We start from the raw sequence: 72089 nt of genomic DNA, 5'->3' as shown, positions 1-72089 counted from the left end.
TCTGGAGCGTAGGAGGCTGAGGGGTGACCTTATAGAGGTCTATAAAATAATGAGGGGCACAGATCAGCGAGATAGTCAATATCTTTTCCCAAAGGTAGGGGAGTCTAAAACTAGAGGGCATAGGTTTAAGGTGAGAGGGGAGAGATACAAAAGTGTCCAGAGGGGCAATTTATTCACACAGAGGGTGGTGAGTGTCTGGAACAAGCTGCCAGAGGTAGTAGTAGAGGCAGGTACAATTTTATCTTTTAAAAAGCATTTAGACAGTTACATGGGTGCGATGGGTATAGAGGGATATGGGCCAAATGCGGGCAATTGGGATTAGTTTAGGGGTTTAAAAAAAATAGGACGGCATGGACAAGTTGGGCCGAAGGGCCTGTTTCCATGCTGTAAACCGCTATGACTCTATGAGTCAGCGTCTTGACGCAAAGAGGAAGATAGTGAGGGGGGGAGGGGAAAGTCAGTATTGTCAGTGAACTTTGACCCCCGCACAAAGCCCAGAGCTGGAGTCATGTTGAACAGTCACAGGCGATGGGGTTTGGAAATATCCTCGCACAATGTTCCAGCAGAAGGTCACCGCATCAAGACTGGGTGGGCGTACCTACACAGGAGCAGAGTTTGGCAATGAATGATTGCCACGCCAAAACTGAAAGGTTAGGCGGGTGAGAAAAGGGCGTACAGGCTTTTTTGTCTCGGAAAGAGATGGCTGAGGGATAACTCAGGGCAACATGGCGGCGCAGTGGTTAGCACTGCTGCCTCACAGCACAAGGGACCCACGTTCAATTCCAGCCTTGGGTCACTGTCTGTGTGGAGTTTGCACGTTCTCCCCGTGTCTGCGTGGGTTTCTTCTGCTCCGGTTTCCTCCCACAGTCTGAAAGATGTGCGGGTTAGGTGGATTGGCCATGCTAAATTGCCCCTTCATGTCCCAGGATGTGTAGGTGAGGTGGATTGGCCATGCTAAATTGCCCCTTCGTGTCCAAAGATGTTCAGGTTAGGTAGATTGGCCATGCTAAATTGCCCCTCAGTGCCCAAAGATGTTCAGGTTAGGTAGATTGGCCATGCTAAATTGCCCCTTAGTGCCCAAAGATGTGCAGGGTTAGGTGGATTGGCCATGCTAAATTGCCCCTTCGTGTCCAAAGATGTTCAGGTTAGGTGGATTGGCCATGCTAAATTGCCCCTTCGTGTCCAAAGATGTTCAGGTTAGGTGGATTGGCCATGCTAAATTGCCCCTTAGTGTCCAAAGATGTTCAGGTTAGGTGGATTGGCCATGCTAAATTGCCCCTTAGTGTCCAAAGATGTTCAGGTTAGGTGGATTGGCCATGCTAAATTGTCCCTTAGTGTCCAAAGATGTGGCGGTTAGGTGGATTGGCCATGCTAAATTGTCCCTTAGTGTCCAAAGATGAGTCGGTTAGGTGGATTGGCCATGCTAAATTGTCCCTTAGTGTCCAAAGATGTGCAGGTTAGGTGGATTGGCCATGCTAAATTGTCCCTTAGTGTCCAAAGATGTGTAGGTTAGGTGGATTGGCCATGCTAAATTGCCCCTTAGTGTCCAAAGATGTGCAGGTTAGGTGGATTAACGGGATAAATACGTGGCGCTACGGGGGTAGGGCTTGGATAAGATGCTCTATCAGAGACTCAGTGCAGGCTTGATGGGCTGAATGGCCTTCTGCACTGTCGGGATTTATGAGTTAGGAACTGAATCGAGGTCCTTAAATTTCTGAAGCAGCTGGATGAAGTCGGCATGGAGATGTGGGGGTGGCAAAAACTAGGCTTGGTCAATGGAAGCTCGTCACAAAGAAATCCAATTGGGAATGCAGGAGGAATGTTTCCAGCTGGGGCCTGGTGAGAATGTGGGGTTCGCTCCCACACGGAGTGGTTGAGGTGAATAATATTCACGGATTTAAGAGCAAAGCTGGATATAGACGAGAACCTGCGTTCCTGCATTGTCTTTCATGAGTTCCTCTGCTTCATAGACGGCCGCTGGGTGCCTGGGATGTGGAGGTCTTGTGGTGAGTTCTGTCTGTGGCAAGAGTGAATAGACTGACTGTATTACACCTGCGGGATCTTTCTGAGAGAAGGCAGGAGAATTGAGAAGAGGCTGGAGGGTCAAACAAGCGACTAATTCATGACTGACTGGTCCACATCACTGCTGCAAAGCAACTTCACCGCTTGGGCATAGAATGCAGAGTGAGTTCAGCACACTCACTGTGCCTGCACAGAGTGCTGCCTTCCTACCACTTGTCCAAACTAGGGAGCTCTCTGTCAATTGACAGCAGCATCCGCACATAGCAATATAGGTGAGGCGATGGCCTAGTGGTATTATCGCGAGACTATGAATCCAGAAACTCAGCTAATGTTCTGGGGGACCTGGGTTCGAATCCCACCACGGCAGATGGTGGAATTTGAATTCAATTGAAAATATCTGGAATTAAGAATCTACTGATGACCATGAAACCATTGTCGGAAAAACCCACCTGGTTCACTAATGTCCTTTAGGGAAGGAAATCTGCCGTCCTTACCCGGTCTGGCCTACATGTGACTCCAGAGCCACAGCAATGTGGTTGACTCTCAACTGTCCTCTGAAATAGCCGAGCAAGACTCTCAGTTCAAGGGCAAATAGGGATGGGCAATAAATGCTGGTCTGCCAGCGATGCCCCATTTCCCACGAATGAATGAAAAAAGGAACACAGGAATTAGGAGAAGTCGGCAAGTTCAGCCCTTTGCGCCTGCTCCGCCATTCAATCAGAGCATGGCTGATCTCTCCCTGGTTTCAAATCCACCTCCCCAACCATCCCCCATATGCCCTCATCCCTTTTTTAAATTCGAAATATATCTATTTCCTTCTTGAAGCCACTCAATGATTCAGACTGCACCGCGCTATGGAGCAGCACGTTCCACAAATTCACCCCCCTCTGCGAGAAGTAGCTCCTCCTCCTCTCAGTTTTAAATCTACCGCCTCTCAACCTATACCTGTGACCTCATCAGGAGTATAGAAACACAGAGGGACCTAGGTGTGCAAGTCCACAAATCCTTGAAGGTGGCAACACAGGTGGAGAAGGTGGTGAAGAAGGCATATGGTATGCTTGTCTTTATAGGACGGGGTATAGAGTATAAAAGCTGGAGTCTGATGATGCAGCTGTATAGAACGCTGGTTAGGCCACATTTGGAATACTGCGTCCAGTTCTGGTCGCCGCACTACCAGAAGGACGTGGAGGCATTAGAGAGAGTGCAGAGAAGGTTTACCAGGATGTTGCCTGGTATGGAGGGTCTTAGCTATGAGGAGAGATTGGGTAAACTGGGGTTGTTCTCCCTGGAAAGACGGAGAATGAGGGGAGATCTAATAGAGGTGTACAAGATTATGAAGGGGATAGATAGGGTGAACGGTGGGAAGCTTTTTCCCAGATCAGAAGTGACGATCATGAGGGGTCATGGGCTCAAGGTGAGAGGGGCGAAGTATAACTCAGATATTAGAGGGATGTTTTTTACACAGAGGGTGGTGGGGGCCTGGAATGCGCTGCCAAGTAGCGTGGTGGAGGCAGGCACGCTGACATCATTTAAGACTTACCTGGATAGTCACATGAGCAGCCTGGGAATGGAGGGATACAAATGATTGGTCTAGTTGGACCAAGGAGCGGCACAGGCTTGGAGGGCCAAAGGGCCTGTTTCCTGTGCTGTACTGTTCTTTGTTCTTTGTTCTTGTTTGAGATTGCCCCATAAAAGGAAATATTTGGTCCACATTTATTTTTCAATCCCTTTTAGTATTTTATCTACCTCAATCAAGGAGCTACGGTGGCACAGTGGGTTAGCACTGCTGCCTCACAGCGCCAGGGACCCGGGTTCGATTCCCGGTTTGGGTCACTGTCTGTGCGGAGTCTGCACGTTCTCTGCGTGGGTTTCCTCCGGGTGCTCCAGCTTCCTCCCACAGACCGAAAGACGTGCTGGTTAGGTGCATTGTCCATGCTAAATTCTCCCTCAGTGTACCCGAACAGGCGCCGGAGTGTGGTGACTAGGGGATTTGCACAGTAACTTCATTGCAGTGTTAACCTACTTGTGATGCTAACAAATTAACTTTAAAAAAATTATATTATTAACTATATGTGAGTCTGTGAGAATATAAATATCTGACAGTGTCAGCTATAGTCGATCAAAAATGATTATAACATGACTATTATACATTAAATTTACATACAATTTGAACCTTACAGTTCACCTGAATTCATAATTTGATATTCAAACAAAAATTCATTTGAAGATTAAACTCAAAATCCAGAAAATAATTTCTTCAGGCTATCTTTTGTCTCAAATGTTAGTTTTGAAGTTTATTTATTAGTGTCACAAGTAGGCTTACATTAACACTGCAATGAAGTTACTGTGAAAATCACCCAGTTGCCACACTCCTGTTCGGGTACACTGAGGGAGAATTTCGCACCCGAACCGGCACATCTTTCAGGAGGAGACCGGAGCACCCGGAGGAAACTCACGCAGACACGAGGAGAATGTGCAAACTCCGCACAGTCACCCAAGCCTGAGAATCGAACTCCGGTCCCTGGCGCTGTGAAGCAGCAGCGCTAACCACTGTGCTACCGTGCAGGACAGGTAATGGTAAACTCAACCTTTTGTCGCCCATGTGTCTGTGTGCTGGCGTTTTAAGGAATGGTCTTTGTCTCTGTAGCTATTGCGAAACAAGCTGCTATTGTTCATTGTATTCCCGCAAAAACAATCTTTTAATCAGTCTGATCTATTTTTTGAAGCTACCTTCATGTGAACTCCTGTGGTTCACGTTCTTCACAGTCTAGCTCCTTACAGGTGCCCGGCATTCTTCCAACAATAAGGTATTCAAGATTTTTTTTAATGAGTTTCCGCACTTCTGTATCACATTGTTCACCAGCGTCTTGGCACTGGTTCGAATGCTGCATCGTGGATTTTACTTTCTCAACCTCTATTAATGTAATTTACTCATTAATTTCTTCAGTAAATGGGTCACTTCCTTGAAACATTCACTCCCTCCACCCCCAACGCACAGTGGCAGCCATGGGTACCACCTGCAAGATGCACTGCAGCAACTCACCAAGGCTCCTTAGGCAGCACCTTCCAAACACACGACCACTTCCATCTAGAAGGACAAGGGCAGCAGATACCTGGGAACACCACCACCTGGAGATTCCCCTCCAAGCCACTCATCATCCTGACTTGGAAATATATCGCCGTTCCTTCACTGTCGCTGGGTCAAAATCCTGGAATTCCCTCCCTAACAGCACTGTGGGTGTACCTACACCACATGGACTGACTGATGTCCAATAACAATCCTGGAGCTCCCTCCCTAACAGCACTGTGGGTGTACCTACACCACATGGACTGACTGATGTCCAAAAACAATCCTGGAGCTCCCTCCCTAACAGCACTGTGGGTGTACCTACACCACATGGACTGACTGACTGTCCAATAACAATCCTGGAGCTCCCTCCCTAACAGCACTGTGGATGTACCTACACCACATGGACTGACTGATGTCCAATAACAATCCTGGAGCTCCCTCCCTAACAGCACTGTGGGTGTACCTACACCACATGGACTGACTGATGTCGAATAACAATCCTGGAACTCCCTCCCTAACAGCACTGTGGGTGTACCTACACCACATGGACTGACTGATGTCCAATAACAATCTTGGAACTCCCTCCCTAACAGCACTGTGGGTGTACCTACACCACATGGACTGACTGACTGATGTCGAATAACAATCCTGGAACTCCCTCCCTAACAGCACTGTGGGTGTACCTACACCACATGGACTGACTGATGTCCAATAACAATCCTGGATCTCCCTCCCTAACAGCACTGTGGGTGTACCTACACCACATGGACTGACTGATGTCCAATAACAATCCTAGAACTCCCTCCCTAACAGCACTGTGGGTGTACCTACACCAGCACAGTGGTTAGCACTGCTGCTTCACAGCTCCAGGGACCTGGGTTCGATTCCCGGCTTGGGTCACTGTCTGTGTGGAGTTTGCACATTCTCCTCGTGTCTGCGTGGGTTTCCTCCGGGTGCTCCAGTTTCCTCCCACAGTCCAAAGATGTGCTGGTTAGGTTGATTGGCCAGGTTAAAAATTGCCCCTTAGTGTCCTGGGATGCGTAGATTAGCGGGATTAGCGGGATTAGCGGGTTAAATATGTAGGGAAAAGGGGGTAGGGCCTGGGTGGGATTGTGGTCGGTGCAGACTCGATGGGCCGAATGGCCTCTTTCTGTACTGTAGGGTTTCTATGATTTCACACGGATTGACTGATGTCCAATAACAATCCTGGAACTCTCTCCCTAACAGCACTGTGGGTGTACCTACACCACATGGACTGACTGATGTCCAATAACAATCCTGGAACTCTCTCCCTAACAGCACTGTGGGTGTACCTACACCACATGGACTGACTGATGTCCAATAACAATCCTGGAACTCCCTCCCTAACAGCACTGTGGGTGTACCTACACCACATGGACTGACTGATGTCCAATAACAATCCGGGAACTCCCTCCCTAACAGCACTGTGGGTGTACCTACACCACATGGACTGCAGCGGGTTCAAGAAGGCAGCTCACCACCACCTTCTCAAGGGGCAACTAGGGATGGGCAATAAATGCTTGTTGAGTCGACAATGCCCACAACCCACAGACAAATGAATTAAAAAAGTTTCCATTTGCTGGCAACGTAGCGATTTGAGTGGAGGGTTCTGATGCTGCAATATACAGACAGCATTGACATGGAAGTCACGCAAAACACTGTGAAGGATGTCAGTGGGGATGATTGTTAAACTGTTCTGAATTGGGAGACATTTGCAAAGAGAGACAGACGTGAAGACAACCCGATCACATATATTATGATACCGTCACGCATTGGGCACCATCATCAGATACGAACATTGCTTCCTCCTTGTAAAAAGAAAGGGCTTCTTTCATGAACTGCTTGCAGTTATATTAACCGTATAACTTCAAACACAAACATAGACATAGACATAGAACAGTACAGCACAGAACAGGCCCTTCGGCCCACGATGTTGTGCCGAGCTTTATCTGAAACCAAGATCAAGCTATCCCACTCCCTATCATCCTGGTGTGCTCCATGTGCCTATCCAATAACCGCTTAAATGTTTCTAAAGTGTCTGACTCCACTATCACTGCAGGCAGTCCATTCCACACTCCAACCACTCTCTGCGTAAAGAACCTACCTCTGATATCCGTCCTGTATCTCCCACCACGAACCCTATAGTTATGCCCCCTTGTAATAGCTCCATCCACCCGAGGAAATAGTCTTTGAACGTTCACTCTATCTATCCCCTTCATCATTTTATACACCTCTATTAAGTCTCCCCTCAGCCTCCTCCGCTCCAGAGAGAATAGCCCTAGCTCCCTCAACCTTTCCTCATATGACCTACCCTCCAAACCAGGCAGCATCCTGGTAAATCTCCTCTGCACTCCTTCCAGCGCTTCCACATCCTTCCTATAGTGAGGCGACCAGAACTGCACACAATACTCCAAATGTGGTCTCACCAAGGTCCTGTACAGTTGCAGCATAACCCCACGGCTCTTAAACTCCAACCCCCTGTTAATAAAAGCTAACACACTACAGGCCTTCTTCACAGCTCTATCCACTTGAGTGGCAACCTTTAGAGATCTGTGGATATGGACCCCAAGATCTCTCTGTTCCTCCACAGTCTTCAGAACCCTACCTTTGACCCTGTAATCCACATTTAAATTTGTCCTACCAAAATGAATCACCTCACATTTATCAGGGTTAAACTCCATTTGCCATTTTTCAGCCCAGCTTTGCATCTTATCTATGTCTCTTTGCAGCCTACAACAGCCCTCCACCTCATCCACTACTCCACCAATCTTGGTGTCATCAGCAAATTTACTGATCCACCCTTCAGCCCCCTCCTCTAAGTCATTAATAAAAATCACAAAGAGCAGAGGACCAAGCACTGATCCCTGCGGCACACCGCTAGCAACCTGCCTCCAATCCGAAAATTTTCCATCGACCACCACCCTCTGTCTTCGGTCAGACAGCCAGTTGCCTATCCAATCGGCCAACTTTCCCTCTATCCCACACCTCCTCACTTTCATCATAAGCCGACCATGGGGGACCTTATCAAACGCCTTACTAAAATCCATGTATATGACATCAACTGCCCTACCTTCATCAACACACTTAGTTACCTCCTCAAAAAATTCTATCAAATTTGTGAGGCACGACTTGCCCTTCACGAATCCGTGCTGACTATCTCGGATTAATCCGCATCTTTCTAAATGGTCGTAAATCCCATCCCTAAGGACCCTTTCCATCAATTTACCAACCACCGAAGTAAGACTAACCGGTCTATAATTACCAGGGTCATTTCTATTCCCTTTCTTAAACAGAGGAACCACATTCGCCATTCTCCAGTCCTCTGGCACCATCCCCGTGGACAGCGAGGACCCAAAGATCAACGCCAAAGGCTCTGCAATCTCATCCCTTGCCTCCCAAAGAATCCTAGGATACATTTCATCAGGCCCAGGGGACTTATCGACCTTCAGTTTATTCAAAACTGCCAAGACATCCTCCCTCCGAACATCTATTTCCTCCAGCCTATTAGCCTGTAACACCTTCTCTTCCTCAAAAACATGGCCCCTCTCCTTGGTGAACACTGAAGAAAAGTATTCATTCATCACCTCGCCTATCTCTACTGACTCCATACACAAGTTCCCACTACTGTCCTTGACCGGCCCTAACCTCACCCTGGTCATTCTTTTATTCCTCACATAAGAGTAAAAAGCCTTGGGGTTTTCCTTGATCCGACCCGCCAAGGACTTCTCATGTCCCCTCCTAGCTCTCCTAAGCCCCTTTTTCAGCTCATTCCTTGCTAACTTGTAACCCTCAATCGAGCCATCTGAACCTTGTTTCCTCATCCCTACATAAGCTTCCCTCTTCCTTTTCACAAGACATTCCACCTCTTTTGTGAACCATGGTTCCCTCACTCGGCCATTTCCTCCCTGCCTGACAGGAACATACCTATCAAGGACATCCAGTATTTGTTCCTTGAAAAAATTCCACTTTTCATTAGTTCCTTTCTCTGACAGTTTCTGTTCCCAACTTATGCCCCCTAATTCTTGCCTAATCGCATCATAATTACCCCTCCCCCAATTGTAAACCTTGCCCTGCCGTACGGCCCTATCCCTCTCCATTGCAATAACAAAAGACACCGAATTGTGGTCACTATCTCCAAATTGCTCTCCCACAACCAAATCTAACACTTGGCCCGGTTCATTTCCCAGTACCAAATCCAATGTGGCCTCACCTCTAGTCGGCCCATCCACATATTGTGTCAGGAAACCCTCCCGCACACACTGCACAAAAACTGCCCCATCCGAACTATTTGACCTACAAAGGTTCCAATCAATATTTGGAAAGTTAAAGTCCCCCATGCCAACTACCCTGTGACCCCCACACATATCCATAATCTGCTTAGCAATTTCTTCCTCCACATCTCTATTACTATTTGGGGGCCTATAGTAAACTCCTAGCAACGTGACCGCTCCTTTCCTATTTCTAACTTCAGCCCATATTACCTCAGTGTGCAGATCCCCCACGAAGTGCCTTTCCGCAGCCGTTAAACTATCCTTGATTAACAATGCCACTCCTCCACCTCTTTTATCAGCTTCCCTACACTTAGTGAAACATCTATACCCCGGAACGTCCAACAACCATTCCTGTCCTTGTTCTACCCACGTCTCCGTAATGGCCACAACATCGTAGTCCCAAGTACCAATCCACGCCCCAAGTTCATCTACCTTGTTCCGGATGCTCCTTGCATTGAAGTAGACACACTTCAACCCACCTTCCTGTCTACCAGTACCCACCCTTGACCCTGATACCTTCCCCAATGCCTCACCACCCTCACTGACTTCTGGACTACAACTCCCTTTCCCACTCCCCTGACAAATTAGTTTAAACCCCCCTGAAGAGCCGTAACAAATTTCCCTCAAACAGATCGATGTGAATACGCAGTCTCGCCAGAATAACAACGGATTCTTTCTGTTTCAGCCATATCTATAAATCAAATTGGATTCACAAAGTCTTCCTGATCTTGCTCCAGATTTCACTGCAGAATCAGTCTTTATTGTCTGTCCCACTGAAGATCACGTTTCCTTGTTTCCTGATGCGGGTTGTATTTGGTCCACGTTCAATCGCAGCATCCTTTCCAATCCATGCGCGTTCCCAGTTCATTATCTTTTCAAACATAACTTTCATCTTGTTCAGCTCTCCCTCCCTCACTTGCTTCAGTCCCTGACTTGTTTCAGAATCCCCTCTGGTGAATACTTCCAGCTCTTAGGATCCGTCAAATCCCAAAAGTGCAGAAAGAGGTCGTTCGGCATAAGAGCATCTTACCCAGGCCCCCATAACCCCACACATTAACTAGGTCTTATCCCCCTAACCTACCATCTGTGGACACTAAGGGACAATTTAGCATGGCCAATCCACCTAACCTACCATCTGTGGACACTAAGGGGCAATCTAGCATGGTCAATCCACCTAACCTATCATCTGTGGACACTAAGGCGCAATTTAGCATGGTCAATCCCCCTAACCTGCACATCTTTGGACACTAAGGGGCAATTTAGCATGTGCAAGTTAGGTGGATTGGCCATGCTAAATTGGAGAGACAGGATCTACAGACATTTAGAGTTGCAAGGACTGATTAGTGACAGTCAGCATGGCTTTGTGAGTGGAAAATCATGTCTCACAAATTTGATTGAGTTTTTTGAAGGGGTAACCAAGAAGGTAGATGAGGGCAGTGCAGTTGATGTTGTCTACATGGACTTTAGCAAGGCCTTTGACAAGGTACCGCATGGTGGGTTGTTGCATAAGGTTAAATCTCACGGGATCCAGGGTGAGGTAGCCAATTGGATACAAAATTGGCTTGATGACAGAAGCCTGAAGGTGGTTGTAGAAGTTTGTTTTTCAAACTGGAGGCCTGTGACCAGCAGTGTGCCTCAGGGATCAGTGTTTGGTCCACTGTTATTTGTCATTTATATTAATGATTTGGATGAGAATTTAGGAGGCATGGTTAGTAAGTTTGCAGAGAACACCAAGATTGGTGGCATAGTGGACAGTGAAGAAGGTTATCTCGGATTGTAACGGGATCTTGATCAATTGGGCCAGTGGGCTGACGAATGGCAGATGGAGTTTAATGTAGATAAATGTGAGGTGATGCATTTTGGTCGATCGAACCAGGGCAGGAGTTACTCAGTTAATGGTGGGACGTTGGGGAGAGTTCCAGAACAAAGAGATCTAGGGGTACAGGTTCATAGCTCCCTGAAAGTGGAATCACAGGTGGACAGAGTGGTGAAGAAGGCATTCAGCATGCTTGGTTTCATTGGTCAGAACATTGAATACAGGAGTTGGAATGTCTTGTTGAAGTTGTACAAGACATTGGTAAGGCCACACTTGGAATACTGTGTACAGTTCTGGTCACCCTATTATAGAAAGGATATTATTAAACTAGAAAGAGCTCAGAAAAGATTTACTAGGATGCTACCGGGACTTGACGGTTTGAGTTATAAGGGGAGGTTGGATAGACTTGGACTTTATTCTGTGGAGCGTAGGAGTCTTGGGGGTGATCTTATCAAGGTGCATAAAATAATGAGGGGCATAGACCAGCTAGATAGCCAATATCTTTTCCCACAGGTAGGGGAGTCTAAAACTAGAGGGCATAGGTTTAAGGTGAGAGGGGAGAGATACAAAAGAGTCCAGAGGGGCAATTGTTTCACACAGAGGGTGGTGAGTGTCTGGAACAAGCTGCCAGAGGTAGTAGTAAAGGCGGGGACAATTTTGTCTTTTAAAAAGCATTTGGACAGTTCGATGGGTACAATGGGTATAGAGGGATATGGGCCAAATGCAGGCAATTGGGATTAGCTTGGTGGTAAAAAAAAGGGGCGGCATGGACAAGTTGGGCCAAAGGGCCTGTTTCCATGCTGTAAACCTCTATGACTCTTTGTAGATGGTACACATGGCTGTCACTGAGCGTCGGTGGTGGAGGGAGTGAGTGTTTGTGGATGGGGGGCCAATCAAGTGGGGCTGCTTTGTCCTGGATGGTGTCGAGCTTCTTGAGTGTTGGAGCCGCACCCATCCAGGCAAGTGGGGAGTATTCCATCACACTCCTGACTTGTGCCTTGTAGATGGTGGACAGGCTTTGGGGAGTCAGGAGGTGAGTTTCTACCAGAATGAATTCTCTTTCCTGTTTTAGTCTCCATCCTGCAAGCAGCTGCAATCCAGCTCATTGTAGGAGTGTGGCCCTTTGAAGAAGGGGTGTTTCCCGAGGGCTGCCTGATCAGCGAGGATCTTATGGATCATCCCGGCAGGAAGTTGAGCCAATCGGCAGGAGGGCAAAGATCACAGTGTGAGGGGAGGGACTGGCAGTTGGAGCCGGGGAGTTGAGCAGAGCAGTCGCATTGTAAATTAGCCTGAACTTGTCGTATATGTAAGCCTACTTGCGACTGATGAAGGAGTTTCAGTTCATTTATTAGTGTCACAAGTACATTAACACTGCAATGAAGTTACTGTGAAAATCCCCTAGTCGCCACACTCCTGTTCGGGTACACTGACGGAGAATTTAGCACGGCCAATCCAGCACGTCTTTCGGACTGTGGGAGGAAACTGGAGGAAACCCACGCAGACACGGGGAGAATGTGCAGACTCCGCACAGACAGTGACCCAAGCCGGGAATCGGAGCCAAGTGGGGGCCCCCATCATCAGCCTTTGACCGGATTGGACTTGGCCTGAACTTTGTACTGGCCCCTCAGTAAATGGGACGTCGGATGGTTCGGCTGTCTGTCTGATTCAACTGGTGACTAGACTGGCTTTGGGCGAGTTTGTTGTGACTAGGTTGACTTTGATTCAGTGTGATTCCGTGTTGCCCTGTGGCACGGCGGTACTCTGAGGCAGAAGGTGTGGCACCACGGTGACCTGCCAACCAAAGAGAGGCCGGTGACTCTGCTGAACAGGGAGACAGTGGCTGTAATATCCACCCGAGGCTGAGGATTGTCTCTGGATCCCAGGCCAGGGGTGAGTGACAGCAGGAATTGGCGGGGGGCGGGGGGGAAAGGTGCTTGACAGCAAGTGCAGGGATTGGTTCTCAGCGAGCACTTCCCCATGCCAGGTCCCGCAATCAGGGCACTGAGTACTGGTTGAACAAGGGATACTGAGGGGCAATTTAGCATGGCCAATCCACCTAACCTACACATCTTTGGACACTAAGGGACAATTTAGCGTGGCCAATCCACCTAACCTACACATCTTTGGACACTAAGGGACAATTTAGCGTGGCCAATCCACCTAACCTACACATCTTTGGTCACTAAGGGACAATTTAGCATGGCCAATCCACATAACCGACACATCTTTGGACACTAAGGGACAATTTAGCATGGCCAATCCACCTAACCTGCACATCTTTGGACACTAAGGGACAATTTAGCATGGCCAATCCACCTAACCTGCACATCTTTGGACACTAAGGGACAATTTAGCATGGCCAATCCACCTAACCTACACATCTTTGGACACTAAGGGACAATTTAGCATGGCCAATCCACCTAACCTACACATCTTTGGACACTAAGGGACAATTTAGCGTGGCCAATCCACCTAACCTACACATCTTTGGTCACTAAGGGACAATTTAGCATGGCCAATCCACATAACCTACACATCTTTGGACACTAAGGGACAATTTAGCATGGCCAATCCACCTAACCTGCACATCTTTGGACACTAAGGGACAATTTAGCATGGCCAATCCACCTAACCTGCACATCTTTGGTCACTAAGGGACAATTTAGCATGGCCAATCCACATAACCTACACATCTTTGGACACTAAGGGACAATTTAGCATGGCCAATCCACCTAACCCACACATCTTTGGACACTAAGGGGCAATTTAACTTGGTCAGTCCACCTAACCTGCACATATTTGGTCACCAAGGGGCAATTTAGCATGGCGATCCACCTAACCTGTACATCTTTGGACACTAAGGGGCAATTTAGCATGGCCAATCCACCTAACCTACACATCTTTGGACACTAAGGGACAATTTAGCATAGCTAATCCACCTAACCAACACATCTTTGGACACTAAGGGGCAATTTAGCATGGCCAATCCACCTAACCTACACATCTATGGACACTAAGGGGCAATTTAGCATGGCCAATCCACCTGACCATCTTTCGGACTGTGGGAGGAAACTGGAGCACCCGGAGGGAACCCACGCAGACACAGGAAGAATGTGCAGACTCCGCACAGGCCGGGAATCGAACCCGGGTCCCTGGCGCCGTCAGGCAGCAGTGCGAACCACTGTGCCACCACGTTGTTGCTCTTTCCAAACTCTTAATCCCTAATTCAGTACAAATGGCCGTCAACAATGACTCATTCACTTCTCACCCCCACATCCCCCCACCACACTGTTTCCCCCTCTTGCACAGTTTCTCTGAGTATGGTCTCTTCCTAAATGCATCGGCAGGACCTCAGCTTGCAGTGCCAGTGCCTACCTTCAGAGGGCCAAAACCTTTGGGAGCGCAAACGTCCACCAGCTGAACTCCAGTGCAGTCAGAAAAAGCCACCGCAGCAGCACTGGGATCCTGCCTCGGAGCTGCGAAAATACTTCAAAGACATGCCTGTCCAAATATTAATGCCAACTCAGGAATGTTGTCGACACAGGATGTATACCAGGGGCTAAATATGGTGGATTTAGCCTTCCTGAAAGATAAATAGGTTAAAGGAAACTTGGATTTTTACCGGTTCTGACAGATAATTGTTTTGGCTACATCTCATGTCGCCACATTTTCCCAGAAAACATCCTCAGTCAGTTCAAGACAGTCAACAACAAACCCCATTCTCTGCTCTCTAAATGCATTAGTGTTCATCCGAACTCACATTCCAAACATAATATTATTATGGCCAGTTGGATTCCTCAGCATTGAAGAGTCTTGCTCTTCTTCACTGATCCACACATTTTCCAATGAGGTGTTACTTGCCTGTCCAATGAACTTGTATTTTACCCCTGTGTTTGAAATCAGCTGAAGAAGGAGCCCCTCTCATCCCCTTCAGTGTCTTGTTACAGTTTCAATTTGGTGGCACAGTGGTTAGCGCTGCTGCCTCAGCGGAGTCTGCACGTTCTCCCCGTCTCTGCGTGGGTTTCCTCCGGGTGCTCCGGTTTCCCCCCACACTCAAAGATGTGCAGGTTAGGTGGATTGGCCATGCTAAACTGCCCCTGAATGTCCAAAGATGTGCAGGTTAGGTGGATTGGCCATGCTAAACTGCCCCTGAATGTCCAAAGATGTGTCGGTTAGGTGGATTGGCCATGCTAAACTGCCCCTGAATGTCCAAAGATGTGCAGGTTAGGTGGATTGGCCATGCTAAATTGCCCCTTAGTGTCCAAAGACATGCTGGTTAGGTGGATTGGCCATGCTAAATTGCCCCTTAGTGTACCCGAACAGGTGCTGGAGTGTGGCGACTAGGGGATTTCCACAGTAACTTCATTGCAGCGTTAATCTAAGCCTACTTGTGACAATAACAAATAAACGTTAAAGTTTAAACAATTCTTTCAAAGTGCACTGATAGACTGGCTTCATGGAACATGTCACTTATATTTCCTCATGGTCCCAATCCAGGTCCCATCTGAGTTCATGCTCTCGTAGGGGAGGCTGTTGGTATTATTTTAAATTTATCCATGGGACATGGGCGTCGCCGGCTGGGCCAGCATTTATTGCCCATCCCTAGTTGCCCTTGGAGGGCAGTTGAGAGTCAACCACATTGCTGTGGCTCTGGAGTCACATGTAGGCCAGACTGGGTAAGGACGGCAGATTTTTTCCCTGAAGGACATTATTTATTGATGAGTGTCCCAATAGGCTTACATTAACACTGCAATGAAGTTGCTGTGAAAATCCCCGAGTCACCACACTCCTGTTCGGGTACACTGAGGGAGAATTTAGCATGGCCAATGCACTTAACGTGCACGTCTTTTGGACTGTGGGAGGAAACCAGAGTACCCGGTGGAAACCCACGCAGACACGGGGAGAATGTGCAGACTTGGTCGGCGTGGACCGGTTGGGCCGTAGGGCCTGTTTCCGTGCTATATTACTCTACGGGCGGAATTTTACCTCCCCGCCTGCCACGGGAATCGGAGCGGGCGAGGGGCGGACCATGGAAAGGTCCCTTGACCTCGGACGGGATTTTATAGTCTCGGGACGAGCTAGGCCGTAAAATTCCGCTCAACGACTCTAAACGTTATTTAATGACGCAGGAAACTGGAGCACCCGGAAGAAACCCATGCAGACAGCTCCCAACAGACAGTGACCCGAGCCGGGAATCAAACCGGGGTCCCTGGCGCTGTGAGGCAGCAGTGCTAACCACCGTGCCACCCACATTAGTGAACCAGATGGGTTTTTATGACAACGGTCTCATGGTCATTCTTAATTCCAGATATTTTTTCTTGAATTCAAATTCCACCATCTGCTGTGGCGGGATTCGAACCCGGGTCCCCCAGAACATTAGCTGAGTTTCTGGATCAGTAGCTTCGTAATAATACCACTCGGCCATCGCCTTCCCTAGCTGTTGGTAGCCGTGGTTACGGAGAAATCTTGCTTTCTCCAGCCTCATAGTGATTTTAAACATTGACATTGAAACATAGAAACTAGAAGCAGGAGGAGGCCATTCGGCCCTTCCAGCCTGCTCCCCCATTCATTTTGATCATGGCTGATCATCGAATTCAATATCTTGTTTCCCCCCTTCCCCCCATATCCCTCGATCCCTTTACTCCCAAGAGCTATATCTAATTTCTTCTTGAAATCACACAACGTTTTGGCCTCAACTACTTTCTGTGGGAGTGAATTCCACACATTCACCACCCTCTGGGTGAAGAAATTTCTCCTCACCTCAGTCCTAAAAGGTTTACCCCTTATCCCCAAACTATGACCCCTAGTTCTGGACTCCCCCCACCATCGGGAACATTCTTTCTGAATCTACCCTGTCTAACCCTGTTAGAATTTTATAAGTTTCTATGAGATCCCCTCTCACTCTTCTAAACTCCAGTGAATATAATCCTAACTGACTTAGTCTCTCCTCATATGACAGACCTGCCATCCCAGGAATCAGCCTGGTAAACCTTCGCTGTACTCCCTCTACAGCAAGGACATCCTTCCTCAGATAAGGAAGAACTGCACACAATACTCCAGGTGTGGCCTCACCAACGCCCTGTACAATTGCAGCAAAACACCCCTATGCCTGTAGCCTGTCCAAATCATAGAATCCCTACAGTGCAGAAGGAGGCCATTCGGCCCATCGAGTCTGCACCAACTCTCTGACAGAGTATCTTTCCCAGGCCTATCCCCGTAACCCCACATATTTACCCCATTAATCTTGCGACACTAAGGGGCAATTTAGCATGGTCAATCCGCCTAACCTGCACGTCTTTGGACTGTGGGGGGAAACCGGAGCACCCGGAGGAAACCCACACAGACACAGGGAGAACACGCAAACCCACACAGACAGTCACCCAAGGCGGGAATTGAAGCCGGATCCCTGGCGCTGTGAGGCAGCAGTGCTAACCCCTGTGCCGCCATGCCGCCCCACACTGAAACATCTCTGCATCCTCCTCACAGCTCACCCTCCCACCCAACTTTGTATCATCTGTAAATTTGGAGATAATACATTCAGTTCCCTCTTCCAACTCATGAATATATAATGTGAACAGTTGGGGCCCGAGCACAGATCCCTGTGGATCCCCACCAGTCACTGACTGCCAATCAGAAAACAGCCCCATTTATGCCAACTCTTTGCTTCCTATCTGCTAACCAGCTTTCTATCCATCTCAAGACATTACCTGCAATCCCATGTGCTTTAACTTTACATAGTGGTCTGTTCTGTAAGATCTTATCGAAAGCCTTCTGAAAGTCTAAATAAACCACATCCACTGGTTCCCCTCGGTCAACTTTACTAGTTACATCCTCAAAGAATTCCAATAGATTGGTCAAGCATGATTTCCCTTTTGTAAATCCATGCTGACTTTGTCTGATTATACCACTGCCTTCCAAATGCCGAGTTATGAAATCCTTGATAATAGACTCCAGCAACTTCCTCAGTACTGACATTAGGCTCACTGTCTATAGTTCCCTGTTTTCTCTCTACCTCCCTTTTTGAATAGCAGGCATACATTAGCTACCCTCCAATCTGTAGGAACTATTCCACAGATCTTTGGAAAATAATCACCAATAGATCTACTATTTCCAGGGCCACTTCCTTAAGTACTCTGGGATGAAGATTATCAGGACCTGGAGATTTATCCACCTTCAATCCCATCAGTTTCCCCAAAACCATTTCTCTACGAATGCTGATTTCCTTCATTAAGAGAATAGGTCAAAGGATCACAAAACTGTTTTTGAAACAGTGCCCTTAGCCAGTGCTCTTTTGATAGATCTCTATCTACCCCAACCTCAAGCTAATGGTGCCACTTTTAACTCATGACCCTTTGTTATTTGAATACTTTGTTGCAGCAAACCATTTGACTGGATCAACTTTGTCCAGCCCCTTTGTGACTGATTCAGTGTCTGTCCAATCTCAACCCTTAAACATCTCCACGTTATCTTAGAATCATAGAACCCCAACAGTGCAGAAGGAGGCCATTTGTCCCATCGAGCCTGCACCGACCACAATCCCACCCAGACCCGATTCCTGTAACCACACATATTTACCCTGCTAATTCCCGGCTCGGGTCACTGTCTGTGTGGAGTTTGCACATTCTCCTCGTGTCTGCGTGGGTTTCCTCCGGGTGCTCCGGTTTCCTCCCACAGTCCAAAGATGTGCGGGTTAGGTTGATTGGCCAGGTTAAAAATTGCCCCTTCGAGTCCTGAGATGCGTAGGTTAGAGGGATTAGCGGGTAAATATGTGGGGGTAGGGCCTGGGTGGGATTGTGGTCGGTGCAGACTCGATGGGCCGAATGGCCTCCTTCTGCACTGTAGGGATTCTATGATTCTATGATTCTATGACACTAAGGGACAATTTAGCACGGCCAATCCACCCTAACCTGCACATCTTTGGACCATAAGGGGCAATTTAGCATAGCCAATCCACCTAACCTGCACATCTTTGGACACTAAGGGACAATTTAGCATGGCCAATCCACCCTAACCTGCACATCTTTGGACACTAAGGGACAATTTAGCATGGCCAATCCACCTAACCTGCACATCTTTGGACACTAAGGGACAATTTAGCATGGCCAATCCACCCTAACCTGCACATCTTTGGACATTAAGGGACAATTTAGCATGGCCAATCCACCTGACCTACACATCTTTGGACACTAAGGGGCAATTTAGCATCAATAAAACTGGGAATGTCAGGGCTACTGACACTCCGGATTCTGACTGTGTTTTTTAATTCATTCATGGGACATGGGGCGTCGCTGGCTGGGCAGCATTTATTGCCCATCCCTATTGCCCGAGGGTAGTTGAGAGTCAACCACATTGCTGTGGCTCTGGAGTCACATGTAGGCCAGACCGGGTAAGGACGGCAGATTTCCTTTTCTAAAGGGCATTCGTGAACCAGATGGGTTTTTCTGACAATGGTTTCATGGTCATCAGTCGATTCTTAATTCCAGATATTTTTTACTGGATTCAAATTCCACCATCTGCCGTGGCGGGAATCAAACCCGGGTCCCCAGAACACTCACTGTGTACCAGAAGCACTCAATGAATGGAATGGAGCTTGGAAAGAAAGGGAACCTGGTGAAGGGACACCAGCCTCTGAGGAGCTATTTCCTTTCGCAAAACCATAAATCTGTGTCCTCCTAGTCCTTGTACCATCAGCCAAGGGAATAGTTTTTCTTTGAGCCCTTATCTAAAGCCAATCTAATCTTGTAACCCCCGATCAAATCTCCCCTCAATCTCCTTCGCTCCAAGGAAAACAACCCCGGCTTCTCCAACTCGAACCTTGGAGCTAAAATCCCCTCATCCCTGGAACCATTCTGGTAAATCTGCCTCCGTACCCTCCGCCACTGGGCGGCATGGTGGCACATTGGGTGGCATGGTGGCACAGTGCTTAGCACTGCTGTCTCACAGCACCAGGGACCTGGGTTCGATTCCCAGCTTGGGTCACTGTCTGTGCGGTGTCTGCACATTCTCCCCATGTCTGCGTGGGTTTCAAGGAGACTGTGGGTATCAGACAGGGCATCAATCCCAATATACAGCCTGACTGACTATGGGCAACATTTTGGTACCTTGGCACATGGAGGGCAAGCCATGGAGAAAAACATTCACAAATCTAACCTACCTCCATGGGCGAAGGTGGCTGGTTTCACTTTAATCTGAGAAAGGACAGAACAGAAATTACTCAGATATTGGAATAAATAATACAATTGCAAACTCGGAGGAATGGCAAACAGTGGGGGTGATCCACATGAGGACATCTCTTGACGAGCAGAATGGGCAGACAAGTGGCAGATAGAGTTTAATACAGAAGCGTGAGGTGATACATTTTGGCAGAGGGTTAGAGAGAGGCAATACAGACTTAATGACACTGTTCTAAAGAGTGTGCAAGGACAGAGGGCCCTGTAGGTACATGTAGATGGATCTTTGAAGATGGCAGAATCTTGGGCTTCAGAAAGAGAGTTATTGGCTGGGATTTTATTGCCCCGCCCACCACGCGAATCGGAGCGGTTGAGGGGCGGACAGTGGAAATGTCAGTATAGTCGGGCGGGATTTTACGGTTTCGCTAGAGCAAGGCCGTAAAAGTCCGCCCATTGAGTACAAAAGCAGGGAGGTTATGCAGAACCTTTATAAAACTCTGGTTAGGCCACAAGATAAAGTTTGTAACAAGTTGGCTTACATTAACACCGCAATGAAGTTACTGTGAAAATCCCCGAGCTGTCACACTCCGGCGTTTGTTTGGGTACAGTGAGGGAGAATTTAGCACCTAACCCACACATCTTTCAGACTGTGGGAGGAAACCAGAGCACCCGGAGGAAACCCATGCAGACACAGGGAGAACGTGCAGAATCCACACAGTGCCCCAAGCTGGGAATCGAACCCGGGTCCGTGGCGCCGTGAGGCAGCCGTGCTAACCCACTGTGCCACTGTGATATTGTTCCACAATTGGAGGCACATGTCCATGTTTGTCTCTGTTGTGTCGGCATTGTGTAAGTGTCAGATTGGCAATTCTGAAATAAAGCACAAAGACTGACTCAAAGACTCTTCACTGCAACAGGGACAATGAAGATATTTGAGAAAAAGTTATAGATTATAAAAGATCAGAGAGGGTTACCCAAGAGTAATGATACCCTATGGACACCGAGTCAGGAAGTAGAGGGCAAGAATCATAGAATCCCGACAGTGCAGAAGGAGGCCATTCGGCCCATCGAGTCAGCAGCGACCCACTTTTTTATAACCTTACGCGGGCCTGATCCCGTAACCCCACGTATTTACCCACTAATCCACCTAACCTACACATCTTTGGATGCCAAGGGAGAATTTAGCATGGTCAATCCAGTTAACCTGCACATCTTTGGACACTAAGGGGCAATTTAGCATCACCAATCCACCTAACCTGCACATCTTTGGACACTAAGGGGCATTTTAGCATGGCCAGTCCACCTAACCTGCCTCACAGCGCCAGGGGCCCGTGTTCAATTCCGGCCTTGGGTCATCGTGTGGAGTCTGCACATTCTCCCCGTGTCTGGGTGGGTTTCCTCCGAGTGCTCCAGTTTCCTCTCACAGTCCGAAAGATGTGTAGATTTGGTGGATTGGCCATGCTAAATTGCCTTTAGTGTCCAAAGATGCGCAGGTTAGCTGGATCGGCCATGTTAAATTGCCCCTTAGTGTCCAAAGATGTGTAGGTTAGGTGGATTGGCCATGCTAAATTGTCCCTTAGTGTCCGAAAGACGAGCTTGTTAGGTGCATTGGCCATGCTAAATTCTCCCTCAGTGTATCTGAACAGGCGCTGGAGTGTGGCGACTCAGGGATTTTCACAGTAACTTCATTGCAGTGTGAATGTTGTGACACTAATAAATAAACTTTAAACTGAGGAAATGATGATGGGTGATCACGTGAACCCCAGAGAAAATTAAACTCCATTAAAGTGGAGGCGATAGCCCAGTGGTAATGTAACTAGACTATTAATTCAGAAACTCAGCTAATGTTCTGGGGACCCGGGTTCGAATCCCGCCACGGCAGATGGTGGAATTTGAATTCAATAAAAAATATCTGGAATTGAGAATCTGCTGATGACCATGAAACCATTGTTGGAAAAACCCATCTGGGTCACTAATGTCCTTTAGGGAAGGAAATCTGCCGTCCTTACCCGGTCTGGCCTACATGTGACTCCAGAGCCACAGAAATGTGGTTGACTCTCAACTGCCCTCAGGGCAACTAGGGATGGGCAATAAATGCTGTAAGAAGTCTCACAACACCAGGTTAAAGTCCAACAGGTTTATTTGGTAGCAAATACCAAATTTGCTACCAAATAAACCTGTTGGACTTTAACCTGGTGTTGTGAGACTTCTTACTGTGCTTACCCCAGTCCAACGCCGGCATCTCCACATCATGGCTACCATCGATGCAATAAATGCTGGCCAGCCAGCGACGCCCATGTCCCACAAATGATTAAAAAATATTCTGTCAACATCTATCAATTAAAATTGTGTCTTCAAAGTTTGGATTGATTTGAGTAAAAGGGTAACATTGATTGCCTCATAGTTCACAGTTACTTTAGCAGAACTGGGTGAAAGCTAAGAGCTAATGATCAGTTGAAATGATGCTTCATCTGAATAAGTACAAAGTTCGAAATAATAGAGTTAAGGTAGGAATCGAGGTTGCCAGCGAGGGAGCTCAGCTGGACTAAAGTATCCTCATTCACTGGACGACTTAATTTACAGCCCAGGATTCGACACAATAGCTTGCTGCCTTTTGAACTCAGAGCCAGTGTTTTTGTTGAATCATAGAATCATACAGCACAGAAGAGGCCCTTCAGTCCATCGAGTCTGAACCGACACATTGGAAACACCTGAACTCCCACCTAATCCCATCTCCCAGCGCTTGGCCCATAGCCCTGAATGTTATGATGTGCCAAGTGCTCATCCAGGTACTTTTTAAAGGATGTGAGGCTTCTACCACCCTCCCAGGCAGCGCATTCCACACCTTCACCACCCTCTGGGTAAAATTATTTTTCCTCACATCCCCCCGAAACCTCCCACCCCTCAGCCTGTTTTACTATGCTTGCATTCTGACCTCTTAATACCCCACTTCAGAGATTTTTTTGATAATTCTTTTAAACGATGTGGGCATCGCTGGCGAGGCCAGGATTTATTCACCATCCCCAATTAAGACCATAAGACCATAAGACCATAAGACATAGGAGCGGAAGTAAGGCCATTCGGCCCATCGAGTCCACTCCACCATTCAATCATGGTTGATTTCAACTCCATTTACCCGCTCTCTCCCCATAGCCCTTAATTCCTCGAGAAATCAAGAATTTATCAATTTCTGTCTTGAAGACGCTCAACGTCTCGGCCTCCACAGCCCTCTGTGGCAATGAATTCCACAGACCCACCACTCTCTGGCTGAAGAAATTTCTCCTCATCTCTGTTCTAAAGTGACTCCCTTTTATTCTAAGGCTGTGCCCCCGCGTCCTAGTCTCCCCTAATTACCCCTTGAGAAGGTGGTGATGAGCTGCCGCCTTGAACCGCTGCAGTTTGTGTGGTGTAGGTACACCCACAGTGCTGTTAGGGAGGGAGTTCCAGGATTGTTATTGGACATCAGTCTGTCCATGTGGTGTAGGTACACCCACAGTGCTGTTAGGGAGAGAGTTCCAGGATTGTTATTGGACATCAGTCTGTCCATGTGGTGTAGGTACACCCACAGTGCTGTTAGGGAGGGAGTTCCAGGATTGTTATTGGACATCAGTCAGTCCATGTGGTGTAGGTACACCCACAGTGCTGTTAGGGAGGGAGTTCCAGGATTGTTATTGGACATCAGTCTGTCCATGTGGTGTAGGTACACCCACAGTGCTGTTAGGGAGAGAGTTCCAGGATTGTTATTGGACATCAGTCTGTCCATGTGGTGTAGGTACACCCACAGTGCTGTTAGGGAGGGAGTTCCAGGATTGTTATTGGACATCAGTCTGTCCATGTGGTGTAGGTACACCCACAGTGCTGTTAGGGAGGGAGTTCCAGGATTGGTATTGGACATCAGTCAGTCCATGTGGTGTAGGTACACCCACGGTGCTGTTAGGGAGGGAGTTCCAGGATTGTTATTGGACATCAGTCTGTCCATGTGGTGTAGGTACACCCACAGTGCTGTTAGGGAGGGAGTTCCAGGATTGTTATTGGACATCAGTCAGTCCATGTGGTGTAGGTACACCCACGGTGCTGTTAGGGAGGGAGTTCCAGGATTGTTATTGGACATCAGTCAGTCCATGTGGTGTAGGTACACCCACGGTGCTGTTAGGGAGGGAGTTCCAGGATTGTTATTGGACATCAGTCTGTCCATGTGGTGTAGGTACACCCACGGTGCTGTTAGGGAGGGAGTTCCAGGATTTTTATTGGACATCAGTCAGTCCATGTGGTGCAGGTACAGCCACATTGCTGTTAGGGAGGGAGTTCCAGGATTGTTTTTGGATATCAGTCAGTCCATGTGGTGTAGGTACACCCACAGTGCTGTTAGGGAGAGAGTTCCAGGATTGTTATTGGACATCAGTCAGTCCGTGTGGTGTAGGTACACCCACTGTGCTGTTACGGAGGGACTTCCAGGATTGTGATTGGACATCAGTCAGTCCATGTGGTGTAGGTACACCCACAGTGCTGTTAGGGAGTGAGATTCAGGATTGTTATTGGACATCAGTCAGTCCATGTGGTGTAGGTCCACCCACAGTGCTGTTAGGGAGGGAGTCCCAAGATTGTTATTGGACACCAGTCAGTCCATGTGGTGTAGGTACACCCACAGTGCTGTTAGGGAGGGAGTTCCAGGATTGTTATTGGACATCAGTCAGTCCATGTGGTGTAGGTACACCCACAGTGCTGTTAGGGAGGGAGTTCCAGGATTGTTATTGGACATCAGTCAGTCCATGTGGTGTAGGTACACCCACAGTGCTGATAGGGAGGGAATTCCAGGATTGTTATTGGACATCAGTCAGTCCATGTGGTGTAGGTACACCCACAGTGCTGTTAGGGAGTGAGATTCAGGATTGTTATTAGACATCAGTCAGTCCATGTGGTGTAGGTCCACCCACAGTGCTGTTAGGGAGGGAGTCCCAAGATTGTTATTGGACATCAGTCAGTCCATGTGGTGTAGGTACACCCACAGTGCTGTTAGGGAGGGAGTCCCAAGATTGTTATTGGACATCAGTCAGTCCATGTGGTGTAGGTACACCCACAGTGCTGTTAGGGAGGAAATTCCAGGATTGTTATTGGACATCAGTCAGTCCATGTGGTGTAGGTACACCCACAGTGCCGTTAGGGAGAGAGTTCCAGGATTATTATTGGACATCAGTCAGTCCATGTGGTGTAGGTACACCCACAGTGCTGTTAGGGAGGGAGTTCCAGGATTGTTATTGGACATCAGTCAGTCCATGTGGTGTAGGTACACCCACAGTGCTGTTAGGGAGGGAGTTCCAGGATTGTTATTGGACATCAGTCAGTCCATGTGGTGTAGGTACACCCACAGTGCTGTTAGGGAGAGAGTTCCAGGATTGTTATTGGACATCAGTCAGTCCATGTGGTGTAAGTACACCCACAGTGCTGTTAGGGAGGGAGTTCCAGGATTGTTATTGGACATCAGTCAGTCCATGTGGTGTAGGTACACCCACAGTGCTGTTAGGGAGGGAGTTCCAGGATTTTGATCCAGTGACAGTGAAGGAACGGCATGCATATTTTCAAGTCACCACAATCCCTTAGTTGCCACACTCCGGCGCCTGTTCGGGTACACTGAGGGAGAATTTAGCATGGCCAATGCACCCTAACCAGCACGCCTTTCAGACTGTGGGAGGAAACCGGATCTCCCGGAGGAATCCCACGCAGACACGGGGGGAGAATGTGCAGACTCCTCACAGACAGTGACCAGAGGCCGGGAATTGGACCGGGATCCCTGGCATTGTGAGGCAGCGGTGCTAACCACTGTGCCACCGTGCCACTTGTGGGGAAGGAGGTCAAGATCCATAATATCCTGGCCAACATTCCTCCCACAAACAGCTGTTACAGCTGGTTATTTGATGCACTGCTGTTGAGGTGAATGGTCAGCACTTTGAACGAAATATCTAATCGTCCTTTCACTTCAACCAAATTCATTGCAAGTGTTTGAGATATTTCTGAGCGATGTAACGGGGTTCTATATAAATGCAAGTTCTCTCTGCTCTGGCTTTTTTTGCTTCTTTTACAATGAATGACCTCTCTGTATTGGAGCTGAAGATTCGAATGAGCCTTCAGCGTTCGTTCAAAGCCTCCCCGGTCAGACTGTGTCGAAAATCAGATTGCAGAGTAAATTAAAATTCAACAAACATTGTCTCAAGACAAAGTGGGATCTCTTCTCTTGTCCACATCCAGGAAATGGAAAGAAGGAACTAAAATAACAGGCACTTGACCACCCTTGGGATTCAACGTTCAGCGAGGTGAATGTGAAAGCTTTGATTATTCGAGGCAGCGTTAAGCTGTCCAAGTCTTGACAAATAAATGAAGTTCAAAAGTATCCGACTTGAGTATGAACATAAGAGGGCCTAAGAGGACCACAAGGGCACAGGAGAGATCCCACGTTACACAGCGCTGTGTTAACAGACGCTCTGCAGCCACACCATACAGCCCCTTGCAGGATTTTGAATTGAAACCCTTTTTGAAATAATGTTTTCATAGAATCATAGAATCCCTGCAGTGCAGAAGGAGGCCATTCTGCCCATCGAGCCTGCACCGACCACAATCCCACCCAGGTCCCATCTCATAACCCCACGTACTTACCCTACTAATCCCCCTGACACGAAGGGACAATTTAGCATGGCCAATCCACCTAACCTACACATCTTTGGACACTAAGAGGCAATTTAGAACCACCAACCCACCTAACCTGCACATCTTTGGATACTAAGGGACAATTTAGCATGGACAATCCATCTCACCTACACATCGTTGGACACTAAGGGGCAATTTGGCATGGCCAATCCACCTAACCTACACATCTTTGGACACTAAGGGACAATTTAGCATGGCCAATCCACCTAACCTACACATCTTTGGACACTAAGGGGCAATTTGGCATGGCCAATCCACCTAACCTACACATCTTTGGACACTAAGGGACAATTTTGCATGGCCAATCCACCTAACCTACATATCTTTGGACACTAAGAGGCAATTTAGAACCGCCAATCGACATAACGTGCACATCTTTGGATACTAAGGGACAATTTAGCATGGACAATCCATCTCACCTACACATCGTTGGACACTAAGGGGCAATTTAGCATGGCCAATCCACTTAACCTACACATCTTTGGACATTAAGGGACAATTTAGCATGGCCAATCTCCCTAACCTGCACATCTTTGGACACTAAGGAACAATTTAGCATGGCAAATCCCCCTAACCTACACATCTATGGACACTAAGGGGCAATTTAGCATGGCCAATCCACCTAACCTGCACATCTTTGGACACTAAGGGACAATTTAGCATGGCCAATCCACCTAACCTGCACATCTTTGGACACTAAGGGACAATTTAGCATGCCCAATCCCCCTAACCTGCACATCTTTGGACACTAAGGGGCAATTTAGCATGGCCAATCCACCTAACCTGCACATCTTTGGACACTAAGGGACAATTTAGCATGGCCAATCCCCCTAACCTGCACATCTTTGGACACTAAGGGTCAATTTAGCATGGCCAATCCGCCTAACCCACGCATCTATGGGCTTCGATGAATTATTGCAAATTAATATGAGCTGACATTGTCGCCAGCTCCCCTCGATTTAAGGATGAGGCCTTCTCAAGGCCGAGAATATGAGCCGAGGGGCTTCTTGTGATGAAACAAGTAGATTCTTGACACATGGACAGTTGAACATGTGGGGCAGGATGCCTCACCAGGTGCAGAGTGCTGGATTCACTTCTCCTTTTTCCATTCTGCTGTAGAGAGAATACATAAAGAGAGGTGAGAGGAAATGATTGCATAAATAGGTCATGATGTGGAGATGCCAGCGTTGGACAGGGGTAAACACAGTAAGAGTTTTAACAACACCAGGTTAAAGTCCAACAGGTTTATTTGGTAGCAAATACCATTAGCTTTCGGAGCGCTGCTTCACTCCATCTGACGAAGGAGCAGCGCTCCGAAAGCTAATGGCATTTGCTACCAAATAAACCTGTTGGGCTTTAACCTGGTGTTGTTAAAACTCTTACTGTGCATAAATAGGTGCCAGAGAGAGAGAGAGAGGGCACAGAAACATCATAGGAAGTGAAAGACAGAGAATGCCCCAGCTCTGGATCCAGTGCCAGTCGCAGGCATTGCCCCAGCTCCAGATCCAGTGCCAGTCCCGGCACTGTTCCCAATCCTGATGACAGGCAAGCCCCAGTCACTGACCCAGGCTCTCACCCCGAGCCAACCCTGAGCACTGTCTCTTCCGAGAGACCGACCTCAGAACCTGACTCAGAGCTGGCACTGCCAACCCTCGCGGGGAGCCTAAGGCCTCAGCGCGCAGCAGCTCTGAAGACAGTTGGATAAAAGTCGTCCGCTAGAGGAAGCGTCCAGTGCTCTAGCCCAGAAGCCATGAAAGAGACAGTCCCTTTGCTGAGGCCTTCACTCCAGCTTTGTAGCCGAGACGTCATGGAGGGACAGGTCCCCTGGAGCCAGAGACCTCCCACTTAAGCAAGGAGCCTCCCTCGGCACACATAGAGGCACGGTGAGCCTGATTCAAACACTGGCCCGACATTGGTACTGAGGTCAACACACCCTCAACCACCCTTCAACACAAGTCCATTTTCTTTCCAGCTGGATAAGAGCCTGCGATCTCTGGTCGTCTTTCATCCAGTCATTCGTAACATGATTAACAGTCCGAACAGTACGAAAAGTAACCATATTTACAGGGCATTATCCTGCATTCTCCTAACGTTTGTGAACCTCTGCGTCATTTTTCATATTTTTTTCTTGTTCATTCGTGGGACATGGGACATTTATTGCCCATCCCTAGTTGCCCGAGGGCAGTTGAGAGTCAACCACATTGCTGTGGCTCTGGAGTCACATGTAGGCCAGACCGGGTAAGGACGGCAGATTTCCTTCCCTAAAGGACATTCGTGACCCAGATGGGTTTTTCCGACAATGGGTCATCAGTAGATTCTTAATTCCAGATATTTTTTATTGAATTCAAATTCCACCATCTACCGTGGCGGGATTCGAACCCGGGTTCCCAGAACATTAGCTGAGTTTCTGCACTAATAGTCTGGCGATAATACCGCTAGGCCATCACCTCCCCTGTAAATCATGCTAACTTGACATTTTTCAGGTCTCAAGTGGCATGCAGTGGGCAGCCCTTCTTGTTATCGTCTGTTTTATTTTTGGGACACCAGTTGAACAGGGAGGCGACTACCCTGGTTACATGTGGCTCTCTCCTTCCACAGAGGCCGAGTGCGATGATGGAATCCTCTGGGTCTATCCGCACCACACTGTAATGTGTAAAATGACAGAATCAGACAGTGCAGAAGAGGCCCTTCAGCCCATCGAGTCCGCACCGACAAGTGAGAATCCCACCTGCCAGCACTTGGTCCATAGCCCTGAATGTTATGATGCGCCAAGTGCTCATCCAGGTACTTTTTAAAGGATGTGAGGCCTCCACCACCATCGCAGGTAACGCATTCCACACCCTCACCACCCTCTGGGTAAACAAGATTTTCCTCACATCCCCCCTAAACCTCCTGCCCCTCACCTTGAACCTATGTCCCCTCGTGACTGACCCTTCAACTAGGGGAACAGCTGCTCCTTATCCACTCTGTCCATGTCCCTCATAATCTTGAACACCTCGATCAGGTCGCTCCTCAGTCTTCTCTGCTCCAGAGAAAACAACCCAAGCCTATCCAACCTCTCTTCATAACTTAAATGTTCCACCCCAGGCAGTATCCTGATGAATCTCCTCTGCATCCCCTCCAGTGCAATCCTTCCTATAATGTGGCGATCAGAACTGCACACAGTACTCCAGCTGTGGCCTCACCAAAGTTCTATACAACTCCAACATGGCTTCCCTGCTTTTGTAATCTATGCCCCGATTGATAAAGGCAAGTGTCCCATATGCCTTTTTCACCAGCCTACATTCATACCCTTCCGCCTTCAGAGATCTGTGGACAAACACACCAAGTTCCCTTTGTTCCACAGAACTTCCTAGTGTCCTACCATTCACTGAATACTTCCTTGTCAAATTACTCCTTCCAAAGTGTATCACCTCACACTTTTCAGGGTTAAATTCCATCTGTCACTTTTCCGCCCATTTGACCATTCCGTTACCACCCAGCCAATCTCTGTGTCATTGACAAGCTGACTAATGTATGGATGTAATAGTCAGTGAACAGTGTGTGGGAGAGTGAATGGGAGCTCAGGGGAATGTTGTATAAGAGTCAAACCACAGGTGACTGGTGGGAATTTTTTTATTATTCATTCGTTGGACATGGACATTGCTGGCTGGCCAGCATTTATTGCCCATCCCTAGTTGCCTGAGGGCAGTTAAGAGTCACCCACATTGCTGTGGCTCTGGAGTCACATGTAGGCCAGACCGGGTAAGGACGGCAGATTTCCTTCCCTAAAGGACATTAGTGAACCAGATGGGTTTTTCCCACAATGGTTTCATGGTCATCAGTAGATTCTAAGTTCCAGATATTCAAATTCCACCACCTGCCGTGGCGGGATTCGAACCCGGGTCCCCAGAACATCAGCTGAGTTTCTGGGTTAATAGTCTAGCGATAATACCACTAGGCCATCACCTCCCACCAACAGGTACGCAGAATTGGGATCTTTAGCCATTGGTCAAGACATCCAACACTTCATCCTACATATACTGACCTGCCTGAGAGTATTCACACACCCTTCCCTAAACTCAATATCCCTCATATCCCTCTCTTTGGTGAATACCGATACAAGTACTCATTAAGGTTCTCACCCGCTTCCTCTGGCTCCACACATAACCACCCTCTTTTATCCTTGACTGGTCCTACTCTTTCCCTCGCTACCCTCTTGCTCCTAATATATGAATAAAATGCCTTGGGATTCTTCTATGCATGGTGGCACACGGGTGGCACAGTGGTTAGCGCTGCTGCCTCACAGCGCCAGGGACCCGGGTTCGATTCCTGGCTTGGGTGACTGTCTGTGTGGAGTCTGCACATTCTCCCCGTGTCTGCGTGGGTTTCCTCCGGGTGCTCTGGTTTCCTCCCACAGTCTGAAGACGTGCTGGTTAGGGTGCATTGGCCGTGCTAAATTCTCCCTCAGTGTACCCGAACAGGCGCCAGAGTGTGGCGACTAGGGGATTTTCACACTAACTTCATTGTAGTGTTAATGTAAGCTGACTTGTGACGCTAATAAATAAACTTCAAAGAAATTTTCTAAACCCTGCTGGCCAAGGTCATGGTCCCTTCATGGTCCCTTTTAACCGTCCGAACTCCCTGTTTGAGCTCCTTCCTACTTTCTCTATATTCTTCAAGGACTTTGTCTGTTTTCCTTTGCCTAGACCTTCCTCTATTTCTTGACGAAGTTGACAATTTCCCCTGTCATCCAAGGTTCCCGAATCCTGACATTCCTGTCCTTCAGTTTCACAGGAACATGCCTGCCCTGCACTCTGATCAACTGGGCTTTCAAAACTTCCACATATCCATAGAAACCATAGAATCCCTGCAGAGCAGAAGAAGGCCCATCGAGCCTGCACCCACAACAATCCCACCCAGGTCCTATCCCCGTAACCCCACATATTTACACCACTAATCCCTCGAAGCTACACATCCTGGAACACAAGGGGGCAATTTAGCATGGCAAATCCACCTAACCTGCACATCTTTGGACACTAAGGGACAATTTAGCACGGCCAATCCACCTAACCTACACATCTTTGGACACTAAGGGACAATTTAGCATGGCCAATCCACCTAACCTACACATCTTTGGACACTAAGGGACAAATTAGCATGGCCAATCCACCTAACCTACACATCTTTGGACACTAAGGGACAATTTAGCATGGCCAATCCATCTAACCCGCACATCTTTGGACACTAAGGGGCAATTTAGCATGGCAAATCCACCTAACCTGCACATCTTTGGACACTAAGGGACAATTTAGCATGGCCAATCCACCGAACCTGCACATCTTTGGACACTAAGGGACAATTTACCATGGCCAATCCACCTAACCTGCACATCTTTGGACACTAAGGGACAATTTAGCATGGCCAATCCACCTAACCTGCACATCTTTGGACACTAAGGGGCAATTTAGCATGGCCAATCCACCTAACCTACACATCTTTGGACACTAAGGGGCAATTTAGCATGGCCAATCCACCTAACCTGCAAAGCCAGAATTTTCCCGAAAAAATTCTAATTGTTGAACTCGCATGAAGAGAATGGTGTAGAGAAAGACCAAGTTAATATTTTATTTATTATTGTCACATGTATTGGGATACAGTGAAAAGTATTGTTTCTTGCACGCTCTACATAATTAAGGACCCCACGCACCCTGGACATTCTCAGTTCCACCTTCTTCCATCAGGAAAAAGATACAAAATTCTGAGGACACGTACCAACCGACTCAAGAACAGCTTCTTCCCTGCTGCCATCAGACTTTTGAATGGACCTACCTCACGCTGAGCTGATCTTTCTCTACACCCTAGCTATGACTCTAACACTCCATTCTGCACTCCTTTCCTTCTCTATGAAGGTGGAAGAGAGAATGTCCAGGGTGCGTGGGGTCCTTAATTATGCTTAATTAAACACAGGAGAAGAGAGGTATTTGCTCATTTGCCGATGATACGAAGATAGGTACAAGGGCGGGTTGTGTTGAGAATATCGTGATTCTGCAATGGGATATTGGTAGGTTGGGTGACTGGGCGAAAACCTGACAACTGGAGTTTAATGTGGGGAAGTGTGAGGTCATGCACTTCAGTAGGAGGAATCAAAAGTCTGATTATTATCTCAATGGAGAGGGAATGCAGGTAAATGAATTGTAGAGGGATCTGGGTGTTCTAGTGCATGAATCACAAAAAGCTAGCAGGTAGGTCCAACCAGTCGTTAAGAAGGCAAATGACATTTTGGCCTTTATTGCAAAAGGGATTGGAGTTTAGAAATAGGGAGGTTTTGTTGTAATTGTACAGGGTGTTGGTGACGCCTCACCTGGAACACTGCGTACAGTTTTGGTCCCCTTACCTAAAAAAGGATACAGTAACATTGGAGGCAGTGCAAAGGAGATTCAGCAGGCTAGTTCCTGGGATGTAAGGGGAGCTCGGCGATCAGAGCATCCTGGGGGGGGGGGGGGGGGGGGGGGGTGGTGGGGGGGGGGGGTGGGGGGGGTGGGGGGGTGGGGTGGGGGGTGGTTTGGGCGTTGGGGGCGTTGGGGGGGCGGGGGGCAGGTTGGGGCCGGGCTCAGGAATGGTCAGGGGGCCAGCGATCGGGACATGGGGTCGCGAAGAGTCGGCGTTGCGGGGGCCGTGGGCCTGGCCAGCAAACAGGGGGCTGGTAGTGCGAGGCCATTGTGCATGCTCTGCTCTCAGCGCTGACGGACCTCAGCATTGACAGCTCTCTCCAGTTTTCACGCGAGTTTGACAATTAGAATTTTTTGGGGAGAATTCTGGCCTTGTAGGTTAGGTGGATTGGCCATGCTAAATTGCCCCTTCGTATCCAAAGATGTGCGGGTTAGGTGGATTGGCCATGCTAAATTGTCCCTTAGTGTCCAAAGATGTGCAGGTTAGGGGGATTGGCCATGCTAAATTGTCCCTTAGTGTCCAAAGATGTGCAGGTTAGGGGGATTGGCCATGCTAAATTGCCCCTTAGTGTCCAAAGATGTGTAGGTTAGGGGGATTGGCCATGCTAAATTGTCCCTTAGTGTCCAAAGATGTGCAGGTTAGGGGGATTGGCCATGCTAAATTGTCCCTTAGTGTCCAAAGATGTGCAGGTTAGGGGGATTGGCCATGCTAAATTGCCCCTTAGTGTCCAAAGATGTGCAGGTTAGGGGGATTGGCCATGCTAAATTGTCCCTTAGTGTCCAAAGATGTGCGGGTTAGGTGGATTGGCCATGCTAAATTGCCCCTCCGTATCCAAAGATGTGCGGGTTAGGTGGATTGGCCATGCTAAATTGCCCCTTAGTGTCCAAAGATGTGTAATCCAGGGGGATTAGTGGGGTAAATATGTGGGGTTACAGGGATGGGGCCTGTATGTCGGAGAGCTGGGATGGGCCGAATGTTCTCCTTTTGCACTGTAAGGATTCTGTGACTTTAACGTGCAAACTCCACACAGACAGACAGAGACCCGAGGCTGGAATCGAACCCGGATCCCTGGCGCTGTGAGGCAGCAGTGCTATCCCACTGTGCCACCGTGCCGGGAGTATTGGCGAGTGGCGAATTCTGGCAAAAGTGGTGACACTGAGGGCAGCAGCGCTGCTCGAACCTCCAAGCGCGTCTGCCGGATGGCCTGTTGAAAGTGGCCTGTTGAAAGTGTGCTCTCTCCGTGCTCTGTGTTCAAAATATGGCCTGTGCAAAGCCAGAGACGGAGCCAGAAAGCTGGACCCAACTCACTCGGGAAAAAAAGGCGAGAGGTATGGCAGGTATGAGATCTGAACGAGCAGTCATGCCAGGCATATGAAAGAAGGGAGCCAGTGCAAACAAAAGCCTCTTTGAGCGAGTCGGTGATAGTGCGGGCTGTCCATCAGCGCAGAGAGGAATCCTGGCAGGAGGGCAGTGATTGGTGACGGCGACCTGGCATGAAGAGGATTTGGACTTCTCAAAGCAGTGTAGTGTGCTTCACAAATATTTGCCTGTTTGTGTCAATGGAGGACAGAAATGCAGAACAAATATAGAACCCGCAAGAGACCGGGAGAGCGATTAAAGCAAACTGGTGCACGGGAAAAAATGCCACCTTTGTACACAGGCAGAGAATAAGAGACTTCAGTCAGTTTAGTTCAGGTGAGGCAGTAGCTTCTGAATTAACTTTTCATTGAGGGTCAGAATCTTTAACAGCAAGATTTCCCCACACCCACCCAGCAAAAAGGCATCAAAAACGTGCGGCCTGGGCAGTCTGTTTGTTTGTCTTTTTCATTTTTGGTCACAATATACGGGCACGGCGGCACAGCGGTGAGCACTGCTGCCTCACAGCGCTCGGGATCGATTCCGGCCTCGGGTCACAGTCTGCGCGGAGTTGGAAGCTGTCCGCGTGGGTTTCCTCCGGGTACTCCAGTTTCTTAAGTCAAGTTTAAAGTCGTTTGAGCGAGATTTTACCACCTCTCTCGTCCCAAAACCGTAAAATCCCACCCGAGGTCAACAGACCGTTCCATTGTCCGCCCCTCGCCCGCTCCGATTCCCGTGGCGGGAGGGGCGGTAAAATTCCAACCATAGAGTCATTGATAGAATCCATACAGTGCAGAAGGAGGCCATTCGGCCCATCGAGTCTACACCGACCACAATCCCACCCAGGCCCTATCCCCGTAACCCTTCATATTTACCCTGCTAATCCCTTGACACTAAGGGGTAATTCAGCATGGCCAATCCACCCAGCGCGCACATCTTTGGAGTCTGGGAGGAAACCCACGCAGACATGGGGAGAATGTGCAGACTCCGCACAGACAGTGACCCAAGCCGGGAATCGAACCCAGGTCCCTGGAGCTGTGAGGCAGCAGTGCTAACCACTGTGCTACCGTGCCACCATGCCGTATAGCACGGAAACAGGTCCTTCGGCCCAACTAGTCCATGCCAACCATGGTGCCCTGCCAGCTCGTCCCAATTGCCCGTGTTTGGCCCATATCCCTCTAATCCTTCCCCATCCATGTACTTATCCCAATGCTTTTTAAATGTTGCTATTGTACCTGCCTCAACCACTTTCTCTGGCAGCTCATTCCATGTACGCACCACCCTCTGCGTGAAGATGTTTCCCCTCAGGTCCCTTTTAAACCTTTCCCCTCTCACCTTAAACCTATGCCCTCTGGGTGGGAGTGCGGGGGTCCCGCTGCCATTCTGCATTTAGTGGTTGTGGTGAACCATTGTTGGTTCCCACTAGGTAGTGCTGAGCCATGGTCTGGCCAGTACTATGAGTCTGTATATATGTTACTGTTGGGGTTAGGGTTGGGCTGTTCTACCTGTTAATATAGCCCTATGGTACACTCCAGTTGGCTCCGCCTCCTGGGAGAGGTATAAAGGTCACTGCTCTGCCTGGTGACCCTTTAGTCTGGGATCGTATACTGTATATAGTAGCTCTGTTATTGTTGGCAATAAAAGCCTTTATTTCCCGAGTACATCCAGCCTCTCGTGTGTTATATCGCGCATCAATTTTATTGCCAACAAGTAAATTCTTTTTTTTTTTGAAAAAAAAAACGACAAAGAAAACATGGAGCAAATGCTTAAACCCGAACGGCTTACGTTGGACCCACGTGCGGCGGGAGCATCGAACACTTTCGACCACTGGTTGAAGTGTTTCCAAGATTACCTCGACGCCTCCACAGCGGTCTCCGACGACGCCGACAGACTCCGGGTCCTCCACGCGAGGGTAAGCGACGCTGTATACTTAGCGATCCGTGGGGCCACCGACTACAAAGGGGCCCTCGAGCTTCTCAAGAAGCGATACAACAAACCGCCGAATGAGATGCATGCTCGATACCTTCTAGCCACTCGACGGCGGCAGCCCGGCGAAACGACGGAACAGTACGCGTGCGAGCTTCAACAGCTAGTCAGAGCCTGCAACTGCAAGTCAGTGTCGGCAGACCAGTACATGAGCGACCTAGCTCGAGATGCGTTCGTGGCGGGAATCGGCTCGTCGTACATCCGCCTTCGGCTGTTGGAGCAAGGTAACCTCGATCTCACTAAAACCGTAGAGTTAGCTGACGCTCTAGAAACGGCCTCCAAAAGTCAGGCGATGTACCCCGACGACCACGTGGAGACAGCGTGGCAGGGGCAGTCACAGACCCCACTTCATCCAGCGGGTCCGAAAAACTGCGCGATTGCGTTCCCAGCCTCGGACCTGACGACGGCAGCAGCTCCAGGTGGCCCGCGGTGTTACTTCTGTGGGGGGGGTGAAACACCCTCGGCAGCGATGTCCAGCTAAAGCGGTGTTGTGCTCTGCCTGCGGTAAGAAGGGGCATTATTCCAAGGTATGCCGGTCCAAACTTCCATCCAAGAACAGCAGTGCGGCGTGTGACTCCCCGGAGCCGGCCTCCTTGTCTTCTGCATCTTCAAGGTCTTCTACCACGTGCGATTCCAGGACGTCGCCATTCCGAACGACGGAGTCGCAAGACACGTGCGACCTGCAGGGGCCGCAGGTTTTGGCGCCATCGTCCACGTGCGACCTATGGGGGCAGCCATTTTGGTTGGCACCGACCGCGAATGACCAGCAGGGGTCGTCATCAACCATCTCAGCTGCCTGCAGTTGCGCCCACGAACCAACGGTGGTGTCGATCATCCTGGACCAGGCCAAGCCTCACAGACCCGCCAAGTCCATGATGGACATACAGGTAAACAAACGCCCGATTTATTGTTTGTTTGACAGCGGGAGCATGGAGAGCTTCATTCGCCCAGACAGCGTGAAGCGGTGTGGTCTCCAGATTCGGACTGTCAAGCAGACAATTTCGATTGCGTCAAGGTCCCGGTCTGTCACCGTGCTAGGGAGTTGCGTGGTCAATCTGACGGTGCAGGGCACGGTTTACGAGAACTTCAAGCTCCTTGTGTTACCGCACCTTTGCGCGCCAATACTCCTAGGACTAGATTTTATGGTCCACTTGAAGAGTGTAACCCTGCAGTACGATGGGCCACTCCCTCCGCTTTCAGTGGGAGATCCGCAGCCTCTAAATTGCCCAACGCGCTCAACATGTAGTCTCTCAACGCTTAGGATTACCACGCCCTCCCTATTCCAGAATCTCGTGCCAGGCTGCAAGCCCATCGCAACAAAGAGCAGGCGTTACAGCGCTGAAGATCGGATCTTCATTCGATCTGAAGTTCAGCGGCTCCTCAAGGAAGGGATCATCCAACCTAGCGCTAGTCCTTGGAGAGCGCAAGTCGTGGTGGTTAAGAATGGGAACAAACCCCGGATGGTCATAGACTATAGTCAGACCATCAACAGATACACGCAGCTGGATGCGTATCCCCTCCCGCGCATATCTGACATGGTCAACCAGATTGCGCAGTACCGGGTGTTCTCCACCATCGACTTAAAATCTGCTTACCACCAGCTCCCCATTCGCCCAGAGGACCGACAATACACGGCCTTTGAGGCGGATGGTCGCCTGTACCATTTTTTAAGGGTTCCTTTTGGTGTCACGAATGGGGTCTCGGTCTTCCAGCGTGCTATGGACCGAATGGTGGACCAGAACGGACTGCGGGCTACCTTCCCGTACCTGGATAATGTCACCATCTGCGGCCATGACCAGCAGGACCACGATACCAACCTTCTTAGATTCTTACACACTGCATCTCGCCTGAATCTGACCTACAACAGGGAGAAGTGTGTATTTCGCACGCGCCGCCTAGCTATCCTTGGATACGTGGTGGAAAACGGGGTCCTTGGCCCTGATCCAGACCGTATGCGTCCTCTCCTCGAACGTCCCCTGCCCACTAACGTCAAAGCACTGAGAAGATGCTTAGGCTTCTTCTCATACTACGCACAGTGGGTTCCCAATTACGCGGACAAAGCCCGTCCGCTCATCATGTCTACCTCTTTTCCCCTACCACCAGAGGCTCGCTTAGCCTTTGCAAGAATAAAAGCCGACATCGCAAAAGCCACGATGCACGCTGTCGATGAGTCCATCCCCTTTCAGGTGGAGAGTGATGCATCTGATTTCGCCCTGGCCGCCACACTTAACCAGGCGGGCAGGCCCGTCGCCTTTTTTTCTCGCACCCTCCAAGGCCCTGAAATTCGACATTCGGCGGTGGAAAAGGAGGCCCAGGCCATTGTGGAGGCCGTTCGGCATTGGCGCCATTACTTGGCGGGAAAACGGTTCACTCTGCTCACGGACCAGCGGTCCGTGGCGTTCATGTTCAACAACACGTTACGGGGTAAGATCAAGAATGATAAGATCTTGAGGTGGAGAATCGAACTCTCCACCTACAATTATGATATCATGTATCGTCCAGGGAAGCTCAACGAGCCCTCGGATGCCCTGTCGCGTGGAACATGCGCTAGTGTGCAGGAGAATCGATTACAGGCTCTCCACAATGACCTCTGCCATCCAGGGTCACTCGGCTCTTCCACTTCATAAAAGCCCGGAATCTACCCTACTCGGTGGAGGATGTCAGGTCCATAACCAGAAGCTGCCGGGTATGCGCGAAATGCAAACCGCACTTCTACCGACCTGACAGGGCACAATCCATTAAGGCCACTCGTCCATTCGAAAGACTGAGTGTGGACTTTAAGGGCCCCCTTCCCTCGACAGATCGGAACGTGTACTTCCTCAATGTGGTTGATGAGTACTCACGATTCCCCTTTGTCATTCCCTGTTCTGATATGACCGCTGCCACGGTTATCAAGGCATTTCGTGATCTTTTCACCCTGTTCGGTTACCCCTGTTATATCCACAGCGATAGGGGCTCGTCGTTCATGAGCGATGACTTGAGGCAATACCTGCTCTCATACGGGATTGCCTCTAGCAGAACCACGAGCTACAACCCAAGGGGTAACGGACAGGTCGAACGAGAGAATGCTACAGTCTGGAAGGCTGTCTTACTGGCGTTGAGGTCTAAAGGTCTTCCAGTCTCCCATTGGCAAGAGGTACTCCCTGATGCGCTCCACTCCATACGCTCACTCCTGTGTACGGCAACCAACGCTACTCCTCATGAGAGAATGTTTTCATTCCCTAGGAAGTCTTCCTCTGGGACCTCATTACCGTCTTGGTTGACGTACGCAGGACCTGTCCTCCTGCAGCGACATGTTAGGACCCGCAAGTCCGACCCTTTGGTTGAACAGGTCCACCTCCTCCACGCCAACCCTCAGTATGCCTATGTGGCATACCCTGACGGGCGAGAGGACATGGTCTCGATTCGAGATCTGGCGCCAGCAGGGGGCTTGGAAACCCCTGTCGCTCCCACACCTCCTGTTAGAGACCCCTCAACCATTATCTCCCCTCCTGACACGGCGCGGGCAGTATCGGGACCACCACTTAACCCTCTTACTCCCGTGTACTGCTTGCCTGAGTCCAGGAGATGGTCGCCACTTCAAGGCGTGCCCGAGTTCAGCGGATTGTCACCACCTCGGGGTCTACCGGCCCGTGAGGCACTGGAGGAGTCGCTGGACACCGCCTTGGAGAGAACACCACCGCGATTGCCTGAACCGGTGTCATCACCGGTGTTGAGGAGGTCACAACAACGGTGCGGTCCCCCAGACCGTTTGAACTTATGGACAGATGAACAATTGTTCTGTGTTTTGTACCCCGCCAGCCTTTGTTTTCAAAGGAGGGGTGAATGTGGTGAACCATTGTTGGTTCCCACCAGGTAGTACTGAGCCAGGGTCTGGCCAGTACTATGAGTCTGTAGATATGTTACTGTTGGGGTTCGGGTTGGGCTGTTCTACATGTTACTGTCGGGGTTAGGGTTGGGCTGTTCTACCTGTTAATATAGTTCTTATGGTACTCCCCAGTCGGCTCCGCCTCCTGGGAGAGGTATAAAGGTCACTGCTCTGCCTGGTGACCCTTTAGTCTGGGATCGTGTACTGTATATGGTAGCTCTGTTATTGTTGGCAATAAAAGCCTTTATTTCCCGAGTACATCACGCCTCTCGTGTGTTATATCGCGCATCAGTGGTGACAGAGGGAGGGAGGCCAGCGATCGGGGCTGGCCATAGGCGTTGTGGGGTGGGGTGGGAGAGGGGGGGTGTCGATCTACCGGGGGGTGTCAGGCCTGGTGGGGGTGTCAGGCCTGGTGGGGTAGGAGCTCGAGGCTGCAGGCAGGGGGTGGGGGGGGCGGGGTGGGGTGGGGGGGGGGGTGGGAAGATTGAGGCGGACTGGTGGAGGGGAGGGGTTTCCAGGAGACCAGTGATCGGGGGGGGGGGGGGGGGCTGTGTGCCAGCGATGTGGGGTTACACGGCCGGCGATGCAGGGTGGCGGAACTGGCCAGCGGGCAGGAAGCCGGCAGTGTGGGGCCACTGCGCATGCGCTGATCCCCACTCGGACAGATCGGCGCACACGCAGTGGCCCACTCAGCGCTACGCTGCCGGTCTCTCCAGCGGGAATGGGCCCTCCCACTGATTTTTAATGAGATTCACGTTCGGGCACTCTGCAATACACAGAGTGCGGGAGGTTCATTCTGAAAATCCCGCTAAAAAACCCAACGGGTTTTACTCTAATTTTGATGTGAATTCAACATTATTTTGAGAGAATCCCACCCTATATGTTTCATCCTATCTACACCCCTCATGGTTTCATGCACCTCAGTCTGGGCACTCCTCATTCTCCTGGGTTCCAAAAAATGCGACTCTCACCAACTTTTACAGATGCACCATAGAGAGCATCCTTTCTGGTTGTATCACAGCTTGGTATGGGGCTCCTGCTCTGCCCCAAGACCACAAGGAACTACAAAAGATCGTGAATGTAGCCCAATCCATCACGCAAACCAGCCTCCCATCCACTGACTCTGTCTACACTTCCTGCTGCCTCGGCAAAGCAGCCAGCATAATTAAGGACCCCACGCACCCCGGACATTCTCTCTTCCACCTTCTTCCTTCAGGAAAAAGACACAAAAGTCTGAGGTCACGTACCAACCGACTCAAGAGCAGCTTCTTCCCTGCTGCTGTCAGACTTTTGAAGGGACCTACCTCGCACTAAGTTGATCTTTTTCTACACCCTAGCTGTGACTGTAACACTACATTCTGCACCCTCTCCTTTCCTTCTCTATGAACGGTATGCTTTATCTGTATAGCGCGCAAGAAACAATACTTTTCACTGTATCCCAATACATGTGACAATAATAAATCAAATATTAAGTTGATCTTTTTCTACATCCTAGCTATGACTGTAACACTACATTCTGCACCCTCTCCTTTCCTTCTCTATGAACGGTATGCTTTATCTGTATAGCGCGCAAGAAACAATACTTTTCACTGTATCCCAATACATGTGACAATAATAAATCAAATATTAAGTTGATCTTTTTCTACATCCTAGCTATGACTGTAACACTACATTCTGCATCCTCTCCTTTCCTTCTCTATGAACGGTATGCTTTATCTGTATAGCGCGCAAGAAACAATACTTTTCACTGTATGTTAATACATGTGACAATAATAAATCAAATCAAATCAAATTAACGCTGAAGCCAGGCGCTGATGGTGATAGGAGGTTGTGGCAACCCGGGCACCTCACCCACCCCACCCACCCGCTCCTCCGACCACCGTCTGCCCCATCTGCGACAGAGACTGGAGGTGACGCAATGGACTCCCCATCTCCTGAGAACTCGTGTGGAAGCAAGTCGACTCCACGGGAATGCCCGAGAGATTGTCTGATATAAGCATTTCTAATACTTGTCGGTGAGATTGTCATTGCAGCACAGAATGAGGCCCTTCGGTCCATCCTGTCTGTACTGGCCATCACACCCCTCTCTATTCTAATCCCATTTCCCCCCGCTTGGTCTGTAGCCTTGTCTGCTATGGCGTTTCGAGTGCTCATCAAAATACTTCATAAATGTTGTGAGGGTCTCTGCCTCCGCTCCCCTTTCAGACAGGGAATTCCAGACTCCCAGCACTCGCTGGGTGGAAAAGGCCCTCGAAACCTTCTGTCGCCATTATGAGGTCAATAGACGCGAGTATTATGCTAGAGTGTCGGGATTGCCTCATTGTGGTCAGCGAGAGAGGTTGGCTTGGGCCCTTCCACTGCTCCCTGCCTCCTGAAAGACAGACCCCTGTCCCAACTGGAAGCCCGCAATACTACGGGGCTCCTCCTGCCAAAACAGGCAGGCGACTGGAACTTCCAAGAGGCAGTCTCGAGTCCAGGTTATCGGTTGGTACTCCTCAACTCATTTCAGAGAATCAGCGAATAGAATCATAGGATCCCGACAGAGCAGAAGGAGGCCATTCAGCCCATCGAGTCTGTCACACCCCACCCAGGTCCAAGACCCCTAACCTCACCCATTTATGCTGCTAATCTCCCTGACACTAGGGACAATTTAGCATGGCCAATCCACCTAACCTACACATCTTTGGACACTAAGGGACAATTTAGCATGGCCAATCCATCTAACCTACACATCTTTGGACACTGAGGGACAATTTAGCATGGCCAATCCACCTAACCTGCACATCTTTGGACACTGAGGGACAATTTAGCATGGCCAATCCATCTAACCTGCACATCTTTGGACACTAAGGGGCAACGTAGCATGGCCAATCCATCTAACCTACACATCGTTGGACACTAAGGGGCAATTTAGCATGGCCAATCCACCTAACCTACACATCTTTGGACACTAAGGGGCAATTTAGCATGGCCAATCCATCTAACCTACACATCTTTGGACACTAAGGGGCAATTTAGCATGGCCAATCCATCTAACCTACACATCGTTGGACACTAAGGGGCAATTTAGCATGGCCAATCCACCCTAACCTACACATCTTTGGACACTAAGGGACAATTTAGCATGGCCAATCCATCTGACCTACACATCTTTGGACACTAAGGGGCAATTTAGCATGGCCAATCCCCCTAACCTGCACACCTTTGGACACTAAAGGGCAATTTAGCATGGCCAATCCACCTAACCTATACATCTTTGGACACTAAGAGACAATTTAGCATGGTCAATCCACCTAACCTGCACATCTTTGGACACTAAGGGGCAATTTAGCATGGCCAATCCACCTAACCTACACATCTTTGGACACTAAGGGGCAATTTAGCATGGCCAATCCACCTAACCTGCACATCTTTGGACACTAAGGGGCAATTTAGCATGGCCAATCCATCTAACCTACACATCGTTGGACACTAAGGGGCAATTTAGCATGGCCAATCCATCTAACCTACACATCTTTGGACACTAAGGGGCAATTTAGCATGGCCAATCCATCTAACCTACACATCGTTGGACACTAAGGGGCAATTTAGCATGGCCAATCCACCCTAACCTACACATCTTTGGACACTAAGGGACAATTTAGCATGGCCAATCCATCTGACCTACACATCTTTGGACACTAAGGGGCAATTTAGCATGGCCAATCCACCTAACCTGCACATCTTTGGACACTAAGGGGCAACGTAGCATGGCCAATCCACCTAACCTACACATCTTTGGACACTAAGGGGCAATTTAGCATGGCCAATCCCCCTAACCTACACATCTTTGGACACTAAGGGGCAATTTAGCATGGCCAATCCCCCTAACCCGCACACCTTTGGACACTAAGGGGCAATTTAGCACGGCCAATCCACCTAACCTACACATCCTTGGACACTATGGGGCAATTTAGCATGGCCAATCCACCTAACCTGCACATAGAGTCATAGAGTCATAGAGTCATAGCGGTTTACAGCATGGAAACAGGCCCTTTGGCCCAAATTGCCCTTTATTATTCAAACCCCTAAGCTAGTCCCAATTGCCCGCATTTGGCCCATATCTCTCTATAACCATCGTACCCATGTAACTATCTAAATGCTTTTTAAAAGACAAAATTGTACCCGCCTCTACTACTACCTCTGGCAGCTTGTTCCAGACACTCACCACCCTCTGTGTGAAGGAATTGTCCCTCTGGACCCTTTTGTATCTCTCCCCTCTCACCTTAAACCTATGCCCTCTAGTTTTAGACTCCCCGACCTTTGGGAAAAGATATTGACTATCTCGCTGATCTGTGCCCCTCCTTATTTTATAGACCTCTATAAGATCACCCCTCAGCCTCCTACGCTCCAGAGAAAAAAGTCCCAGTCTATCCAGTCTCTCCTTATAACTCAATCCATCAAGTCCCGGTCGCATCCTGGTAAATCTTTTCTGCACTCTTTCTAGTTTAATAATATCCTTTCTATAATAGGGTGACCAGAATTGCACACAGTATTCCAAGTGTGGCCTTACCAATGTCTTGTACAACTTCAACAAGACGTCCCAACTCCTGTATTCAACGTTCTGACCGATGAAACCAAGCATGCTGAATGCCTTCTTCACCACTCTGTGCACCTGTGACTCCACTTTCAAGGAGCTATGAACCTGTACCCTGAGATCTCTTTGTCTGTAACTCTCCCCAATGACCTACCATTAACTGAGTAAGTCCTGCCCTGGTTCGATCTACCAAAATGCATCACCTCGCATTTGTCTAAATTAAACTCCATCTGCCATTGTTAAGCCCACTGGCCCAATTGATCAAGATCCCGTTGCAATTGGAGATAACTTTCTTCACTGTCCACTATGCCACCAATCTTAGTGTCATCTGAAAACTTACTAACCATGCCCCCTATATTCTCATCCAAATCATTGATATAAATGACAAATATAAATGGACCCAGCACTGATCTCTGAGGCACACCGCTAGTCACAGGCCTCCAGTTTGAAAAACAACTCTCTACAACCACCCTCTGGCTTCTGTCGTCAAGCCAATTTTGTATCCATTTGGCTACCCCACCCTGGATCCCGTGAGATTTAACCTTATGCAACAACCTACCATGCGGTACCTTGTCAAAGGCCTTGCTAAAGTCCATGTAGACAACATCAACTGCACATCTTTGGACTGTGGGAGGAAACTGGAGCACCCGGAGGAAACCCATGCAGACATGGGGAGAATGTGCAGACTCCACACAGACAGTGACCCGAGCTGGGAATCGAACCTGGTTCCCTGGCGTTGTGAGGCAGCTGTGCTAACCACTGTGCCACCGTGTCGCCCTGAGGCCCTCTCATGAGCAGGTACATCGTGGACCCTCAGTCTGCACGTATAGACGGAGGATCGAGCATGGGACTGTCTTGCGCTGAGTGGTGCAATGCCAAAGCAACATGATTCATTCATACATTTACATGGGTCACTTGGATTGGAATCAACTGTGATCCTGGACTCATTCACAAAGCGTATTCAAGTGGAAAAGGGGATTAAAAATGCGGTATTTACTGTCTCATTACTGTGAGTCCCCACTGTCTCGTTTTGCTAATTGCTCTGTTTAATCAGCTCGCCCTCTAGATTTTGCTTCATGCTTGGTTAATCAAAGCTAACCTCCATAGCATCTTGGTGTTACATTCTGCGCCCCTGTTGTTTTCAGCTCCCCCAGTTTCCAAGCAGAACTTCTACTTTTAGCTGTCTTATTTGTCTCTGACTGATTGTTGATTAGCTCTTGGACGGGATGCTGGATTGCTTGTTGGGATATTTTAAAATGAGTGGGTCCTGGGACTTTCGGGAGAATCTGGTGAATTGGTGGGACAACAATAATCTCCAAGTTGATCTTTCTCTACACCCTAGCTATGACTGTAACACTACATTCTGCACCCTCTCCTTTCCTTCTCCCCTATGTACTCTATGAACGGTATGTTTTGTCTGTATAGCGCGCAAGAAACAATTCTTTTTGCTGTATCCCAATACATGTGACAATAATAAATCAAATCAAATTGAATCAGTAAAACAGAGGAGATAGTCATCGGCTTTGGGAAAAGATTTTAAAGTTTATTTATTAGTGTCACAAGTTGGGTTACATTAACACTGCACTGAAAATCCCCTAGTCGCCACACTCCTGTTCGGGTACACTGAGGGAGAATTTAGCATGGCCAATCCACATAACCAGCATATCTTTTGGACTGTAGGAGGAAACCGGAGCATCCAGTGGAAACCCACGCAGACACAGGGAAAACGTGCAGACTCCGCACAACAGTCACCCAAGCTGGGAATTGAACCTGGGTTCCGGGCGCTGTGAGGCAGCAGTGCTAACCACTTTGCCACTGTGCCACCCCCAGGTTTGGTGGAGGACATGCCCCTGTCTACATCAACGGAGATGAAGTGGAACTGGTCGAGAGCTTCAAGTTTCTCGGTGTTCAGATCACCAACAACCTGTCTTGGTCCCTCCAGGCCGATGCTATAGTTAAGAAAGATCACCATGCTAAATTGCCCCTTAGTGTCCAAAGATGTGCAGGTTCGGTGGATTGGCCATGCTAAATTGCCCCTTAGTGTCCAAAGATGTGCAAGTTAGGGGGATTGGCCATGCTAAATTGCCCCTTAGTGTCCAAAGATGTGCAGGTTAGGTGGATTGGCCATGCTAAATTGCCCCTTAGTGTCCAAAGATGTGCAGGTTCGGTGGATTGGCCATGCTAAATTGCCCCTTAGTGTCCAAAGATGTGCAAGTTAGGGGGATTGGCCATGCTAAATTGCCCCTTAGTGTCCAAAGATGTGCAGGTTAGGTGGATTGGCCATGCTAAATTGCCCTTTAGTGTCCAAAGATGTGTAGGTTAGGTGGATTGGCCATGCTAAATTGCCCCTTCGTGTCCAAAGATGTGCAGGTTCGGTGGATTGGCCATGCTAAATTGCCCCTTAGTGTCCAAAGATGTGCAAGTTAGGGGGATTGGCCATGCTAAATTGCCCCTTAGTGTCCAAAGATGTGCAGGTTAGGTGGATTGGCCATGCTAAATTGCCCTTTAGTGTCCAAAGATGTGTAGGTTAGGTGGATTGGCCATGCTAAATTGTCCTTTAGTGTCCAAAGATGTGTAGGTTAGGTGGATTGGCCATGCTAAATTGCCCTTTAGTGTCCAAAGATGTGTAGGTTAGGTGGATTGGCCATGCTAAATTGCCCCTTAGTGTGCAAAGATGTGCAGGTTAGGTGGATTGGCCATGCTAAATTGCCCCTTAGTGTGCAAAGATGTGTGGGTTAGGTGGATTGGCCATGCTAAATTGTCCCTTAGTGTCCAAAGATGTGCAGGTTAGGTGGATTGGCCATGCTAAATTGCCCCTTAGTGTGCAAAGATGTGTGGGTTAGGTGGATTGGCCATGCTAAATGTGCAGGGTTATGGGGATAGGGCGGAGTGGAGGGCGGAGTGGAGGGCGGGGTGGGATGCCCACAGACTCAACAGGCCGAATGGCCTCCTCTGCACTTTAGGGATTCCACGGATTCCTGTCTGCTGTCGGGCCTTTGCTAATATTCAGGACAATTCCCCTGGTGGTGTGCCAATGTTAGGACAGCCGATGGATCTTGGTATTCTGGTGAACAGACAGTTCAGCTGGCGCTGAATTCGATAAATGGGTTAAGAGTAAAACAGACAACAGGCAAATTCCACACAAGCCTGATGTTTGTCCTCCAATCGCAAACAGGGACTTGTAGCAATCAGCAGACTGAAGTCCAGCACTGTTCCCCCTTCAGTCTGCCAGAGGCAGCACCCACGTGTCAGGAATCCAACTATGTCAATACAGCTCCTGATCTTTGGCTCCATATCGGGGCAGCAATGGAGGCAGGTTGGCACGGCATTTCCTGATGCCGGCCATCGCGTTGGTTCATCGCCAGATTCCCGACTCCTGACCATGTTCCGGGTCGATTGTAGAATGGCTAACCCCCTGCAAGAAATGTTGTGAACCTCAATTAAGAGGCCAAATATGACCAATGATCAGAGTTTTAAAAAGTGTCTTAGTTTCACAAGTAGGCTTACATTAACACTGAAAATGAAGTTACTGTGAAAATCCCCTAGTCGCCACACTCCGACGCCTGTTCGGGTACACTGAGGGAGAATTTGGAACAGTCAATCCACCTAACCTGCACATCTTTGGACACTAAGGGGCAATTTAGCATGGCCAATCCACCTAACCTGCACATCTTTGGACACTAAGGGGCAATTTAGCATGGCCAATCCACCCTAACCTACACATCTTTGGACACTAAAGGGGCAATTTAGCATGACCAATCCACCTAATCTGCACATCTTTGGAAACTAAGGGGCAATTTAGCATGGCCAATCCACCTAACCTACACATCTTTGGACACAAAAGGGGCAATTTAGCACGGCCAATCGACCTAACCTACACATCTTTGGACACTAAAGGGCAATTTAGCATGGCCAATCCACCTAACCTACACATCTTTGGACACAAAGGGGCAATTTAGCATGGCCAATCCACCTAACCTGCACATCTTTGGACACTAAAGGGCAATTTAGCATGGCCAATCCACCTAACCTACACATCTTTGCACATTAAATGCCAATTTAGCATGGCCAATCCACTTAACCTGCACAAGTGAGACACAAGCTGGACCTCTCATGAGATTTTCCACTCCCGTCGCCAAACGCACCTGAAAGAAATGGGAGTGGAAAATCCTGGCTCACATCGTCACAATGTATCCTCAATGAATCTAAGGGCGGAACTTTCCCATCCAGGCCTCCAGGGGAGCTGGAGTGGGCAGGACATGGACCGTGCAAGGTTCTGCTGTCCTCGGGTAGGATTTTCTGGTCTTGGGGCGAATCTGGCCGGAAAATCCCACCTTAGACTTTTAAATCCAATGCCGAAGGCAAAGGCCACTCCAAGCGTCAATTGCTCTTTGTGTCAAGTAGATTTTCCTGATCGGTAAGGCTCTGACTGATGTTCAACTTGCTTTAACCTGTAGTAGTTCATTTGCTAATGAGTAACGACTAACTATCCTCCCCGGGAGGAAGTCCCTTTGGGGTCAAGTGGACGTCAAGATAACATGATTGATGATCAGTGAATGAATGAGCAAAAAGCCTCCCTCATTTATAGAGGAATAGACTTGTATCTGGTGCTTGGGTTCTTTCTGTTTTGCTCTGAATATCCCTGCAACGCAAACCCATTATGGGTGCCATGCACCTAGCCCCTTCTTGCAAGGCGCCACTAAAGCTGAGAAGCTGTGGGCGGCACGGTGGCACAGTGGTTGGCACTGCCTCACAACACCAGGGATCTGAGTTCAATTCCGGCTCAGGTCACTATGTATGCAGGAATCTGCACGTTCTCCCCGTGTCTGCGTGGGTTTCCTCCGGGTGCTCCAGTTTCCTCCCACACTCCAAAGACGTGCTGGTTAGGTGGATTGGCCGTGCTAAATTCTCCCTCAGTGTACCCGAACAGGTACTGGAGTGTGGCGACGAGGGGATTTTCACAGTAACTTCATTAATGAAAGCCTACTTGTCACACTAATAAATAAACCTGAGAAACTTTAGAAAAGAAACATAGAATATGGAGGCCAAAGGAGGCCATTCGGCCCCTCGAACCTGCTCCATCATTCATTATGATCACGGCTCATCATCCAACTCAATAGCCTGATCCCGCCTTCCCCCCCATATCCTTTGATCCCCTTCACCCCAAGAGCTAAATCTAATTTGAAGTGGAAATGATCGAAAGCTTCAGGTTTCTAGGTGTCCACATCACCAACGACCTGTCCTGGACCCCCCATGTTGACGCTATAGTTAAGAAAGCCCCACCAACGCCTCTACTTTCTCAGGAGGCTAAGGAAATTCGACATGTCCACTACGACTCTCACCAATTTTTGCAGATGTACCATAGAAAGCATCCTCCCTGGTTGTATCACAGCTTGGTATGGCTCCTGCTCTGCCCAAGACCGCAAGGAACTACAAAGGGTTGTGAATGTAGCCCAATCCATCACGCAAACCAGCCTCCCATCCATTGACTCCGTCTGCACTTCCCGTTGCCTCAGGAAAAGCAGCCAGCATAATCAGGGACCCCACGCACCCCGGACATTCTCTCTTCCACCTTTTTCCATCAGGAAAAAAATACAAAAGTCTGAGGTCACGTACCAACCGATTCAAGAACAGCTCCTTCCCTGCTGCCATCAGACTTTTGAATGGATCTACCATATATTAAGTTGATCTTTCTCTACACCCTAGCTATAACTTTAACACTATGTTCTGCACCCTCTCCTTTCCTTCTCCCCGATGTACTCTATGAACGGTATGCTTTGTCTGTATAGCGCGCAAGAAACAATACTTTTCACTGTATCCCAATACATGTGACAATAATAAATCAAATCAAATCAAAAATTCCTTCTTCAAATGGCACAATATTTTTGTCTCAACTACTTCCTGTGGTAGAGAATTCCACACATTCACCACTCTCTGGGTGAAGAAATGTCTCCCCACCTGTGCGCTAAATGGTCCACTCTGAATCCTCAGACTGCGACCCCTGGTTCTGGACTCCCCCACCGTCAGGAACATCCTCCCTGCATTTACCCTGTCTGACTGATGCGCGATTAATCCACTCGGGAGGCTGGATCGTACCCGGGAAATAAAGGCTTTTATTAGCAACAAGAATAGAGCATACTGCTTAACAATACAATCCCAGACTATAGGGTCACTAGGAAGTGCAGTGACCTTTATACTCCTATAGGAAGGCGGAGCCAACCGGAGTGTACCACAGAACAATACCAACAGGTGGAACACCCCAACCCTAACCCTAACAGTAACAAGAGTAACATATGTACAAGTACCCATAGTGATAACCATCTATGGTTCAGTACCCATAGTGATAACCATCTATGGTTCACCACACTGACCCTGCCTGTAAAATAATTTTGCAGAGGGAAAAGGAACCTGCATTGCTATAGCACCTTTCCCCTCCTCCAGAAGTCTCAAAGTATTTCACGGTCAATGAAGTGCTTTTGAGGTGAGTCACTGTTTGGAATGTCAGAAAATGTGCAGCCAATTTGCGTGCAGTTAAAGTGCCAAAAACAACAGATGCGATGAATGACCAAATCATCCCTTTTGGTGCAGGAATAAATCAAGTGGTTAGAACGCTCGGAGCAAACTAATAGAACCACAGCTCTCAGTGTCTCAGCAAAATACAGCATTTCCGACAGCTCCAACATCCTTCCTATCGCAGTGGAGGTTACACCACATCACAGATGTAGCATGGTTTACAAAAGCATAGTCATAGAGTCATAGAGGTTTACAGCATGGAAACAGGCCCTTCGGCCCAACTTGTCCATGCCGCCCTTTTTTTTTAAAACCCCTAAACTAATCCCAATTGCCCGCATTTGGCCCATATCCCTCTATACCCATTGTACCCATGTAACTATCTAAATGCTTTTTAAAAGATAAAATTGTACCCGCCTCTACTACTACCTCTGGCAGCTTGTTCCAGACACTCACCACCCTCTGTGTGAAAAAATTGCCCCTCTGGACACTTTTGTATCTCTCCCCTCTCACCTTAAACCTATGCCCTCTAGTTTTAGACTCCCCTCCCTTTGGGAAAAGATATTGACTATCTAGCTGATCTGTGCCCCTCATTATTTTATAAACCTCTATAAGATCATCCCTCAGCCTCCTACGCTCCAGAGAAAAAGGTCCCAGTCTATCCAGCCTCTCCTTATAACTCAATCCATCAAGTCCCGGTAGCATCCTAGTAAATCTTTTCTGCACTCTTTCTAGTTTAATAATATACTTTCTATAATAGGGTGACCAGAATTGCACACAGTATTCCAAGTGTGGCCTTACCAATGTCTTGTATAACTTCAACAAGACGCCCCAACTCTTGTATTCAATGTTCTGACCAATGAAACCAAGCATGCCGAATGCCTCCTTCACCACTCTGTCCACCTGTGACTCCACTTTCAAGGAGCTATGAACATGTACCCCTAGATCTCTTTGTTCTGTAACTCTCCCCAACGCCCTACCATTAACTGAGTAAGTCTTGCCCTGGTTCAATCTACCAAAATGCATCACCTTGCATTTGTCTAAATTAAACTCCACCTGCCATTCGTCAGCCCACTGGCCCAATTGATCAAGATCCCGTTGCAATTGGAGATAACTTTCTTCACTGTCCACTATGCCACCAATCTTGGTGTCATCTGCAAACTTACTAACCATGCCCCCTATATTCTCATCCAAATCATTGATATAAATGACAAATAACAGTGGGCCCAGCACTGATCCCTGAGGCACACCGCTGGTCACAGGCCCCCAGTTTGAAAAACAACCCTCTACAACCACCCTCTGGCTTCTGTCAAAAAGCCAATTTTGTATCCATTTAGATACCTCACCCTGGATCCCGTGAGATTTAACTTTATGCAACAACCTACCATGCGTTACCTTGTCAAAAGCCTTGCTAAAGTCCATGTAGAGCATCCCAGCCATGGGTACATCATGGCACATTGCAATTTTCCAATGACATGAACATGCAGCATGGATAGAGAGGCCACTTGCTGTCGACACCTCGACAGATCTATCCGGATCATTCCACGCCCCCCGCCCCCCCCACCGCTTTCCCCATCGCCTTGCAATTTTCTTCCCATTGACTATATATCCAACTCCCATTGGAAAGTTACCCTTGAATCTGTGTTCTACTCCCCTTCGAGTGGTGCATTACAGACCTTAACCATCACTGACTCTTTTGTCAGTGGGAACATTTCCTCTCTTCTCCAATCCTTTGTAATTTTGAACACTATAGGGAATAATCCCAGCTCCCCTAGTCTCTCCACATAGCTGAACACCCTGATCCCTTCTAACAATGTTGGTATCTGCCACCTATTATTATTATGTCCAAGATGTGGAGATGCCGCTGTTGGACTGGGGTGGGCACAGTAAGAAGTCTCACAACATCAGGTTAAAGTCCAACAGTTTTATTTGCAATTATGAATCATAGAATCATAGAAACCCTACAGTGCAGAAGGAGGCCATTCGGCCCATCGAGTCTGCACCGACCACAATCCCACCCAGGCCCTACCCCCACATATTTTACCCGCTAATCCCTCTAACCTACGCATCTCAGGGGCAATTTTAACCTGGCCAATCAACCTAACCTGCACATCTTTGGACTGTGGGAGGAAACCGGAGCACCCGGAGGAAATCCACGCAAACACGAGGAGAATGTGCAAACTCCACACAGACAGTGACCCGAGCCGGGAATTGAACCCGGGACCCTGGAGCTGTGAAGCAGCAGTGCTAACCACTGTGCTACCGTGCCGCCCCGTGAGCCAAGTTCCGCAGCATGAGGCCGTCCTCATGCCGGGATCTTGGGTTCATGTCACACTACATGTAACCATTTGGCCTGGGCTTGCAAAGTCCTACTAACTGTCCTGGATTGAGACAATTCACACCTCTTTAATCTGTGATTATCCCTCTCTCCACTCGCATTGTCTGTACCTGTAAAGACTTGATTATCTGGAAGACTCGCATTCCAACTATTATCTTGAAATTGCATCTCTGTCTATATATGCCCTGTTTGTGAAACCTACCTAACCGACTTAGTCTCTCCTCATATGACAGACCTGCCATCCCAGGAGTTAGTCTGGTAAACCTTCGATGCGCTCCCTCTATAGCAAGGACATCCTTCCTCAGATAAGGACACCAAAACTGCGCACAATACTCCAGGTGTGGCCTCACCAACGCCCTGTACAATTACAGCAAAACATCCCTATCCCGAAACTCAAATCCTCTCGCTATGAAGGCCAACATACCATTTGCCTTCTTTACTGCCTGCTGTACCTGCGCACTTACTTTCAGCGACTGATGCACGAGGACTCCAAGGTCTCGCTGAGTATCCACTTCTCTCAATTCACACCCATTCAAATAATAATCTGTCTTCCTATTATTGCTACCAAAGTGGATAACCTCACATTTATCCACATTATACTGCATCTGCCATGGAGATACCCACACACTCAGCCTGTCCAAATCATGCTGAAACACCTCTGCATCCTCCTCACAGCTCACCCTCCCACCCAACTTTGTATCATCTGCAAATTTGAAGATAATATATTCAGTTCCTTCTTCCAACTCATGAATATATAATGTGAACAGTTGGGGTCCTAGCACAGATCCCTGTGGAACCCCACTAGTCACTGACTGCCAATCAGAAAAAGACCCATTTATACCAACTCTTTGCTTCCTATCTGCTAACCAGCTTTCTATCCATCTCAAGACATTACCTGCAATCCCATGTGCTTTAACTTTACATAGTAGTCTGTAATGTGAGACCTTGTCGAAAGCCTTCTGAAAGTCTAAATAAACCACATCCACTGGTTCTCCTCAGTCAACTCTGCTAGTTACATCCTCAAATAATTCCAATAGATTTGTCAAGCAAGATTTCCCTTTTGTAAATCCATGCTGACTTTGTCTGATTATACCACTGCCTTCCAAATGCCGAGTTATGAAATCCTTGATAATAGACTCCAGCAACTTCCCCAGTCCCGACGTTAGGCTCACTGTCTATAGTTCCCTGTTTTCTCTCTACCTCTCTTTTTGAATAGTGGGCTTACATTAGCTACCCTCCAATCTGTAGGAACTATTCCAGAGTCCAAAGAATTTTGGAAAATAACCACCAATGGATCTACTATTTCCAGGGCCACTTCCTTAAGTACTCTGGGATGAAGATTATCAGGACCTGGAGACTTATCCACCTTCAATCCCATCAATTTCCCCAAAACCATTTCTCTACTAATGCTGATTTCCTTCAGCTCCTCACTAAAACATGTTTCTCTCAGCACTTCTGGTACATTATTCATGTCTTCCTTTGTGAAGACTGAAGCAAAGTATGAATTTAATTCCTCAGCCATTTCTTTATTCCCCATTATGAATTCTCCCGTTTCTGACTGTAAGGAGCCTACATTCATTTTTGTCAATCTTATTCCCTTTACATAGCTATAGAAACTTTTACAGTCAGTTTTTGTGCTCCCTGCTAGCTTACTTTCATACTCTATTTTCCCCTTCTTAATCAATCCCTTGGTCCTCCTTTGCTGAATTTTAAACTGCTCCAATCCTCAGGCCTATTGCTTTTTCTTACCAATTTGTATGCTTCTTCCTTGAATCTGATACTATCTCTAATTTCCCTTGTGAGCCATGGTTTGGCCACAATTCCCTTAGCACTCCTGTGCCAAACAACTTCTGGAGTTCACCTATTCATTCTTTAAATGCCTGCCATTGGCTGTCCACTGTCTTTCCTTTCAGTAATGTTTCCCAGTCCGTCATGGCCAATTCATCCCTCATACCATCATAGTTACCTTTATTGAGATTCAGGACCCTGGTCTCAGAATCAATGATGTAGAGATGCCGGCGTTGGACTGGGGTAAACACAGTAAGAAGTCTCACAACACCAGGTTAAAGTCCAACAGGTTTATTTGGTAGCAAATACCATAAGCTTTCGGAGCGCTGCTCCTTCTTCAGGTGAGTGGGAATTCTGTTCACAAACAGCGCATATAAAGACACAAACTCAATTTACAAAATAATGGTTGGAATGCGAGTCTTTACAGGTAATCAAGTCTTAAAAGTACAGACAATGCGAGTGGAGGGAGGGTTAAGCACAGGTTAAAGAGATGTGTATTGTCTCCAGCCAGGACAGTTAGTGAGATTTTGCAAGCCCAGGCAAGTCGTGGGGGTTACAGATAGTGTGACATGAACCCAACATCCCGGTTTAGGCCGTCCTCATGTGTGCGGAACTTGGTTTTCAGTTTCTGCTCAGCGACTCTGTGTTGCCGTGTGTCGTGAAGGCCGCCTTGGAGAACGCTTACCCGAAGATCAGAGGCTGAATGCCCGTGACTGCTGAAGTGTTCCCCGACAGGGAGGGAACACTCCTGCCTGGTGATTGTCGAGCGGTGTTCATTCATCCATTGTCGTAGCGTCTGCATGGTTTCCCCAATGTACCATGCCTCGGGACATCCTTTCCTGCAGTGTATCAGGTAGACAACGTTGGCCGAGTTGCAAGAGTATGTACCATGTACCTGGTAGATGGTGTTCTCACGTGAGATGATGGCATCTGTGTCGATGATCCGGCACGTCTTGCAGAGGTTGCTGTGGCAGGGTTGTGTGGTGTCGTGGTCACTGTTCTCCTGAAGGCTGGGTAGTTTGCTGCGGACAATGGTCTGTTTGAGGTTGTGCGGTTGTTTGAAGGCAAGAAGTGGGGGTGTGGGGATGGCCTTGGCGAGATGTTCGTCTTCATCAATGACATGTTGAAGGCTCCGGAGAAGATGTCATAGCTTCTCTGCTCCGGGGATCATCGACACGGATGCCATCATCTCACGTGAGAACACCATCCACCAGGTACACGGTACATACTCTTGCAACTCGGCCAACGTTGTCTCCCTGATACGCTGCAGGAAAGGATGTCCCGAGGCATGGTACATTGGGGAAACCATGCAGACGCTGCGACAACGGATGAATGAACACCGCTCGACAATCACCAGGCAGGAGTGTTCTCTTCCTGTTGGGGAACACTTCAGCGGTCACGGACATTCAGCCTCTGATCTTCGGGTAAGCATTCTCCAAGGCGGCCTTCATGACACACGACAGCGCAGAGTTGCTGAGCAGAGACTGATAGCCAAGTTCTGCACACATGAGGACGGCCTCACCGGGATCTTGGGTTCATGTCACACTATCTGTAACCTCCACGACTTGCCTGGGCTTGCAAAATCTCACTAACTGTCCTGTCTGGAGACAATACACATCTCTTTAACCTGTGCTTAACCCTCTCTCCACTCACATTGTCTGTATCTTTAAGACTTGATTACCTGTAAAGATTTGCATTCCAACCATTATTTTGTAAATTGAGTTTGTCTCTCTATGTACCCTGTTTGTGAACTGAAATCCCACTCACCTGATGAAGGGGCAGCGCTCCGAAAGCTAGTGGCTTGTGCTGCCAAATAAACCTGTTGGACTTTAACCTGGTGTTGTGAGACTTCTTATTCAGAATCAACTACATCATTATCCACCTTGACAAAGAACTCGACCATATTATGGTCACTCGTCCCCAAGGGTTCTCTCACAACTAGATCGCCAACTAATCCTTTCTCACTGCACAACACCCAGTCCAAGATGGCTGGCTCCCTTGTTGGTTCCTCAATGTATTGCTCCAGAAAACCATCCCGTATCCACTCCAGAAATTCCTCCTCTATTGTACTGTGACTGATTTGACTCTCCTAATCTACATGCAGATTAAAGTCACCCATAATCACAGATGTTCCTTTAACACATGCATCTCTGATTTCCTGTCTAATGCTTTTCCCAACATTACCACTACAGTTTGGTGGGTCTGTAAACCACCCACACCAATGTTTTTTGCCCTTTGTTGTTTGGGGTTAACTCGACCCATAGAGATTCCACATCATCTATACTAATACCCTTCCTCAATATCGTATCAATATCATCCTTGATCAACAAAGCAACTCCACCACCTTTTCCTTTCTGCCCGTCCTTCCTAAACACTGACTCGCCCTCAATGTTTAGTTCCCAGCCTTGCTCACCTTGGAGCCACGTCTCCGTAATGCCAACTATATCATACCCCTTTACATCTATCTGTGCAACTAATTCAGCCATTTTGTTTAGAATGTTCCGAGCATTCAGGTACAAAATCTTAGGGTGGGCACTTTTAACGTTTCTTTTCCCTTTCTTACTATTTTTTACTCGGTCCTTATCTGATTCTGGCCCTTGATTTCTCTGCCTATCACTTTCCTTATCCTCCTTACTGTCTTTCCCTCTTGTTCTTAATTCCCCCTGCTCTGAATCCTTGCAAAGGTTCCCATCCCCCTGCCATATTGGTTTAAACCCTCCCCCAACCACTCTAGCAAGTACCCGCCCTCCCCCCACTAAGGACATCAGTCCCGATCCTGTCCAGGTGTAACCCGTCCAGTTTGTGCAAGTCCCACCTCCCCCAATGCCCTAGGAACCTGAAAGTCTCCCCCTCGCACCATCTTTCCAGCCATGTATTCATCCTATATATCTTGCTGCTTCTACTCTGACTCACACGTGGCACAGGTAGTAATCCTGAGATCATGCCTTTGAGGTCTTACTTTTCAGCTTGCTTCCTAGCACCCTATGTTCTGTTTTTAGGACCTCATCCCATTTTTTACCTATGCGTTTGCACCATCATGGACCACTGGCTGTTGGCCCTCCCCATTCAGAATGTCCTGAAGCCGCTCCGAGACATCCTTGACCCAAGCACCAAGCACCATCCTGGCAATTAAGTAGCACTGGAATATCACTGAGTGTGTTTGCCCACTAATGTCATTCACAGCCATTTTGGGACTAAGTGGTAAAAGAGAAAAAAGAACTGAATATAAGAGTCATTTTTAAAAAAATCATTTATGGGACATGGGCATCGCTGGCTGGGTCAGCATTTATTGCCCATCCCTAGTTGCCAGAGGACAGTTGAGAGTCAACCACATTGCTGTGGCTCTGGAGTCACATGTAGGCCAGACCGGGTAAGGACAGCAGATTTCCTTCCCTAAAGGACATGAGTGAACCAGATGGGTTTTTCCGACAATGATTTCATGGTCATCAGTAGATTCTTAATTCCAGATTTTTTTTATTGAATTCAAATTCCACCATCTGCCGTGGTGGGATTCGAACCCGGGTCCCCAGAACATTGGCTGAGCTTCTGGATTAATAGTCTAGCGATAATACCACGAGGCCATCGCCTCCCCCATCAAGAAAATAGTCGATTATTTTGTTCCTCATAGTGAATGCATGATGCACCATAAAAGTTTGATTTTGATCTTGCTTGATAGAACAAGGAAAGGGCGGCACGGTGGCACAGTGGTTAGCACTGCTGCCTCACAGCGCCAGGGACCCGGGTTCGATTCCCGCTCGGGTCACCGTCTGCGTAGAGGTTGCACATTCTCCCCATGTCTACGTGGATTTCCTCTGGGTGCTCCGGTTTCCTCCCATACTCCAAAGTTAGATTGGCCATGCTAAATCGCCCCTTCGTGTCCAAAGATGTGCAGGTTAGTTGGATTGGCCATGCTAAATTGCCGCTTAGTGTCCAAAGATGTGCAGGTTAGGTGGATTAGCCATGCTAAATTGCCCCTTTGTGTCCAAAGATGTGTAGGTTAGGTGGATTGACCATGCTAAATTGCCCCTTAGTGTCCAAAGATGTGTAGGTTAGGTGGATTGGCCATGCTAAATTGCCCCTTTGTGTCCAAAGATGTGTAGGTTAGGTGGATTGACCATGCTAAATTGCCCCTTAGTGTCCAAAGATGTGTAGATTAGGTGGATTGACCATGCTAAATTGCCCCTTAGTTTCCAAAGATGTGCAGGTTAGGTGGATTGGCCATGCTAAATTGCCCCTTAGTTTCCAAAGATGTGTAGATTAGGTGGATTGGCCATGCTAAATTGTCCCTTAGTGTCCAAAGATGTGTAGGTTAGGTGGATTGGCCATGCTAAATCACCCCTTAGAGTCCAAAGATGTGCAGGTTAGTTGGATTGGCCATGCTAAATTGCCCCTTTGTGTCCAAAGATGTGTAGGTTAGGTGGATTGACCATGCTAAATTGCCCCTTTGTGTCCAAAGATGTGTAGGTTAGGTGGATTGACCATGCTAAATTGCCCCTTAGTTTCCAAAGATGTGTAGGTTAGGTGGATTGGCCATGCTAAATTGTCCCTTAGCGTCCAAAGATGTGTAGGTTAGGGTGGATTGACCATGCTAAATTGCCCCTTAGTGTCCAAAGATGTATAGGTTAGGTGGATTGACCATGCTAAATTGCCCCTTAGTTTCCGAAGATGTGTAGGTTAGGTGGATTGGCCATGCTAAATTGCCCCTTCGTTTCCAAAGATGTGTAGGTTAGGTGGATTGGCCATGCTAAATTGCCCCTTAGTGTCCACAGACGTGTAGGTTCAGTGGATTGGCCATGCTAAATTGCCCCTTAGGGTCCAAAGACGTGTAAGTTCGATGGATTGGCCATGGTAAATGTGCAGGATTACCGGGATAGGGTGGGGGGGAGTGCTTGAGTGGGATGCTTTCAGAGAGTCAGTGCAGATTCGATGGGCTGAATGACCTCTTTCTGCACTGGAGGGATTCTATGGTTCCAAGTGTAGGGCGTGGCTAGCATATTTAACAAGTACTTTGTGTGGGTTTTTTCTACAGAATAGGAATCTGATCAAATATTGATAGAAACAGATATCGGAGAGTCAATGGATGGAGTGAAAATTGATAGACGGTGTATGTGGGAATATAAGGACAGACCTAGTAATCACAGGGCCAATCAGTTTAACATCAATGGTGGGTAATGTTTTCAAAATAACAATCAGGAAAAATATCCACACTGTCTGGGAGAGGTTTGAGTTAACTGAGGAGAGGCAGCATGGATTTGTGAAAGGCAGATCATGTCTGACTAATCCAATTGAATATTTTGATGAAGTAACGGTGGGGGTGGATGAAGGGAGTGTGGTGGATGTTGTCTATATGGATTTTCAGAAAGTGTTTGACAAATGACCACATAAAAGATTGGATAACAACATTAAAGCTGATGGAATCAGTGTCAACTTGGATATAAAATGAGCTGAAGGACAGAAATTGTGGTAAACGGTTATTTTTCAGACTGGATGATCGTAGACAGAGGTGTTCCCCAGGGGTCAGTGCAAGGACCACTGCTTTTGATATATGTAAATGACTTGGATATTGGAATACAGAGTAAAATTTCATAATTTGCCAATGATACCAAGCTTGGTTCCCCTCCAAGCCACTCACCATCCTGACTTGGAAATATATCGCCGTTCCTCCTCAGTTGCTGGGTCAAAATCCCGGAATTTCCTCCCTAACGGGATTGTGAGTCAACCCACAGCACATGGATTGCAGCGATTCAAGAAGGCATCGAGTTCCTCCGGGTGCTCCAGTTTCCTCCTGCAGTCTAAAGATGTGTAGGTTAGGTGGATTGGCCAAGCTAAATTGTCCCTTAGTGTCCAAAGATGTGCAGGTTAGGTGGATTGGCCATGCTAAAATGTCCCTTAGTATCCAAAGATGTGCGGGTTAGGTGGATTGGCCATGGTAAATTGCCCCTTAGTGTCCAAAGATGTGCAGGTTAGGTGGATTGGCCGTGCTAAATTGTCCCTTAGTGCCCAAAGATGTGCAGGTTAGGTGGATTGGCCATGCTAAATCGCCCCTTAGTGTCCAAAGATGTGCAGGTTAGTTGGATTGGCCATGCTAAATTGCCCCTTTGTGTCCAAAGATGTGTAGGTTAGGTGGATTGACCATGCTAAATTGCCCCTTAGTTTCCAAAGATGTGTAGATTAGGTGGATTGGCCATGCTAAATTGTCCCTTAGTGTCCAAAGATGTGTAGGTTAGGGTGGATTGACCATGCTAAATTGCCCCTTAGTGTCCAAAGATGTATAGGTTAGGTGGATTGACCATGCTAAATTGCCCCTTAGTTTCCGAAGATGTGTAGGTTAGGTGGATTGACCATGCTAAATTGCCCCTTCGTTTCCAAAGATGTGTAGGTTAGGTGGATTGGCCATGCTAAAATGTCCCTTAGTGTCCAAAGATGTGTGGGTTAGGTGGATTGGCCATGCTAAATTCTCCCTTAGTGTCCAAAGATGTGTAGGTTAGGTGGATTGGCCATGCAAAATTGTCCTTTAGTGTCCAAAGATGTGCAGGTTAGGTGGATTGGCCATGCTAAATTGCCCCTTAGTGTCAGGGGGACTAACTACGATAAATGCATGGGGATATGGGGATAGTGTCAAGGTGGGATTGTGGTCGGTGCAGACTCGATGGGCCGAATGGCCTCCTTCTGCTCTTTAGGATTCTACAAGCAGAGGCATATTGTTGAACCCATCTGAAGATCTGGTTTAGGCTATTACTCAGCTCTGTTCCCTCTTTTTTCCCTTGTTTAAATGTTGAGCATTGAAAATCGTGGCAGCTGTAATGCCAGGCACACCTAAAAATGAGATGGCCACAGGTTGAAGCTACGGCACTGAACGATGTGTGGGATGGGCAGGACAGAATGATCCCATGACCAACGGATCAGATCTAAGCTCTGCAGTCCTGCCATAACCAGCCATGATTGGTGGTGGACAATTAAACATCTCACTGGAGGAGGAGGCTCCACAAATATCCCCAATGTCAATGATGGAGGAGCCCAGCACATCAGCGCAAAAGATAAGGCTGGAGTATTCGCAGCAATCTTCAGCCAGAAGTGCTGAGTGGATAAAAACATTGAAACATAGAAACTAGAAGCAGGAGGAGGCCATTCGGCCCTTCGAGCCTGCTCCACCATTCATTCTGATCATGGCTGATCGTCAAATTCAATATCCTGATCCCCCCCTTCCCCCCATATCCCTTGGTTCCTTTAGCCCCAAGAGCGATATCTAATTTCTCCTTGAAATGAATCAATGTTTTGGCCTCAACTACTTTCTGTGGGAGTGAATTCCACACATTCACCACCCTCTGGGTGACGAAAGTTCTCCTCACCTCAGTCCTAAAAGGTTTACCCCTTATCCTCAAACTATGACCCCTAGTTCTGGGCTCCCCCACCATCGGGAACATTCTTTCTGAATCTACCCTGTCTAACCCTGTTAGAATTGTATAAGTTTCTATGAGATCCCCTCTCACTCTTCTAAACTCCAGTGAATATAATCCTAACCGACTTAGTCTCTCCTCATATGACAGACCTGCCATCCCAGGAATCAGCCTGGTAAACCTTCGCTGCACTCCCTCTATAGCAAGGACATCCTTCCTCAGATAAGGAAGAACTGAACACAATACTCCAGGTGTGGCCTCGCTAACGCCCTGTACAATTGCAACAAAACATCCCTATCCCTGTACTCAAATCCTCTCGCAACATACCATTTGCCTTCTTTACTGCCTGCTGTACCTGTGCACTTACTTTCAGCGACTGATGCATGAGGACTCCAAGGTCTCGCTGAGTATCCACCTCTCTCAATTTCAGGCAATAATCTGTCTTCCTATTATTGCTACCAAATTGGATAACCTAACATTTATCCACATTATACTGCATCTATCATCTGCCGTGATCTGTCCAAATCACACTGAAGTATCTCTGCATCCTCCTCAGAGCAGATCCATCTCGGCCTCCTCCAGTGCTGCCCAGCATCTCAGATGCCAGTCTCCAACCAATTCGATTCACTCCACGTGATATACAGAAACAGCTGAAGGCACTGGATGCTGCAAAGGCAGTGGGCCTGATAACATTCCAGCAATAGTACTGAAGACTTGTGCTCCAGAACTTGCCGCTCTCCTAGCCAAGCTCTTCCAGTACAGTTACAACACTGGCATCTACCCAACAATGTGGAAAATTGCCCAGGTATGTCCTGTACACAAAAAGCAGGACAAATCCAACCCGGTCAATTACCGCCCAATCAGTCTACTCTCCATCATCAGTGAAGTGATGGAAGGGGTCATCGACAGCGCTATCAAGCAGCACCTGCTCAGCAATAATCTGCTCAGTGACGCCCAGTTTGGGTTCCGCCAGGGTCACTCAGCTCCCGACCTCATTACAGCCTTGGTTCAAACATGGACAGAAGAGCTGAATTTCAGAGGTGAGGTGGGAGTGACTGCCCTTAACATCAAGGCAGCATCTGACCGAGTGTGGCATCAAGGAGCCCGAGCAAAACTGGAATCAATGGGAATCAGGGGGAAACTCTCCGCTGGTTGGAGTCACACCCGGCACAAAGGAAGATGGTTGTGGTGGTTGGAAGTCAATCATCTCAGCTCCAGGACATCTCTGCAGGAGTCCCTCAGGGTTAGTGTCCTCGACCCAACCATCTTCAGCTGCTTCATCAATGACCTTCCCTCCATAAGGTCAGAAGTGGGGATGTTCGTTGATGGTTGCACAATGTTCAGCACCATTCGCGACTCCTCAGATACTGAAACAGTCCATGTCCAAATGCAGCAAGACCTGGACAACAGGTCGCCAGTAACATTCATACCACATATAAATACTCGACAATGGCGGGGTGCTGGGTGTGGGCCTGGGTAAGATACTCTTAGAATCATAGAGTCACCAAGGTTTACAGCATGGAAACAGGCCCTTCGGCCCAACTTGTCCATGTCATCCCTTTTTTTAAGCTGGTCCCAATTGCCCGCATTTGGCCCATATCCCTCTATACCCAACTTACCCATGTAACTATCTAAATGCTTTTTAAAAGTCAAAATTGTACCCGCCTCTACTACTACCTCTGGCAGCTCGATCTTTCAGAGAGTCGATGCAGATGCGATGGGCCAAATCCTTCTGCACTGCAGGGATTCTGGTCGGAATTCTCTGGCCGTTCACGCCAGTGGGATTCTCCAGTCCCGCCGGCAGCTCACCCCTGTCCACAGGTTTCCCGCCGGCCTGGGATAACGTCACTGGGAATTCCCATTGACAGCAGCGGGACCAGAGAATCCTGCCGTGACCAAACAACCTCCCACCGGCAGGATACACGTGGCTGGGAGGTCAGAGAATCCCACCCTCTATCTCTAATCAGAGATCCATCTCCCCTTGACATTCAACAGCATTGCCGTTCGTGAATCCCCAGCAGCACCACCCTGGGGCTTGCCGTTGACCAGAAACTTAACTGGTTGAGCCACAAGGGAGGCTGGAAATCGTCTGGCAAGTAACTGAGGACCCAGGACCCATCCAATCTGCCCTATCCTCCAGGGCAAGCCCCATCCGTAGTGGGTCGGATCTCATAATCTTTCCCTCAATGGGAACAAAACGAAGGAGATTGTCATCGACTTCAGGAAGCGTAAAGGAGAACATGCCCCTGTCTACATCAACAGAGACAATTTGGAAATGGTCGAGAGCTTCAAGTTTTTAGGTGTCCAGATCACCAACAACCTGTCCTGGTCCCCCCACGCCGACACTATAGTTAAGAAAGCCCCACCAACGCCTCTACTTTCTCAGGAGACTAAGCAAATTTGGCATGTCCGCTACGACTCTCACTAACTTTTACAGATGCCCCATAGAAAGCATCCTGTGTATCACAGCTTGGTATGGCTCCTGCTCCGTCCAAGACCGCAAGAAACGACAAAGACTCGTGAACGAAGCCCAGTCCATCAGTCAAGCCAGCCTCCCATCCATTGACTCTGTCTACACTTCCTGCTGCCTCGGAAAAGCAGCCAGCATAATCAAGGACCCCACGCACCCCGGACATTCTCTCTTCCACCTTCTTCCATCGGGAAAAAGATACAAAAGTCTGAGGTCACGTACCAACCGACTCAAGAACAGCTTTTTCCCTGCTGCTGTTAGACTTTTGAATGGATCTACCTCACATTAAGTTGTTCTTTCTCTGTACCCTAGCTATGACTGTAACACTACATTCTGCACTCTCTCCTTTCCTTCTCTATGAACAGTATGTTTTGTCTGTATAGCGCACAAGAAACAATACTTTTCACTGTATCCCAATACATGTGACAATAATAAATCAAATATTAAGTTGATCTTTCTCTACACCCTAGCTGTTACTGTAACACTACATTCTGCACCCTCTCCTTTCCTTCTCCCCTCTGTACTCTATGAACAGTATGCTTTGTCTGTATAGAGTGCAAGAAACAATACTTTTCACTGTATCCCAATACATGTGACAATAATAAATCAAATCAAATCAATTGCAGTGGAACAAGCAATCTTCACTTTCTCCCCGGTGTGATTCGGGCTGAGGGGGAATGGGAGGCGCAGTGGTTAGCACTGCTGCCTCACAGCGGGTTGGATTCCCAGCCTCGGGTGACTGTCTGTGTGGAGTCTGCACGTTCTCCCCATTTTGCTTGTCATGTTTTACTGGGATTGTGTGCTAACTGCACTAGGTGGCAGTCTTCATCATCAGTCAATGATTGTGATTCGAAAGAAATGAATCCTTAAGTTCTGTTCCAACTTTCAGCTTTTCCAGCTGCTAATCATGCCCTCTGGTTCTTTTGTGGACACAAATTAACTCTGGACACAGTGCATCAATACCCAGCATGCTTTTAATGACTTACATTCCACCTCTTCCCTTTTACTAATTTCCCAATGTGAACTGATTGACATGCACTTTCTTTGATCTTCATAGCTCAATGATCCAGAAGGTTTTAGAATCATCATGTTGCCTTTATCTGCAGCCTTTGCTCTGTTTAAAGGTTTGGTGGATTGGCCATGCCAAATTACCCCTTAATGGCCAAAGATGTGCAGGTTACGTGGATTGGTCATGCTAAATTGTCCCTTAGTGTCCAAAGATGTGTGGATTAGGTGGATTGGCCATGCTAAATTGTCCCTTAATGGCCAAAGATGTGCAGGTTGGGTGGATTGGCCATGCTAAATTGCCCCTTAGTGTCCAAAGATGTGCAGGTTAAGTGTCCAAAGATTTGTAGGTTAGGTGGATTGGCCATGCTAAATTGTCCCTTAGTGTCCAAAGATGTGTAGGTTAGGGGGATTGGCCATGCTAAATTGTCCCTTAGTGTCCAAAGATGTGTAGGTTAGGTGGATTGGCCATGCTAAATTGTCCCTTAGTGTCCAAAGATGTGCAGGTTAGGTGGATTGGCCATGCTAAATTGCCCCTTCGTGTCCAAAGGTGTGCATTTTTTTTTAGAAATCATAGAAACCCTACAGCACAGAAAGAGGCCATTCGGCCCATCGAGTCTGCACCGACCACAATCCCACCCAGGCCCTACCCCCATATCCCTACATATTTTACCCGCTAATCTACGCATCCCAGGACACTAAGGGCAATTTTAACATGGCCAATCAACCTAACCCACACATCTTTGGACTGTGGGAGGAAACCGGAGCACCCGGAGGAAACCCACACAGACACGAGGAGAATGTGCAAACTCCACACAGACAGTGACCCGAGCCGGGAATCGAACCCAGGTCCCTGGAGCTGTGAAGCAGCAGTGCTAACCACTGTGCTACCGTGCCGCCCGCTGTGCTACCGTGCCGTGCCGTGTCCAAAGATGTGCAGGTTAGGTGGATTGGCCATGCTAAATTGCCCCTTATTGTCAGGGGGTTAGCAGGGTAAATACGTGCGGTTATGGGGATAGGGCCTGGGTGGGATTGTAATCGATGCAGGCCCGATTGGCTGACTGGCCTCCTGCACTGTAGGGATTCAACTTTCTGTCCTTGATCTTTCTCGGAGGGTGGGTTGGAGGATAGAAGGCAGAAGTTTCGAACTCCAACGCTACAGTAATCTCCGCCCGGCATGTCAAGGGCCTCCACATGTGCTGCAATTTATTCCTTCAAAGCGCTAAGTTTAGCCAGCTGTGGCTTTTCACGAGTGTGGCTCTGTCAGCAGCAGCACACTGGAGGCTACTGTTTTCCATCCAACGCCAGATTCTGTTGCAGTTTATTCCACTGAACTCCCTGAATCGCAGCCCAGTTTTCTGACTGCTGATGCCAAAAGCAGATTCCTCTCTTACTCTGGTCAAACCTCCCTCTATTAAAGCAGTCCTGAGCAGGGTTCATCGGTGCTCTGCATCACCGCACTGTGCATTCTGTTATGCCTTTGGACTCAAAGAATGCAGAGAATGAGAATACAACCTGTACCGTCTGACAGGCGATCCCTCTCCCACCTCCAGCCCAACATTACTTGTCTCTCTCTCTCGCTTTAACTGACTGACAGAGTGAGACCTTGGCTCAGTGGTACCATTCACGCCTCGGAGCTCGAAGGTGCAAGGTTCGATCCCTGCCAGTGGAGACAAGGGCCCCGCTCGGAAATTGGAGACATGGAGTGGGACATTTGAGTCGACTTCATCATCTGTGTTGGGGGAATCCACACAAACCTTCCGTCACATAAAACACCCGATCATAGCACCCCCACTGTGCAGAAAGAAGCCATTCGGCCCATCGACTCTGCACCGACTCTCCGAAAGAGCATTCCACCCAGGTGTTTCTGTCCATACTATCCCCGTAACCCTGCGCATTTACCCCACTGATTCCTCATAACCTGCACACCTTTGGACACTAAAGGACAATTTAGCATGGCCAATCCACCTAACCCACACATCTTTGGACACTAAGGGGCAATTTAGCATGGCCAATCCACCTAACCTACACATCTTTGGACACTAAGGGACAATTTGGCTTGGCCAATCCACCTAACCCACACATCTTTGGACACTAAGGGGCAATTTAGCATGGCCAATCCACCTAACCTGCACATCTTTAGACACTAAGGGACAATTTAGCCTGGCCAATCCACCTAATCTACACATCTTTGGATACTAAGGGACAATTTGGCATGGCCAATCCACCTAACCAGTACATCTTTGGGCACTAAGGGGCAATTTAGCATGGCCAATCCACCTCACCTACACATCTTTGGGCACTAAGGGGCAATTTAGCATGGTCAATCCACCTAACCTGCACATCTTTGTACACTAAGGGGCAATTTAGCATGGCCAATCCACCTAACCTGCACATCTTTGGGCACTAAGGGGCAATTTAGCATGGCCAATCCACCTAACCTGCACATCTTTGGGCACTAAGGGGCAATTTAGCATGGCCAATCCACCTAACCTGCACATCTTTGGGCACTAAGGGGCAATTTACAATGGCCAATCCACCTAACCTGCACATCTTTGGGCACTAAGGGGCAATTTAGCATGGCCAATCCACCTAACCTGCACATCTTTGGGCACTAAGGGGCAATTTAGCATGGCCAATCCACCTAACCCACACATCTTTGGACACTAAGGGGCAATTTAGCATGGCCAATCCACCTAACCTGCACATCTTTAGACACTAAGGGACAATTTAGCATGGCCAATCCACCTAATCTACACATCTTTGGATACTAAGGGACAATTTGGCATGGCCAATCCACCTAACCAATACATCTTTGGGCACTAAGGGGCAATTTAGCATGGCCAATCCACCTCACCTACACATCTTTGGGCACTAAGGGGCAATTTAGCATGGCCAATCCACCTAACCAGTACATCTTTGAGCACTAAGGGGCAATTTAGCATGGCCAATCCACCTCACCTACACATCTTTGGGCACTAAGGGGCAATTTAACATGGTCAATCCACCTAACCTGCACATCTTTGTACACTAAGGGGCAATTTAGCATGGCCAATCCACCTAACCTGCACATCTTTGGGCACTAAGGGGCAATTTAGCATGGCCAATCCACCTAACCTGCACATCTTTGGGCACTAAGGGGCAATTTAGAATGGCCAATCCACCTAACCTGCACATCTTTGGGCACTAAGGGGCAATTTAGCATGGCCAATCCACCTAACCTGCACATCTTTGGACACTAAGGGGCAATTTAGCATGGGCAATCCACCTAACCTGCACATCTTTGGGCACTAAGGGGCAATTTAGCATGGCCAATACACCTAACCTACACATCTTTGGGCACTAAGGGGCAATTTAGCATGGCCAATACACCTAACCTGCACATCTTTGGACACTAAGGGGCAATTTAGCATGGCCAATCCACCTAACCTGCACATCTTTGGACACTAAGGGGCAATTTAGCATGGCCAATCCACCGAATCTACACATCTATGAACAAAATCATGATTCATGCAATGCATGAGCAATTGTTTTCAGGTTTGAAATTTGTAAACATTTGTTGATAGGATCTGGACACACTCACAAGGCCAGCATTTATTGCCCATCCCTAATTACCCCCTCAGAAAGTGCTGGTGAGCCGCCTTCTTGAATCGCTGCAGCCCGTGTGGTGTAGGTACACCCACAGTGCTGTGAGGGAGGGAGTTCCAGGATTGTTATTGGACATCAGTCAGTCCATGTGGTGTAGGTACACCCACAGTGCTGTTAGGGAGGGAGTTCCAGGATTTTGACCCAGTGACAGTGAAGGAACAGAGATATAGTTCCAAGTCAGGATGGTGAGTGGCTTGGAGGGGAATTACCTCCTCTTTGCCCAAGGCCCCAAACGCCCCTGTCAGGAGAAGCAATGTTTCGCTTGCACCTCCTGCAGTTTGGTCTGGTGCATTCGCTGCTCCCAGTGCTGTCTCCCCTACACTGGGGAGTCTAAACGCAGACTGGGTGACCGCTTTGTGGAACACCCTCGCTCAGTCTGCAACCATGACCTCCAACCGTCCTGTCGCTTGCCATTTTAACTTCGCGCCCTGCTCTCCTGCCCACATGTCCGTCCTCGGCCTGTTACAGTGTTCCAGTGAAGCTCAACGCAAACTGCAGGAACAGCACCTCATCTTCCGATTCAGCACTTTACAGCGTTCCGGACCATAAGACCATGAGAAATAGGAGTCGGCCATTCGGACCCTTGAGCCTGTTCCGCCATTCAATAGGATCATGGCTGATCTGACATTCCTCACATCTACATTCCTGCCCTTTCCCTGCAACCCTTGATTCCCTTACTGATCAAAAATCTATCTCAGCCCTCAATATACACAGGGACTCTGTCCCTCACCTCTCTGTGGCAAGGAGTTCCAAAGACTCATATTCCTCAGAGAAGAAATTCCTCCTCATGGTCTGGAATGGGGGGGTGGGGGTGAGTTAATAGGTTGTGATGAACAAAGCATCGTAGCTGTGAGGGACAGCTCGGTGGATAGGATATTGGTATGTAGATAGGCTGGAAAATTGGGCGGGGATCCTGGATTCAGGATTCAATCCTGGACCGGGGAGCGGCGCGGGCTTGGAGGGCCGAAGGGCCTGTTCCTGTGCTGTATTGTTCTTTGTTCTTTGTTCATCTCAGTCTTAAATTGGTGACCCTTTATTCTGAGACGATGCACTCTGGTCCCTGACTCTCCCATGAGGGGAAACATCCTCTCAGCGTTTACCCTGTCAAGCCCCTTAAGTATCCGATATGTTTCAATGAGATCACCTCTCATTCTTCTGAATTGCGATGAGTAGAGTCACTACCTGCTTACCCTTTGCTTCTTCAGACAATCTCTCCGTACCAGGGATCACCCTCGTGAACCTTCTCTGAGCTGCCCTCAGTGAAATAATATCCTTCCTTAAGGGATCAAACTGTTCCGGTACATTGAGTCCAACAGTTTGAGACTGTGAACTTCCTCCCTCCATCTTAATCCCTTTTTTGTTTCTTGTTCCAATGCAAATGACCACCCACTCCCGCCCCCGCCCATTCCCTCCCCCCGCAGGGCCAGCTGCCACTTGTTCTTCAGTTTTGCTTACACAGTGATCTTTGATCTCCTATCCACACATTCTGCTATCTGACCTTTATGTCCCTATCAGCATCTACTTTAGTCTTGAACTCGACCATTAACACTCCCTTTGTATGGTGCCCACGGCATTTTTGTAAATCTCCCCTTAGCTCTGACCTATCCTGGACCTTCTATTCCGTAAGAAGTTTAACAACACCAGGT

This window comes from Mustelus asterias, chromosome X (genome assembly GCF_964213995.1).
Source record: "Mustelus asterias chromosome X, sMusAst1.hap1.1, whole genome shotgun sequence".
Lineage (NCBI taxonomy): Eukaryota > Metazoa > Chordata > Chondrichthyes > Carcharhiniformes > Triakidae > Mustelus > Mustelus asterias.
The sequence above is the reverse complement of the archived record's forward strand: the minus strand, read 5'-3'. Positions refer to the sequence as shown.